This window comes from Chenopodium quinoa, unplaced genomic scaffold, assembly GCF_001683475.1.
Source record: "Chenopodium quinoa cultivar QQ74 unplaced genomic scaffold, ASM168347v1, whole genome shotgun sequence".
Classification (NCBI taxonomy): Eukaryota; Viridiplantae; Streptophyta; class Magnoliopsida; order Caryophyllales; family Amaranthaceae; genus Chenopodium; species Chenopodium quinoa.
The window spans coordinates 2,253,369-2,314,316 of NW_018744167.1; the positions used below are offsets into that span (position 1 = coordinate 2,253,369).

The following is a 60,948-nucleotide window of genomic DNA, read 5'->3' on the forward strand; positions in this document are numbered from 1 at the left end:
TGGACATTCCAGTTCAACAACTGCATTGCCAGTATCAAAACCAAAATTCAGGTGCTTCTTGGTTCCCTAATTTTCTTTTCAAGTTAGGCTTTTTCCTCCCCTTTTTCTTATTGTGTGGAGGGGGGTATCTTCTTCCTTCCAACTGACTATTCTTTTGGACCTGAGAGAGTAATTTGGCTTTCTTATGAACTGCATGTTACAGGCATGAATTCTATCAGAAGCCTGAGGAAGTAGTAGTAACTGTTTTTGCAAAGGGTATACCAGCCAAAGATGTTGCTGTTGACTTTGGTGAACAAATTGTGAGTCTTTCTGTATCCTCTTGGAAACATATTTTTTTTTGGGTGTGTATATATGAGACCCTAAAATATTTGTTTGCATTTCAGCTGAGTGTTACCATTGATCTTCCTGGTGAAGAACCATATCATCTTCAACCTCGCTTATTTGGAAAGGTAAATCACATATCTTGAAGCTATCTTCTTATTTCTCTTGTGATTTTGATGCTGCCTTCAATCAGAGAATATAACTAAAAGGTGCTGGAAAATTAGTGGCTAAGGATATTTTAAATCTTTTAGAAATATGGCTGTGATGAAAGATGGAAACAAATGCTTTTCTTTTGAGCAATTGTATGTAAAGCAATGTGCATATTGAAATATGCTAACTGGGGTTGTATTGCATGTTTATCCTGGCAGATAATTCCAGCCAAATGCAGATACGATGTCTTGTCCACTAAAATTGAAATCCGTCTTGCAAAAGCTGAACCAATTCAATGGACATCTTTGGAATTCGTTAAGGATGTTGTTGTTCCTCAAAAGATAAACATATCAACTCGTAAGTGGGTAGTGTTGCTTATCAGATTTTTGGTAGCTATCTAGATTCTAGAATATTGTTGTTTTGTTCCCGTATCATATGTTCTGAAGTCAATGGTTGAATTGATTGGTGGTCAAACTTGCCTGGATCTAGCCTCTTTTTTGTGTCAATTATGCTGTGGATGAACCTCTCATCAAGTCCTTTGTAATGTTAGGAGCATTTCAGTAGAATGCTGAAAGTGTTGTTGTCTATCTTACACCCCCTTCTTTTTCTGGGGTGAGGATTGAAATATTAATTAAAATGAGGTTTACAAGAAATCAATACGAACTGTGATTAAGTTATGCACTAAAATCAAATTTGAACGAATGTTATTTATACTATCTGAAGAGTAGAAAGGAAATGCTTTCTGCCTCTCTGCTTGCCATAATACTTCATTTAACTTGCTGATCTTTGTAAATAATCTGTGCATTTGCTAATAATTTTTTTGTGTACAAGTAAATGAAATCTAATTATGTTAATCTATGGAATATTGCAGCTGCACAGAGGCCATCTTACCCATCCTCAAAACACAGGGGAGTGGACTGGGACAAGTTGGAAGCTCAGGTGAAGAAAGAGGTACGTTTACATACTTAATGTTGGATGATCCTAATGAGCATCTGCTTTTGTACCTGCCACCTATGCTTTTTGTGAAGGATTTCTACAAATAAATAGGAATAGAGTGGGAAATTCGGACCTTTTTACTCTTTCCTTTTGCGTGTGCTAGTTTTTTTATTTTGTGGAGTTGGGGAATGGGGATTGAAACATAAACTGGAGAAGTAAATAGAGTTCCATTCGAATCCACCTGTATACATGTTCTCTACTTGTACGAATAGCTACCCAGCTGTGCGTTATCTGGTGTGTTATTTATTTTCTTTGTCTGTCTGTTGCCTCACAAAAACCAAACCAAATATACCCTTATTAAGAGATATACTTGTGGATGCCAACTAGCTTAGTGGCTCTTTCTACATTCCAAAAAAAAAAAATATATACATATACTTTCTTGAGTTTAGCAGACCCCAAATCATTTTGGGACTAAGGCTTTGTTGTTGTTGTTGTTGTTGTTGTTGTATACTTTCTTGAGTTGTCACTTAGTAGAATCTGGGTCTCATCTTGCAGGAGAAGGATGAAAAATTGGATGGTGATGCAGCTTTGAACAAATTTTTCCAGGACATATATCGAGATGCTGATGAGGACACTAAAAGAGCTATGCAGAAATCCTTTGTAAGACTTTGAACTTTCATAAATATCGATTCCGATCTGTTGAGTGACGTGGTTTGCTTCTGCAAATGGATTCCATTTCTGGAAAATTGATTGCTTGTTCTATCATGCACAGGTGGAGTCAAATGGAACGGTGCTGTCAACAAACTGGAAGGATGTGGGTGCGAAGAAGGTTGATGGAACCCCTCCTGATGGCATGGAGATGAAGAAATGGGAATACTAAGTCTTTCTATCTTATATTCAATCTTGTGCAGTTTTTTGGTCTGCTATTGTCTTTTATTTTTCCAGACTACATGTTGGGTGGCTAATCGTACTCATTGAAGTCGAGGTCTCTTAATTTTGTTTTGTTGTCTCAGTTAAAAGCTATCATTGAGCTTCAAAACCTTTAGTCTGTTCATTTGTGAAATAGCTGAGGATAATGTTTATCTTTCAAAGATGCCTAGTATAGAAAACGGTTACCTTTAAATCTTTAATTGTCAGCAAATTGAAGATATTTTCTCTAACTTCTCAACGTTGTGATTAAAAAAACAGAGGAAGTATTAAGGTTTGTCATTTCCCTTAAATGGTCATTGTTTTTATAAACAACAAAATATATTGCGGAAACAATATGTACCCTTCATTCCTAAATTATGTTTTTTTTTTGGAAGGGGATGAACAATATCGTTTATAATTAGTCATAAGCATCTACAATGATATATTGATTTATAAACCATATATGTAGGGAAAATATAACTTTTAACAATCAAAACAAATACAAAATACCTTTTTGCATTTTAAATTTCTTATTCCTAAATTACGTTCTACTAGAAGCAAGAGCGTAAAGATAATGAGTTGGAACTTCTTGAAAACGAAGGTAGTATAGTACATGTATGTGGAGTGAACTTATTTGCAGCGATCGTTCAAGTACTTTTACAAGGTTCCTGAACTAGTGAGACTCAGGGGAATCTAAGATCTAATGGAGACACAATTGGGGGGGCTTTTTCAATTTGTTTACTTCCTACTTGTTTACATTTGCTCAATGGTTAGTCAAGAATTAGTAGCATTGTAGCCACTGTTGTTTTACCTTAAAATGGAACACGACAGAAAATTATCCTAATTACTTTGATGTTTTTTATACTTTCTATCTAATGGTCATATTTCCTTTTTATACTTTCGATCTAAGTTCTCGCTCACCAAAAAAAATAAAAAATAAATAAAAAAATAAGTACTACCAACTATACAACCACGAACCACTTGTGCATAAAAATTGTCTAAACATACTAAAAAGAGAAAAAAATAAATATTAGTGTATCTCACTAATTTTGCAAGGTGTCGTTCTTTGATTCTATCATTACTATAATTATTCACTTTATAAACACAATCAATTCTCTTGTTTTTAATCACACATTTCATTTCATCTTCCCAAAACAAAACCTCAAATTCCTCAGTTTTTTTTTAACAGTGGAGAAAATAGTACTTTACCCATCACCAGGAATCGGCCATTTAATCTCCATGGTTGAGCTCGGAAAACTCCTCTTATCTCACTCATCTTCTATCTCTTCCATTACCATTTTCATTGCAAATTTCCCCTTCTTAACTGGCTCATATTCATCTTACATTTCCTCTGTTTCGGCTTCCTTCCCTTCAATCACCTTCCTTTCTCTTCCTTCTGCTCCTCTTCTCCTTGGCGAACCTTCAAATTACGAAGACTTTGAACACATCTTGTATGAAGCTCTTCGTAGTAATAACAACAATTTCCAGCAATTCCTCGAATTGATTTCTGTCTCCTCCCCTGTTTCAACCTTCATTCTTGACTTCTTTTGTTACCCTGCTGTTGAAGTTTCTCAATCACTTAAAATACCCACTTACTTTTTCTTTACTTCGAGTGCTTCTACTCTAGCATTCCTTCTTAACTTCCCGGTGTTCGACAAAAATGCCACTGATTCTTACAGGAATCTTAAGGCTTCGGCTTCTTTTGAGATTCCTGGGTTGTTCTCCGTTCCTGCTAGTCATATGATCATACCAATGCTTGATCGAGGTGTGAGCTATTATGAGTTTGTTAAAATGGCTGAAACTATGCCCAAGTCTGATGGGATTATTGTTAATACTTTTGAATTGTTAGAGGTTAAAGCTGTTAAGGGTTTGAAACAGGGGACTTGTCTTACTGGTACTCAAATTCCACCTGTATATTGTATTGGGCCTTTGTTTGCTAACCGTGGCAGCAGTGCAGAGAGCAATGGCGAAGAGAGGCATGAGTGTTTGAAATGGCTCGATTTGCAACCTAGTCAGAGTGTGGTGTACTTGGGGTTTGGGAGTAGAGGTGTGTTTTCTAAGGAGCAAATATGGGAGATAGCTTTTGGGTTAGAGAGAAGTGGGGTGAGATTTTAGTGGACTATTCGGACCCCTTCTAGTAATGAGAAGGGTGCTAAGTTTTCTCATCCATCGGATCCGGATTTGGACTCAATCCTCCCGGAAGGGTTTTTGGAACGTACTAAAGATAGGGGTTATGTAGCTAAGTTGTGGGTCCCACAGATTGTGGTATTAGGTCACGAATCAGTGGGTGAGTTTGTGAGTCATTGTGGGTGGAACTCGACTTTAGAGGCAGTGGATGCTGGGGTGCCTATGGTGGCTTGGTCTCTTTATGCTGAGCAAAGGTTTATTAAGATTTTGATTGTGGAGGAGATAAGGAAGATTGGTTTGTGAGCTCAACTAAGATTGAGAAGCGAGTCAAGCAAATTTTGGGATCGGAGGAAGGGGATGTAGCAAGGAAACGTATGCTCGAATTGAGAAGTAAGGCTAAGATCGCACTGAATGAAGGAGAATCGTCAGAGATTACATTAACTGCATTAATAGAATCATGGAAACATTGAAGATAGTACAATGTTAATGTGTTATGTATAGAGGTGTCCACCGTGCGAGTCGTGCGAGCTGGGTTAGGGTTAGGTGGGTCGCGGGTTGGGGTTTCATGACACACGGCACGACACACGTAGGGTAGGGTGGGCCGGGTCGTGGGTTGGGTCGGAGAAGTTGGACACACCAGGGTTAGGTTCGTGGGTTAGACGAGTCGTGGGTGGGTCGAGCTGGGTTTGTGGGTTAGACGGATCGTGGGTGGGTCGAGCTGGGTTTGTGGGTTAGACGGGTCATGGGTGGGTCGAGCTAGGTTCGTGGGTTAGACGGGTCAAGGTGGGTTAGTGAGTTAGGGTGGGTCGAAGGGTGGGTTAGTGGGTTAGGGTCGGGTGGGTTTGTGGGTTAGGTGGGTTAGGGTCGGGTGGGTTAGTGGGTTAGGGTCGGGTGGGTTTGTGGGTTAGGTGGGTTAGGGTCGGGTGGGTTTGTGGGTTAGGGTCGGGTGGGTTCGTGGGTTAGGGTCGGGTGGGTTGTGTGGTGTTTTAATTTTTACAAAATTAACAATTTGATGGCTTGCTCTTAATTAAGATGCCTACGTATCCTTATATTATAAAATAAGGAATCAAAGCCAGCGTAGTTCTTATATTGTACTTCTTTTGAAATTTGGGGGGGGGGGGGCTTGGACCTATCTTTAGAAAACTAAAATTTAATTTTGCAATTAAATTGTAATTTTCGAAAAATAAGTTGCCTACGTATCCCGAAAGAATCAAAGCCCACGTAGTTCTTAGCGTACCTGATTTAGACTTTTCTAGCCACCCATGTTTGTTGCATCATCATCCCCGGAAGCTGCATCATCCGTTGACGACTCCAATATCATCACAGGATCATCTTCATCGTCTTCGTCTTCCTTTAAACCTTGAGTTCTTCTTTCAGCTTGATCCCAATCTTTCTTACAAACACAAATTTGAATGCTTTCCGGAGTTAAGCGAGATCTTTTTTCATCTAACACTCTTCTACCTGCACTAAAAGCAGACTCGGAAGCAACAGATGAAGCGGGAACTACAAGTATATCTTTTGCAATTCTCGCCAATATAGGAAAACTTTTTTTATGTTCTTGCCACCATTTTATAATTTGAAAGTTGTTGTTGGTCTCATGTTGATATGACAAATAATCATTAATAGCAAGTGTTGAAGAAGATGATGATGAGAATGATGTAGATGCTTTGTGTTTTTTTTTCATAACTTTATCAAGAAAACCAAATCTAGAATCGGAAGTGCTAGTAGTAGTTGGTGTTGCCAAATCAAAACCATAAATAGATGCATAATGATCATAAAGGTCTCCCAAAACAGATTTGCATTTGTTAATATATTCACTAACATCATAATCGATACTTAAACTTGTATAATAAAATTCTAAAAGATTTTCCAAACCTTCAGCTTTGACACCGGGGTCAAGAATAGCAGCAATTCCATAAATGATTGGAAATTCACTAAAATAAGTATGCCACTTACGTTTCATGCTATCAAGAACGGGACGAAGTCCATCAATCTTCATATGCTCTTCGATGGTGTGAACAACTTTAACACACTCAATTATGACTAAATGAACGTTAGGCTCATAAATATAAGAGAAAATATGAGTTGCACTATCAAAAGCATTTAAAACATCACGAACAAAAGAAGCATTAGTCCAATGACTTTCGGTTATTAACTCAGTAGGATCAACACGAGTCTCATTGTAAAGTTGGGTCAAAATATCACGATACTTTATAGCATCACTCAACAACTTGAAAGTAGAATTCCAACGGGTAGGGGTATCAATAGACCATTGTCTTTTCTTAAGACCTCTCTCTTTACACATAGCTATGTACTTTCTTCTAACTGACTGAGTAATCCTAATCCATTTTATAACTGTTCTAATTGGGTTTAGCAATGGTTGCAACTCAGCGAGACCCTCTTGAACAGACAAATTCAAAATATGAGCACAACATCTAACATGCAAGAGACTACCACCCAACAACAAATTCAACTCGGAGTCATTTTTCAAATAGTCAATACACTTTGTGTTTGCAGTTGCATTATCAAGAGACAAAGAAAAAACTTTATTATTCAAGTGAAATTCTTTTAAACAATCCAAAATACGAACTTTGATGTTAAAACCGGTATGCCTTTCTTCCATAGCTTGAAAACATAGTATACGTTTTTGAATAAACCAATCATCATCCACCCAATGAGCAGTAATGCAAAGAAAAGGTTCGCCAAAACTAGAAGTCCATGTATCACTTGTAAAACTAACACGACCATCAAAAGTACGAAATAATTCAATCAAACCACTCCTATACTTATAATAAGAAGTTTGTGTATAACGTCTTAGGGTATTTCGGGGGACACGAGTAAATGCAGGTTGTAATGCAACTTTATTAAAATGCTCAACGTTTGCATTTTCACCGTAACTAAAAGGGTATTCATTAGCAATAACTAAAGTACTCATTTCATCAATCATTCTATCTTTATTATAAATGAAAGGTGTACCTCCGCCGGGTTGGTTCATGTATCCACCCAATTGTGTTTGGACGCCACCCCCCGAAGGACGGGGGCCATTTTCGAACAAGTCGTGTTTATTTTGCAAATGCCGACTCAAGGTTCTGGTTCCATCTCCCGTTTTCCAATTATATGACTTGACATTTGCACCTAGCGCCTTGCAAACTAGGCATGTACACGTGAACCTCTTTGGTTGACCAGGTTGCCATCCCGGGGGTGTGACCTCAACTCGTTCAAAATGTTTCCACACCCAAGAAAAATGTGCTCGACCTCTACTTTCACCGCCACCACCTTTCATAAATCAAATTATTAAAATTAATTTTTAAATGCTATTCATGAAAATAAGCTTTTAAATTTTAAATATTTTAATTATACTTATTTAAACGCATTTTTCATGGTAATTAACTAATTGTAAATCATAGAAAATTGGAAACTAAACTAACTTTATAATCATTAATAATAGTTTTTTTAAATATTCATAACAATAAAAATTTAATTAGAAATTACCTTGAGATGAAGGTTGAGATGTTGGTTGCGATGGAGGTGGCATAGTTGAACTTGATGATTGGTGGGACTCGTGGGAGAAATGTTGTGGTGGAGACGTTTGAATATTTTGCCTATCTCCTAAACCATAATCTCCATATTCATTGACAAATTGGTTTAAATTTTCCGTATTAATTTCATACGAAAAATTTGCACCACCACTCCTTTGGCTACCACTTCGACCACCACTTTGACTCCTTCCCATTCCTCCTCTTGAGCTCATTTTTTTTTGTATGATTACTAATTATAATATGGAGAAGAACTTTTTTTTTTTTAGAATCTTAAGAATACTAATAATAATATTAAGGAGATTTTTTTTAACAAAAATATAACTCTATATAACACTTGAGAATTTGAGAACAATAAGAATTTTTAAGTAAGAGAGAAAGAAAGCTTGAATTTGTGTGGAAATTTGAGTGAAATGGAATTGGTATTTATAGGAAAAATAGAATGGATGATCATACACTTAAAAAACTAGCCGTTAGATACAAAAAACTAGCCGTTAGATACAAAAAACTAGCCGTTTTTTTTTTAAATGGATGTTAGGCCGTGCGGGTCGTGCGAATTGTGCGGGCTGTGCGGGCCGTGCGGGTTGTGCGGGCCGTGCGGGTTGTGCCGGCCGTGCGGGTTGGGTGGGTCATGCGTGCGGGTTGGGTGGGTCATGCGTGCGGGTTAGGTGGGTTGGCTCGTGCGGGTTGGGTGGGTCATTCGTGCGGGTGGGCCGTGCGGGCTGGGTTGTGCCAGGTGGGTCGGGTTAGGTGGGTTCACGGGCTAGGTGTGTCGAATTAAATGAGTCAAAACGGGTTGTGCGATTTGGGTCGAATCAAACGGGTTAAACTGAGCTGGGTTGAAATGGGTTGTGTCGAAAATTTTGGACCCACGACACAACCCGGATTAAATCCGAGCTGTGCCGGGCTGTGCCGGATTGAAACCGGGTCGGACCCACGTGACCCACCAGCCGTGCGAGTTAGGGTGGGCTGGGTCCAACCCGGCCCACTGGCCACCTCTAGTTATGTAAGAAGTTGTGCCAGCATTAAAATTTATAGTCTTTAGTCTTTGTTTAGACTACCATTTGTGCATAGGAAGTTATCTTATGAACTTTGATTTTTGAAGTTTACACACTCTTTTTAAAAAAAAATCAAAAACCTGTATCTCACTAATATTGCAAAGTGTCTAGTTTAATTCTAGCATAATCCTTACTGTATTGCAAGTACTTAAGAAAACTCTAGATGCTGGACAAGCGAGGTACTTAAAATTTTAAATTACTACTGTACTTGGTTTATTATTAGTTATTCCACTCTAACTTAAGACATATTTCAATACACAACTTTGACCTTTTATATCTATAATTGTATGATTGTAAAAATTATATATTTGAAAAATCTATATCGAGACGAATTTAACGAGATCTAACGTAGCTATGTTTTTCATTATTAGTAAATGATGGCCAAAGCGAAGTGGGTGAATGAAGTTAAACAATTTAAAAAATGAGGATGTAGTCTTGATGTTTTTGTTAATTATTATTAGAGCTATCACTCCCTATTAGTATTAATCTTTATATCAAAGTTTCACATTATTTTGAAAACAAGGAACACACCTTGTAATGAGATAGTAACTTATATTGATTGTCAAACTAGTGAATTAAAATGTGTTTTAAATTTTAACTACTCCGTAGCATTTATGTTTGATAGTGATTCGTGAATTTAAAACTGAGAAAGTAGTTGTAAGTTGGCCACGATTTCATTGTAATGGTCATGGATTACATCACCATCTTAACTACTGAAATCTCAAAGATTTCCACTAAGAATTTCTTGTACACCTTCTCCATTTATCTAAGTTCAATTCAAAAAAAACGTGAGCCACGAGTCCACGATACTCGGACAATCACACAGTTGGTTCAGATAATAACATGCTTAAATTACAGTCAATAGTGTAGTTTTCTTGTTTCTATTCCCACATTTTATTCAATCTTCTCAAAAAACAAAAGCTCAAACTCCTCTGCTTTTCCAACAATGGAGAAAATAGTACTTTACCCTTCACCAGGAATCGGCCATTTAATCTCCATGGTTGAGCTCGGAAAACTTCTCTTATCTCATTCATCTTCTATCTCTTCCATTACCATTCTAATCGCAAACTTCCCATCACTGAGTAGTTCATATTCATCCTATATCTCTTCTGTTTCGGCTTCGTTCCCTTCGATCACCTTCCTTTCTCTTCCTTCAATTCCTCTACTACTTGGTGATCCATCAAATTACGAAGATGTTGAACATATGCTTTATGAAATTCTTCGAAGTAATAGCCAAAATGTCAAACAATCCCTCGAATCGATTTCTATCTCTTCTCCTGTTTCAGCCTTCATTATTGACTTCTTTTGTTACTCTGCTGTTGAAGTTTCTCAGACACTTAAATTACCCACTTACTTTTTCTTCACTTCTGGCGCTTCTGCTCTAGCATTCTTTCTTAATTTCCCGGTGTTCGACAAAATTGCCACTGATTCTTACAGGAACCTTAAGGATTCGGCTTCTTTTGAGATTCCGGGATTGTTCTCTGTTCCTGCTAGTCATATGCTCGAGCCTATGCTTGATCGAGGTGTGAGTTATCATGAGTTTGTTAAAATGGCTGAAACTATGCCCAAGTCCGATGGGATCATCGTTAATACTTTCGAGTCGTTAGAGGTTAAAGCTGTTAAGGGTTTGAAGCAGGGGACTTGTCTTCCTGGTACTCAAATCCCTCCTGTTTATTGTATTGGGCCTTTGTTTGCTAACCGTGGCGCCGGTGCGGAGAATAATGGTGAAGAGAGGCATGAATGTCTGAAGTGGCTTGATTCGCAACCAAGTAAAAGTGTTGTGTACCTGGGGTTCGGGAGTAGAGGTATGTTTTCTAAGGAGCAAATATGGGAGATAGCTTTTGGGTTAGAAAGGAGTGGGGTGAGATTTCTGTGGACTGTTCGGGCCCCTCCTAGTCAAGAAAAGGGTGCCAATTTGTCCCAGCCACCGGATCCGGATCTGGACTCGATCCTTCCAGAAGGGTTTTTGGATCGGACTAAAGATAGGGGCCATGTGGCTAAGTCATGGGTCCCACAGATTGCGGTGTTGGGTCATGAATCGGTGGGTGGGTTTGTGAGTCATTGTGGGTGGAACTCAACTTTAGAGGCTGTGGATGCTGGGGTGCCTATGGTGGCGTGGCCTCTTTACGCTGAGCAAAGGTTTAATAAGATTCTGATTGTGGAGGAGATCGGGATAGCATTACCAATGGATGAAAATGAAGATTGGTTTGTGAGTTCAAGTGAGATTGAGAAGCGAGTTAAGCAAATTTTGGGCTCGGAAGGAGATATTGTAAGAAAACAAATGCTCAAAATGAGTGAGAAGGGTAAAATTGCTCTCAATGAAGGACAATCATCTAATGTTGCATTAACTGCGCTAATGGAATCATGGATACATTGAAGATTGTACAATGTTATATAAGTTGCTATGCTGACATTACAATTTCTGGGTTTTACTTTTTTTTTAAAGCTTTCTAGTCTCTACTTCTGTTAAATCCTTAATAAGCTTAATTACTTGTGCAATTGTTCTGGAATTCTCAATTTGTTAGAAATAATGAAGTGATCTTTGGATGTTGCCTATATTGGAAGCTATTTTTGAGTTTTTATCTTTTATTTTTAATGCATTGTATATACTTATCCTAAAAACAAGAGTGTAAAGAATGGTTTGGAAATTTTAAAAACAAAAGTATATTTCTGTATAATGGACTTGTTTACCGCATAAGTCATTCAAGTACTTTTCATGGACCATGAGCTAGTCAGACTCACGGGAGTATAAGATCCAATGGAGACACAATTGGGGTGGCCTTGTAAATTTGGAGGAAGCCAGGTTTATATTTTGATAAACCTTAGCTGTTTATCAAATGGCATAGTAGTAATTAAGTCGCCTTGGTTTTCGCGCAATGGGTTTTTATATTATTTCTTTTGTCATTGAATAACTTTTACCCAGCTTCTCCCTTCTACAAAAATGGAGGAAGGTCGTTGCCCACAAAAATCAGTAAGAAACGAAGCCAATTGCCCGCAAAAATCAATAAGAAACGAAATCAGTTGCCCACAAAAATTAGTAAGCCATTTCATCACCATGTTTTCTTTCATATATCCATCTCCTCCATTACAATTACCTGACAGCCACCATTTCTACAACCACATTTCTGGCGGCTTCGCCGCAACCACATTTCGAGCGGCTTCGCCGCAAATTAAAAGAAAACCCTAAAATAAATGGGAGAAATAACAGGAATGGTTAACCCTTAAGGGTAAATTTTTTGTCCTCTTTCATCTTCCATTGAAGCTGCTCTTGAGGGTTTGAAGTTTTTATTTTTGGGGAAAGAGATGAAGATGTAGAGGGAAGAAGATAAAGTATTGTTCACCAACTGTTTACTTTGACTAACAGCAAGGCTAATAACTTTCCCTAACAAAAATATAAATTGACAAAATTGTCCCTACTATTCATGTTTAAATAGTCCGATATACCCTTTGATAAACAAATCAAGTTTATCATAATGATAAACTTGAATTTGCTCGTAAATTTGTTCACTTCCAAAACTTATTTACTCATCTGTTATATCTTTGGCCTCATTTGTTTTACATGGGAATTTATTTCCAATATGAAGTTACATGGAAAGTTATTTTCTTGATGAAATTTCTTATACTTCATTCGCTCTTCAAATATTGCAACATGGGGATGGACACGAATTTTAAGAAATAAAGAAATAAAGAGGATTAAAGTAGGGATCATGTGATAAGGAGAGAGAAAAAAAAGAAAAAAAAAAACATGTGCATACATGAAAAATGGCTACTGATTTCCGCACATCCCATAATCAAATCTCACAACTTTGCACGTGAGAAAGCAAATTGATATTTGACTTTTCTTTGCTTTATGTATTTTGTTTTAGTTGTTAATCTATTTTATTTTGTTATTATTTTTTTTTGTAGTAGTTTTTGTTTGTTCTAATTCTGAAACAAGTGTTAAGTATTTTTAGCACAATAGCAGTAGTTTTCTACCGTGAGTCAAGTTTGATTTTTTTTTTTTTTTACATAAATATAAAAATGGAAATGACATTTTTTTTTTCTTAAAAAAATGACATTTTATAATCAACTGATATTATAAAATATTAAACATCTTCAATTAATAACTATGATTATCTCAATTAAGTTTTTAACAAAATACAAATGTTGGGCAAAAAAAAAAACAAATATTGTCTCAAATGATACATGAATACGATTCATCAACCAAAGCTACTCCAAAGATCTTGTGCCAGTAACTTCAAACTAACTATTCCAATGACTAAACCTGCATCCATTACGACAAAACTACAATAGCATATAATAGTTAGTTTAGACAACTAAACATAAAACCAAACTACGAAAAAAAAATGCATTACCTTAATTAGTGTCTTTGCACTTTGTATCGTGGACATCACATAAAATCAAATATTCTCGACCTTCACAATATTAATTAAACATGTTAATATAATATCTTTTATATAATAGTACAATAGCATGACAATATAAAAACAACTTACCAAAAAAAAATTTACCTTACGATGATTTATTGTAATTCGAGTTTGGAGGCAAAAGGTTCAAATCAACAACAAAAGAGGTGGATGGACTAGCCAAGTCATTCAAAATTGGAGGCATGAAGGATATTGAAGAATTTTGAGTAGTATTTTTAGGACATCTTCTACGATCATGACTCGTGTTGCCACACATGCTGCACCTTCTGACCTTTACGACCATCTAAAAAACTGAAGGATCCCTCTTTGTAGAAGTACTTTGTTTTTTCTTTATTTTTGAATCAGTTATAAGAGTTTTAGATTGACGAATCATGGGTTCAAGAACCAAAGGACTTGAACAACTAACAAATTGGGAAATTTGTTTTCGAATACCTTCTTTTTGAGTAAGAGGTAGTTGCTGATATTTGAGTGGCAACTCTTGTGCAAGCACATCAATCCGATCTCCATGAACTTTTTTATTCTCTCCATTCTTTGAAAGTGATATGTTGTCAATTCTCCACTGGTAATGAATGTTGTCAAGCTTTAAATCCTCATTTGCCATCCTTCTCATCACGTGAGCACAAGGGAGACCCATAGTTTTTGAAAACTGACCAGTACAAGTAGGAGACAAAGAATCGGAATAAGCTAGCTCAAATTGGTTAAGGAGTTTTCTTAATACAAAATGAGAAACGTGACCTATGAGCTTACTTAAGAAGGGGATACGCAAGTCATGAGGAATGCGTATCTTCTCACTTGACAATTGTGTTTTAATCTCATTATACTGATGATCAACATCATGACAAATTTTTACCTTCATTGTGCGAAGGTCACCACTCGAAACTTCAAGGTATTTCTTCAAAGTAGCATGTGAACCTTCGGCTCTAAAACTAACAACATGCCCAAAATGCATATATTCACTTGACCATGCTCTAAAATATTTTTTCCATGGAAACCAAGTATTCTGAATGTAAATAAGAATCTCTCAGTACTTCCCATACTTCACTTCAAATTCAGACCAAGCTTCATTAAATTGATTTTCAGTTGAAGATTCAATCAAATTTGTCCAATCAGACATAAACACATCCCATTCATCACCATCATCAAAAAAAGGCTTGCACTTTGCTAAAATATATTTTTCAATGTGCCCTACACACAACAAATTACAAGTATTAGGGAAAACAACTTTAATTGCATTCATCAAAGCCAATTCTTGATCAGTCACAATCACCGATGGTTGCTTATCATAACCCAAAATCTTACCAAATTTTTGTAGTGCCCACACATAATCACTTTCCTCCTCTTTAGATAAGAAGGCAAATCCGCAAAAGAATGATGTATTAAAACTAGTAACTCCAACAATATCAAGTAAAGGCATTTTATACTTGTTAGTCTTATAAGTGCAGTCTATCACAAAAGTATATGAGTAAATTCTTGCTAATTCAATCGAACTTGGATGAGAAAACAACAAATATGTCACATGTCCTTCATTATCACACTCAACATCTATAAATAAAACCACCTTTACCAAGTTCATCCATCAAAGCTTGGATCATTGAACGACCTCTTAGCTCATCTTTAATAATTTTAGCCTTCACATTATAAAGAGTTCTAGATATTGCTTTTAGATTAGAGTTACCTTTTTCGAATTTTTGTAAGTATCTGCCGTGGAGCAATGCCAGCAGCAATCATCTCTTTAATCTCATTAACTTCCTCCCTTGAGAAACGCCAGGCATAAGGATGTCCCGAAATATCACTTGATAAATCATGGTTATGAGAGAGATATTTAATTTCGACTCTCCAACTAGTGTCTTGGTTCATTCTTCCACAAATTTGAAATGGATAATTCATTAATCGAGTTCCTGACTTTTTCTTTCCACTATTAGGGATATGGCTACGATTTAGTTCGATATGATCCACCCCGATCACAACCAATAATAACCCATTTGTTTTTTTGGATTTTTGAATCACCGTAACAAAGCCTTGTGAGTAGGTCATTCCCCAAACAACCTCCAACAATGTTTCTTTATTCGGAAAATTTTGTGATGAAAGTTGATACATATCAGTGGGTACTGAGGAGGTTGATGATCATCAAATTGTTATACAAAATAGAAGCTTTTGGAGTTAAAAGATTGATGGTGGGGTGTGTACTAGGGAGTTGGAGTAAAAAGCAAAATCAATGTTTACGATTTGGGAGTTGGGTAATTTACCCGCAAAAGTCAAAATTAAAAAAAAAAAAAAGGTAAAACATTGGCACGTGAGACTTAATGCACTTAGAAGGAAATTATGAAAGTAAATTGTAGTGGGCCAAAAGAGGGTGTGTGGTTATCAATTTGGGGTGCGCGGAAATCAGTGGAAAAATGTTACAATATTTGTAAAATTTCGTAAAATGATAATTGTTGCAATATTTGTAAAACGAAGAAAGTATTGTATTTTGGTATTGGATGATTAATTTATTTTAATAAAATTAAAATAGAGAACCATAAAAGAGATAATTTGTGAGAGTGTGAGAGAGGGTAGTTTTTTTTGAAAAATAATTTAAGAGCATGCTTAGTAAGAATGTGTTATGGGTTGGAAGCAGTTTTAATTAAACCATTATCGTTACCAAGAGTTTGGTTAGAAAGTTTAATGCTTTCCACTATTTGTTACCTATCTAAAACCTATAATAACAATTAAGATCAACCATGTACATTGGCATGTGTGCTAAGTTTAAATGGTCAATTATTTAGAAACGAAGAGAGTATATTAGCAATGTGCACTAAATTTGACAAGCAATGAATGATTGCGGGACAAAGAGAGTAATTCTATAAGAATTTGATTTGTGAATCTAAAAATATCAAAGCAATTGTATGATGGCCACAATTTCATTGTAAGTGTCATGAATTATCACGTCTTGACTGCTGAAATTTCTAAGATTATCACTTACATTTTCTCTTAAACACCTTATCCATTAATTAAGTTCAATTTACAAAAAAGAAAACGTGCACCACGAGTCCACGAACCTCAGACAATAACACATTTGCTTTACAACTCAGATAATAATAGGGTTAAATAACAATCAATTAATTTTCTTGTTTCAATTCCCACATTTCATCTTCCTAAAAAAAAAAAAGCTCAAACTCCTCTGTTTTTCTAACAATGGAGAAAATAGTGATGTACCCATCACCAGGAATCGGCCATTTAATCTCCATGGTTGAGCTCGGAAAACTTCTATTATCTCACTCATCTTCTATCTCCTCCATTACGATTCTAATCACAAACTTTTCCATATTAACTGGCTCATATTCCTCTTACATTTCCTCCGTTTCGGCTTTGTTCCCTTCAATCACCTTACTTCCTCTGCCTTCAGTTCCTCTAATACTTGTTGATCCATCAAATTACAAAGATTTTGAACAAATACTCTACGAATTTCTTCGTAGTAATAGCAACAATGTCAAGCAATCACTTGAATCGATTTCTATCTCTTCCCCTGTTTCTTCATTCTTGACATCTTTTGTTACCCTGCTGTTGAAGTTTCTCAATCACTTTAAATACCCACTTACTTTTTCTTTACTTCAAGTGCTTCTGGTTTAGCATTATGTTTTAACTTCCCGGTTTTCGACAAAATCGCCACTGATTCTTACAGGAATCTTAAGACTTCTTTTGAGATTTCAGGGTTGTTTTCTGTTCCTGCTGATCATATGCTCGAGCCTATGCTTGATTGAGGTGTGAGTTATTATGAGTTTGTTAAAATGGCTGAAACTATGCCTAAGTCTGATGGGATTATTATTAATACTTTCGAGTCGTCAGAGGTTAAAGCTGTTAAGGGTTTGAAACAAGGGACTTGTCTTCCTGGTACTCAAATTCCTCCTGTTTATTGTATTGGGCCTTTGTTTGCTAACCGTGGCGGCCGTGCGGAGAACAATGTTGAAGAGAGGCATGAGTGTTTGAAATGGCTCGACTCGCAACCTAGTCGGAGTGTGGTGTACTTGGGGTTTGGGAGTAGAGGTGTGTTTTCTAAGGAGCAAATATGGGAGATAGCTTTTGGGTTAGAAAGGAGTGGGGTGAGATTTTTGTGGACTGTTCGGGCCCCTCCTAGTCAAGAGAAGGGTGCCAATGAATGCAAATGAAGATTGGTTTGTTAGTTCGAGTGATATTGAGAAGCGAGCCAAGCAGATTTTGGGATCAGAAGAAGGAGATGTAGTAAAGAAACGTATGCTTGAATTGGGAAATATGGCTAAGATTGCACTAAATAATGGTGAATCGTCTGAGATTGCATTATCTGCATTGATGGAATCATGGAAGTAGACCTGTCAATGGGTCGGATCCGATAAGATAGTGTGATTCCATCAATGAAGATAATACAATGTTACGTATGATGGTGTGCCAACCTTAAAATTTCTTGTCTTTACTTTATTTTGAGCCTTTTATTACTTATGCCATATTGGGATGCATATTATGGCATGTTATGGCAATATTTAAGTTTTTTTTTTTTTTTTTTTTTTTTTTTTTTTCCTTCCACGATTATCACATGGTAGTGGGGTAACGGTTTCTCCAATAAGGCAATAATTAAAGTACTGCCAAAAGTGACTTGTGAATTGTTTTGGGGTTTTGGTCAATCATTATGTCAAAGATGTGGTGTTTGTGCCTTGCTCTACCAAGTAATTGAACGGAAGGAGCTTACTCTAGCAATCAACTAGATAATCAGATTTTTAAGTTATTTGTAAATAATGAAATTTTTTAAATATAATTATTAAAATTTAGCATTAATGAAAGTACAAATTTTTGATAAAAAAAAAATCACAAATTTTAATTAAATTTGACATGAACAAAAAGAAAAATGATAGACTAATTATAATTATTTAACTATTTTTTTTAAGAAAAAATTGTCGTTTATTAGAAGAAAAAAAAAACCTTGTAGAATATACTCCGTAATACACTTAATAATAATCAATTTTAAAGCTTTTTAAGAGATCAAAATAACCTTATTTTACTTATCTATCAATTTAATTAACTCATCCATGTATATGTTCACAATTATTTTCAAAGTTTGTTAAGAATGTCTTGAAAAAAAATATGTCAACAACTTTACAATTTCTTACAAATAAGTGTAAAACAGATGAGGTAAAAGTGTTTTTTAAAAATAAAGAAAAAAGTAACAACTTAAAGAAATAATCAAGGAGAACCAACTAAAAGCCATTCTAAAATGTAGGGAGTTGAAAAAATAAAAATTAAAAAAGATAAAAGAAAAAAGAGGAGGAAAATTAAAGGAATTTAGGAGGGAAAAACAATAGTATAGGTTTTTGCTTTAGTAATGATTATAGAGATGTTTATAATCTAACTCCCAACCTGAGGCGCAAGCGGTTCGTTTTGCATTGAATTTGGCTAGAAGATTTGGTTTCTCAAAGCTGTGGGTCGAAATCGATGCCTTGAATGTTGTCAAGGTATTATCGACTCATGGTGTTGCCGGTTTGGCTCCTATGTTTAGAGTTTATAATGATATTGTGTTAGATAGAGCTTAGTTTAATTATTGTATTTTTTCCCATGCAAAGAGGTGTTGTAACACTTTGGCTCATCTAGTGGCGAGGGGAGATACAGAGGGGAACTCAGAGGTTATCCATTTATTTGGTTGATTAATATTAATGCTCTATCTTCTCTTCAAAAAAAAAAAAAAAAAAAAAAACTCCCAACCTCCCTTTTTACTTAATGGGCTTTAATGTGAGGAGCGTGATAAGAGTATATAACCCGATCTTGAGCTTTAATTATCAGCTTAAACTTTTGACTGAGTTGGTCATTTAATAGTTAGCACTTAAAAAAACCCCAAAAGAGGGAGCACCTTCATAAATATCGCCTTTCAAAAGAAAAATATCAACTACTCGTTCAGCTTTTAAGATAAAGTCCGTTGATCTGCTACTACTACCACACACCACAAACACAAACCCACACACTTCTTCCTTTAAATAGGTACACTACAAAAGCTAAGGCATTTCCTAATTAATCTCTTCTTCCGTCAAAACACCTTTGTTTGTTTTTTTTTACAACAATGGAGAACATTGTACTCTACCCATCACCTGGCATTGGCCACTTAATCTCCATGGTTGAGCTTGGAAAGCTTCTCTTATCTCATTCATCATCTATCTCCTCCATTACTATTCTCATCTTAGATTTCCCCTTTATAACTGGTTCATATTCCTCTTACATGTCCTCTGTTTCTTCCTCTTTTCCTTCAATTAAATTTCTTTCTCTTCCTTCTGTTCCTCTTGCTCTTGGTGACCCTTTAAAGTACCAGAATTTAGAGCATTTGAAATTCGAAATCTTTCGTAGTAATAATCCTAATGTGTTAGAATCTCTCAATTCACTTTCCCCTGTTTCAGCTTTCATTCTTGACTTCTTTTGTTACCCTGCTGTTGAAGTTTCTCAATCTCTGAAAATACTCACTTACTTTTTCTTCACTTCTAGCGCTTCTTCTCTTACTTTCTTTCTTAACTTCCCGGTATTCGACAAAATTACCTCTGCTTCTTTCAAGGATCTTGACATTACTCTTGAGATTCCAGGTTTGTACTCTGTTCCAGCTAACTGTATGATTCAGCCAATGCTTGATCGTGGCGGAAGTTATCGTGAATTTGTTAAATTAGCTGAAACATTGCCTAAAGCTGATGGAATTATCATCAATACTTTTGAGTCATTGGAGGTTAATGCTGTTAAGGCCTTAAAACAGGGGACTTGTCTTCTTGGTACCTCAGTTCCACCTGTTTATTGTATTGGGCCTTTGATCGCTAACCGTGGCGACGGTGCGAAAAATAATGGTGAACCAAGGCATGAGTGTCTAAAATGGCTGGACTCACAACCTAGTCAAAGTGTGGTTTACTTGAGTTTTGGAAGTAGGGGTGTATTTTCTAAGGAGCAATTGTGGGAGATGGCTTTTGGATTGGAGAGGAGTGGAGTTAGGTTTTTGTGGGTTGTTCGGGCCCCACGTCGCGAGGAAAAAGGTGATGCATTCTTTAAGCCACCCGAGCCGGATTTGGACTCGTTCCTACCAGAAGGGTTTATGGAGAGGACTAAGGAAAAGGGTTATGTGGTCAAGTCATGGGCACCACAAATTGACGTGTTGGGTCATGAATCAATAGCCGGGTTTGTGAGTCATTGTGGATGGAACTCGACTTTAGAGGCTATTGATGCTGGAGTTCCTATAGTGGCGTGGCCACTCTATGCTGAGCAAAGGTTTAATAGGATAGTTCTCGTGGATGAAATAGGGATTGCGTTACCAATGAACGAGTCTAAAGACCTGTTTGTAAGCTCGAGTGAGATTGAGAAGCGAGTCAAGCAAATTGTGAACTCTGAAGAAAGGGATGTTATAAAAAAACGAGTGTTGGATTTAAAAGACAAGGCTAGGGATGTACTCAAAGGAGGATCCTCTAATGTAGCACTGACTACATTAATGGAATCATGGAAACGATGAAGAAAGGTCAATGTTCCAGTAATGTGTGATGTATGATAACATTGCACAACGGAGCTTGATAAACTGTAATCTACGTTCTATTTGTCATGCTTAGGCTTTGTTGAACTTGCGTGTGATCTTAACGTGATCAAACCATTTGTTTTGTTTTATTAGCAGTTGTTAAGGGTCTTGATGAGTGTTCCTTTTCTTTGTGCAACATTTCAAGCTATCTAGCTAATTATCGTGGTGTTGGTTAAATAATAATGTTTTCATATTTTCGAACCATTTGAGATTTTGTGTTGACCGGTGTGACATGCTTTATACATTTATGGTGTAGAAATCAGTTGTGATGAAAGTGCTTAGAGCAACTATAATGGTGTCTAATTTATTTAATAGTTTGTCATGCCACATCATCTCCTTAAGCTACAACAATTCTAGCTATTTGTCGCTTTAATGGTTAGCTAGTTGTAAATTAGTTTGTTTTTAAATTAATAATAGCTTTTATCTAATAATTATTTACCAAGCTAATTAGCTCCACAAAGCTTATTTGCTTGCCAAAGCTAATCAACAAGATGTGCAACAGTGGTAAAGCTATTAGCTTAAGATTTTTAATATTTGCAAGCTAGTCCCTTTTCCCAATCATTGGAGTTACTCTTATTATTTTTCCCTCTTAATGACATTTAAGATCTAAGTCATCTAACAACTATACTTATTACTTCTAAAACTTGCCTACTTTGCCTTGTTATACTGTGAGAATTCATTAAATAGCATGTTATTCATACCTATAATATTTATAAATGGAGGTTACAAGACTCACTACGACATCCCCAAATCTTTAATTAGCTCATAGTTGAAAATTTATATATTGATGCTCAGATAGTTATATTAACAGTATCAAATCTGATGGGAAAAAACTTTTTTAAAACAAATTCAACCGATGCAACGTCAATTCTCAAATGCCATACTCCAAGGAAAAAAAAACATTTGGAGATGCGGGGGATCGAACCCCGTGCCTCTCGCATGCAAAGCGAGCGCTCTACCATTTGAGCTACATCCCCCGTTTGGCTCCTTTAATTGATTTTAAATATTAGTACTATACGTATAGAATATAGCTGTTAGCAACATTGCTAAAGCGAGATAGGGACATAAAGTTGGGCCGGTTGGCCTCTCGCAATGGTCCACTTTATACAAAGCTTCATAAAATGAAGCAGCAATTTATGAATGGCAATAGGGGAGTGGGTGCGGTGTCCACACACCCACACCCGTACCCGACAAAATTTATAATTATATACCTATATGGCTATATGTATACTTATCGTGGATGGCGAGTACATATTTAACATTTATATCTGTCCAAGCGTGTATAAATCTAAATCCACATCGAAACAATTATTACCCCTAGAGGGTAAACCCTAACCTAATTACTTAGGAGATTCATAACAGTTGGTAAACCACGACTATTCATAATTTCAAGCACTTAATTAGTTAATTCATCAATGTAAATGTTAAAAAATCAATAACCAATTACCACTATAATAGAATTTTTGTCAAAACTCAGCACTTTACAGTGGTAGCAGCATTGGTTTTGTTATTGATATGTCTCCCAATATCAACAGGGTTCTTATGGACTACACAAGTTTTGTGACTATTACTTCATATTGGTCCACAATGGCTGTGAAAATATTGATGTGTTTGAGCACAAAATAATGGCTTTTGTACCTCAAGAGTCAAGAGTGATCATCAAGGGCATGAATGTGTTCAAGTGGACAACCCTTTAGGTCTTTTTTAGGTCCATGTTGAAAGTCTTGTTTCGCATTTCATGATAACAATAACCATTAATGTTGCTTTTACATATATATTAACCTTTTTATGATGTATTGATATGGTTCTCCTTTCTCTCAGCTTATTGTTGCATCCAATCCAATCTTCCATTGCTTTTCTTTCTGTTGTTTCTTGTGCTATATTGTTATTGTTCCTAATGTTTGTTGCTAAATGATGTAATTTATGTTAAATGCCTGAAAAAATTAATGAGAAGCATCATCAAAAGTATATTAAAATAAAATTTCTTGTAAGTAGTGAGCAATATGCTGATTTATCATCAGATCATAATCATTTTTTTTTTTGAGAAAATTAGATAATCATATACATAAATTACATAATATGCGTAATTGATATTAGTTCATTGTAATCAAAATGATATTATTAAAAATTAAAATCAAGTTCGCCAAAAATTGCACTAACCTATGCACCTAGCACTGTCAAAACGGTTTGACAGTTCGGTTTCGGTTCGGTTTGAAATCGGTTCGGTTTGAAATCGGGTCGGTTTGAAATCGGTTCAAATGTCTTACGGGTCGGTTTCGGTTCGGTTTAAATAATTATCGGTTCGGTTCGGTTTCGGTTTATTCTTGAACGGTTTAAATTCGGTTCGGGTTATAAACGGTTCGGTTAGTAAACGATTCGGTGCAAACGGGTTGCGGTTTGTTAACGGTTCGGTGTAAACGGTTTTTAACCCGGTTTAAATTCGGTTCGGGTTGTAAACGGTTCGGTGCAGACGGGTTGCGGTTTGTTAACGGTTCGGTGTAAATGGTTTTTAACCCGGTTTAAATTCGGTTCGGTTTGTAAACGGTGCGGGTTGTAAAAATTCCAGGTAGTAAACGGTTCGGTGCAGACGGGTTGCGGTTTGTTAACGGTTCGGTGTAAATGGTTATTATCCCGGTTCAAACGGTTTCAGGTTGGAAACGGTTCAGTTGTTTTTTGGTTTAGTTTTATTTTAGTTCGGTTATAACTGGTTCGGTTCGTTCACGGGTTTGGTTCTTCTATGATTTAACATTATTTAGATCGGTTTTATTTCAGATTTACTAAATTACGGTTCGAGTCTGTTTTTGATTTCAAAAAATTTTGTACTACTTTCTAACTTTTTGCTAGTTAACAAGTTTTATATCAAGCCGAGACTTCATCACTTCATATTGAGGCATCATATTATATGCAAATTCTCATTAATTTTATAAATACATATCATGTTATGATTTAAGTTTAGCTATACTGATCTTACTAGTTTATTATGAAGTAGATTATAAAAGTTTAGTGCATTAATGTATTATTGTTTTACTATCAGATTATTATCTGTTTCCGATTTGATCATTTAGTTAATAGTGTCATAATCATGATTTGATGAGTTGTTGTGACATCGAAATTTGCAATTTGGTATTCGATACTTAATTAGTCAACAAGACTGATAATTAAGACTCGTTTATCATTATATATTTGCATAAAGTTATACATGAAGATATTACAGAGTAGTTTGATTTGTATAATGAAAGAAAACATTAATGAAGAAGAAGGTAATGTTGATTCCTTCAATCGATTATACAGATACATAACATATAACCATCTCATATTCTCATAGTTAGATATTATTAGTATAAAGGGATGAGAAACATAAGATTATTATATTTTTGTATATCCTTTACTGGTTTACCCTTAAGGCTTAAGTCACTAATTAGTAATTAGTAATTACTTAATTAGACTAACAAGTTAATCAGAAAGAGTAATTTTTAACTTGAGTCTAGTAGATCAAATACTGAAATGGTATTAGTATATTACCGAGTATGATAGTCTAGTACGCTGCTAATCTGTTATGCAGCTATGCTAAATTGACAATTGCTCATATAGTCATATTAGTCAATCACTCATGTAGACATAACTCATATCTAATTAAGTAATTTGTATTTATGTACTAATCTACTAGTCAACTATATCATTTATAAGTTTACACGATTACAAGTGTATTGCTTATAGGTACAGCTAAACTGATATAAATATAACCATATAACAAATCCGTAGTACTTCTAACTCTCTAAGATATGACATCATTATTTATTGAACAATTTTCGATTTTTTATTAATCGCAACGCCTAGAAATTACACGCTAACCGATTCACATTTTATAATTTAAAGAACTTAATATTTTAATGTGTGTGTTAAAAAAATTTTATAAAAGCTGATATTATGAAGGTGAATATCGTTTTATCGGGATCCGAGAAATGTAATTAGTTTTTTTTTTAAGGCATGTAATTAATTAATTGTATAAAAGTTTGTTTAATGTTATTAAAATAAAATTAAAAATTTTGATTTTTACAAAGTGGAAAATTAATTTCATTTTTTTGGTTGACAATTTCAACAAAATATGGTGGGAAATTTCCCTCCAAAAACCAAAAGGAAAAACACATTTTAGATTTAGAATTTAGATATTTTGATTCTTTAATAATTAAATAAACATGTGGTTCATATATTATGCAAAAGAGAAAAAAAAAAAAAAAAAAAGTGAAACGTGAAACTGTGAAAGACTGAAAGGCAATTAGGTTCTTCATTCATCCTCTTCATTCATCCTCTTCATTCCACAGCATTCACCGTTCTTCTTCTTCATCCTCAAATCGAAGCGTTGAATCCTCACTCACTCTCAAGTTCTCAACTCTCAAGCTCTGAACTCTTAGCCTTCAATAGCTCAAAGGTAAATTTTAGTTAATAGTTTTTGTTTTCGTTTCGTTTTTTTTCGATTTTTTTTTCGATCTCTCCATTCTCGTTTTTTTTTTCATTCTCCAGTTCTCCATCTTCAAATCTTCCTCTCCTTCAAGCCGTCACTGCTCAAAGGTAATTTTATGTTAACTTTTTTGTTTTCATTTCGGTTTTATGTTGCTGATTCGTTGTTTGCAGGATTTGCATGTCTTTATTTTTTGATTTTTACTTCTGATTTGTTCATATAATTTCATATAATTTCTGATTTGTTCATATAATTTCTGATTTTTTGATGTTGTTCATGTAATTTTTAATTTTATTGTTCTTGTTGTTCATTTAATTTCTGATTTTTTAATTTTATTGTGTTGCTTCATTGCTAAAATGTTTTAATCTCATAGAACAAGTATTAATAGTTTTAGTCACATTACATATTGATATGTTGTTCCTTTTTTTTATCTCGAGTTATTGGTTATTATTTATGTCCCGCTAAATATTCATCTTGACCTGCAACCGACTCACTTCGTAAATGATCTGCATCGACCCACACTGACCCACCCAATAACCACTCCTAGTAGTAAGTAGTTTGTAAACGGTTCGATTTATAAGGATTCGGTTCATAAACAGTTCGGTTTATAAATGGTTCGGTTTATAAACGGTCCGGTTTATAAACGGTTCGGTTTGTAAACGGTTCGGTTTATAACGGTTTTTTATGCCAGTTTAAACGGTTTCGGGTTAGAAACGGTTCGGTTTATTTTCGGTTCGGTTTCCTTTCCAGTTCGGTTTAGATTTGGTTCGGTTCTAAAACGGTTTAACATTACTCGGATCGGTTCGGTTTCGGGTTTACTAAAATGCGGTTCGGGTCGGTTTTTGACAGTGCTATATGCACCGCATATTTCAGACAATTAACAAAAAGTCTAAAACAATTGGAGATGCGGGGGATCGAACCCCGTGCCTCTCGCATGCAAAGCGAGCGCTCTACCATTTGAGCTACATCCCCAATGATGTAAACTCAGCTAATTGTTATGTATATAATGTTGATAATAAATTCGTTTCTCCAAAACTTGTTAGTGTGTAAGTTATATACTACGTATACACAGTAGAATTTATTGTTTTGTTACACCGTTAGTCAATTTGGAGAAGCTTACTTACTTTTAATTTTATTTATTTATTTTGACATGCTTTTTTCCTTAATTGATTTAATTAATGGAATAAATGAATAACCATTCCATTTGTGACACTTTATATGCATCACCATTTTGTTTGTTCATTATATTATTGTCCATAAATAAAATAACAAAGCTAAGAAAAAATAATACTTGTACTAAATTTAGATTATGACACATAAACTTGTAAAATAAAGTAAATATAAAAAAAACGTGTAAAATAGCTATTTAATTTTCTCTTTTATTTCAACTAATTATTTAAGAACCAAGCCTTTGATTCTTACAAGAATATATGGCCTCGCTCTTCCAAACGTCTCATCTCAATACCCCCAACAACCGTTATACAACGTAGATGATTAAACCCAATAATAACCTAATTAAGTTAGGATTGCGTGCAACCGTTGCACACTTGCACTAGAAGAAGTTAATCATTTCGAACATACGAAACATAACATCTAACAATTAGAATCACACCACTTATAAATTATAATCCATACAACTATACAAGTCAGTAATCTACTGTTTAATTCCGTAAACATTAGAAACACAACATTCTATAATCAAAGGCAAAGTTTACTAGCTCGTTTTAATTTTTCAATAATAAGCTGTTTGGAAAGAGTTTGAGTTACGTTGTAGGCAACGAACTAAGTTCACGTGTGGTAGTTGGTGATTTAGATCTATATCCCGTGAGTTTTTCCCCCCTATAAATTCATGTGCAACCAAACAGAGTGCACTTAGCTAAACAAAAGTAATGGGGAACTCCATTATTACTATAACAAGTATTCTTTTTAAAGACTTTATTATTTTGTTTTTTTTTGACAGAAACAAGAAGCTTAAATAAAAATTGACAAGCAATTTTGGAGGTTTATACTGTTTTTATTTTGGATATATTTGATAAGGACCCCGTGACATCTTTTTAATTTCCTATTTCATATACTCTGCTGAATTTCCTAACCAAGATTCTCTCCATGGCATGTGAGTATGTGGTCCATCCAATAATTCCATGGGTCGAACCTCATTAGGAATATGTGTTTGTTGAGTCATAAATTGAGCATAGTTGAAAAATCTATTTTTTTCTTTGTGTTAAACATCCATCTCATGTTAAGTTTAGAATTTTTTTTTTTTTTTTTTTTTTGAATGGACATGTTTAGTTTAGATGATGCATGCAGATTATGACGTTTAGAACTGAATTAATATATTTAGAAAATTATAATACACATTCAATCCCTAATTAAAAGCGTCATTTTTCCTAGGATTTTCATTGCCAAATAAAAGCCCCATTATTTCTCATTTTGATGGGGTTTAATATTTAATATATATATACCATTGGCTAGATAAGGACAATCATATCTCAAATACATACTAGTACATACATTCACTAAGGGATCGGAAAGTGAAACAACAGAATATAACAATGAATGTCCCACGTCTTATTTTATGCTCATGCATGTATATATGTAGCGAATCTAATCAATAATGTATGTACTATTGAAAGGGAAATAAGATAACTGAACTTATATATTCAACAAATTACAATAATAGTAACACTGCATTGTTTGTACAACTTAGAACAAACATATTAAAATTGATCATCAAATTAACATCATTATTTTTTGGACCTTGATACTCTCTTAATTAAAACCAACAAACAAAGCACTCTATAGAGCACAAAGAACCCAACTAAAACATAAACATTATTCCATCTTTGCCCTTCATGTAACCCTCTTTTTACCAACACATCATGTCCTGTCACCATACAACTCTTGCTCTCTTCATACCAAACCAAACACTTTGTAACAAGACATGAATACTCATTTATAAGCAATGCATCAAGGGCATACTTGTACATTGACAAGTATTGCATGTGTTTGGGTCCAATTTAGTCCAATTGGGCCTGGTCACTGAATGATCCAATTAAAAGCCCAAGGCTAAGGTTCAACTCTCCAAATATGCTAAAGTCAAAAATCAACATCCTCAAAGCCATGTCAAGGCCAGTCAACGGCCCAATCAGCTTGGCCCAGCCCAACTGACTTCCGGGCCCAATCCGCCTCCTTCATTAGCCAAGGTATAAAAGCCAACAATTTGGTCAATTCTTGGTAAGACAATAAAGCCTCAAGCAACTAAACTCTTGCACAGCTTTCTCTCTCTAATATACTGACTTAAGCATCGGAGGGGCCTTCCTCGGCGTCCCCCCCGAGGCTAGTTTACGTGTATTTGTTGTGCAGGAAACCCTCGGCTCCTGCGTCGTTCGGACCGAGACCAAGTTCCCTCAAGATAAAAGGATCTTCCGAGATTCGATTGTTTTCATCCGAAACAATTTGGCGCCGTCTGTGGGGACCGCTACTAAATTTCGCGTCAGTCATCAAACACTCCGGCAGTCGCCATGACTAAGAGTGGAAAGAGTTCCAAGAAGGCTAAGAAGGGAGGAGGCCGGATTACGGTGAGGGAACGCCAGCCGGTTTATCCCTCCCCGGAGCAAGCCTCTTCCGAATCGGAGGCCCCCATTTCTCCGGAAAGGGAAGCCTCAAGAGGTCCTAGCCTCCAGGAGGAGAACACCTCGCACCACACTCGGCAGCCGGGGCCATCCCCGAGACCGAGTGGCTCAGGTGCGAGGAACTCCCCGCCGCGCCATAGCGTGCAATCCAGGTCACATCCGCGGGAGACTCCTCCCTCCGGACCCTCCACCGAGGAAGTGGCCAGAGCAGTGGCCATCTGCATGGAGTTCCTTAAAGCTCAAGGGGCTCCAATCCAGATGCCTGATGATCACCAGCCGAGAAACCTGAAAAGGAGGATCGGTCAGGATGATGGTGGACAAGTTCCACCACATAGACAGCTCGGCCAGAGGTGGCGAGGGGACACCCGAAACTCCAGTAAGGAGAGGAGGAGGAACCCTCAACCCTCTGACCACTCTGAAGCTCAGAATTCCATGGGGCCCTCCAAGGACCCGGAATTCGCCCGCCAAAGTGTTCACGAACGCTTGGGTTCGAGGGAGGTGAGTGTGCATAGCCGCCTCACCTTCCCAGAGGATACCGGACCCCACCCAACCTTGTCTCAGCCGGGGACGAAAACCACTTCCACCTCTGAGAGAGGAGGGAGCGAGGTCCCTGAGGCCGGGTACAAGGGGAAGGCGGTCATGGTTCCATCGAACTCGCCCTTCCAGAAGTGGATTCTGGAAGAGCATGTGCCAACGGTCAAAATCCCGGCACATATTACTTACGATGGTACCTCAGATCCTAAGGATCACATTGCCTCTTACGAGGGGCACATGTATCTGAACCCGAGGTCTGAGGCTACCTGGTGTAAATACTTTCCTACGACCCTCAAAGGTGTTGCCCAATCCTGGATCACCAAAGGGCTCAAGGAAGGCTCCATAACCGGTTGGAACGACCTCTCCAACAAGTTCAAGAGCAAATTCTCTACGGCCAACCGCCGAGAGAAGACCACTGCAGAGCTAATGAGTCTGCAGCAGGCGGAGGACGAGAGCCTCCGCGACTATCTGACTCGCTTCAGCAACGAGTCATCCGGAATCACAAGCCTGGATCAAGGCCTGGCCGTGTTCGCGCTACGGAACGGCCTCCAAGCTGGAAAGTTCCTGGACTTCATGGTCATGCATCCCCCGCAGACCCTGGAGGAAGCCTTGGAAGCATCGGATAGGTTCATCCGAGCCGAGGAGTGGAACAGATCCAGGTCTCAGTCTCGTCCGAGAATTGAGAAGCCGAAAGGGCAGCAGCCCGAAGTCTCGGCGCAGAGGAAAGGGAAGGCTAAGGCCTCAGAACCGTCCTCTGCTGCCGAGCCGAAGAAGGAAAGACACTTTCCCTACACGGGAAGGTACGATTCATACACTCCACTCTCCCTTCCCCGTGCTAAGATTTTCAGCACGACGAAGGACGAGGGGAGATTCAAAAAACCTCGTCCGTTGCCTCCCTGGCATCAGACGAGGGGAAAGGACCAGTGGTGCGAGTTCCATGACTCACCCGGACATCGCACCGAGGACTGCGTCCAGCTGAAGGACCAGATTGAGGATCTGGTCCGCAAGGGGTACCTGAGCCAATACCTCGCGGACAGGCGCGAGGAGAAAAAAGCTGAAAAAGATTCTCGGCAGGACCTCAACTTCGCTCGGAAGAAGGATAAGGGACCTCAGGGCAAGGAGTCCCTCGACATCCTAGTTATTTCCGGGGGAATCTCGCGAGGCACAGCCAAACGCCAACTGAGGGGTCTAACCCATCAGATTCATCAGGCTGAGCTTCGGCAGTCCCAGTCACCGGCGCCGAACATCCTGTTCACAGCCGAAGACTGTGAGGGGGTGGTATACCCCCACGATGACCCACTAGTAATCATTCTGGGCATCGCCAACCGCAACGTCTGGCGGACCCTCGTCGACGGCGGTAGCGGGGCGAACATCCTCTTCCGAGGAGCGTTCGACCAGCTGAGGATGGGAGCCGAGCACCTGGACCCCGCACCCTACCCGGTGTCTGGATTCAACGGCTCTTCCTCGTATCCTGACGGGAAGATTACACTTCCTGACACCATCGGCGAAGGCCGAGCAGCTAGGAATATCATGGCCGAATTTTTGGTCGTAGATGCTCCATCTGCATACAACGTGATCATGGGGAGACCCCTCATTCACGGCATTCAAGGAGTCGTCTCCACGTATCATCAAATCATGATATACGTTTCAGACGAGGGACGCTCCGAGAAAATAAAGGGCAGTCAAAAAGAAGCCCGCCGATGCAATCACCTCAAGCCATCCACGTCTCGCCGAGGCGACCGTGGCGATGGGGAGGAAAAGCACCGGGACCGAAACGCCAAAAAGCCGAGAGGCTCAGACGTTTCGGCTAATGAAGCCCCAGACAACGAGAAATCTGATGGGGGCCAAAAGGCTGACTCCGCCTCAGAGCCGAACGACTCTGATGGCCAGCCGCGGTCAGGAAAGTCTGCTAATATTGATAGCAGGCCGGAATTCGAGGAATCCAACTCTAAGAGCATGGAGACGGATGACCTGACCGAGTCAATAGAACTGACCGTAGGAGATCCGAACAGATGTGTTAGCATCGGGTCGTCACTGGAGCCAAACACCCGTGCGGCACTCGTCCAACTCCTACGGGCCAGTGGAGACGTGTTCGCCTTCTCAGCCGCAGAAATGCCCGGGATTGATCCGGACTTCGTCTCCCATAGGCTTAATGTCGACCCCTCCAGTCGACCCGTTAAGCAGAAAAAGCGGAACTACTCCGCCGAAAAGAACCAGAACATCGCAGCTGAGGTCGATAAGCTCCTAGATGCTGGGTTCATTGAACCCTGTCAGTATCCGGAGTGGCTGGCCAATGTTGTAATGGTTCAGAAGGCAAATGGTAACTGGAGGATGTGCGTTGACTTCACGGACCTGAATAGGGCATGTCCCAAGGACTCCTATCCGCTGCCGAGGATCGACCAACTGGTCGACTCGACAAGCGGGCATGCTCTGCTCAGTTTCATGGACGCATTCTCGGGATACCATCAGATCTTCATGCACCCCGAGGACCGAGCTAAAACAGCGTTCATAACAAGTTCCGGGTTGTACAATTACAGAATGATGCCCTTCGGATTGAAAAATGCGGGGGCAACATATCAGAGGTTGGTTGATCAGGTTTTCGCCGAGCAAAAAGGCCGAAACATGGAGGTTTATGTTGACGACTCAATCGTCAAAAGCATAAAAGAAAAAGATCATGTCACGGACCTAGCCGAAACCTTCGCCACCCTCAGAAAATACAAAATGAAGCTGAATCCGAAGAAATGTGTCTTCGGCGTGAAGTCAGGCAAGTTCCTCGGCTTCATGGTCAGCAAGAGGGGGATTGATGCAAACCCCGCCAAAGTACAAGCTGCTTTAGACCTCCCCGAGCCGAAGACAAAAAGGGATATTCAGCGTCTAGCCGGGAGAATGGCTGCCTTGTCCAGGTTCATCTCACGAGCCTCAGACAAAGGGCTCCCTTTCTTCAAGGCGCTGAAGCTCCAAAATTCAAAAGGCATTGAATGGGGAGACGAACAAAGGTCAGCCTTTCAGCAGCTCCGTGAACACCTGGCTCAACTCCCAACACTGGCAAGGCCAGTCGTAGGAGACATCCTATACTTATACGTGGCGGTCAGTCCAGCCACGGTAAGCGCGGTGCTGCTAAGGGAAGAAGAAAAAGTTCAACAGCCGATCTATTTCGTCAGCCACACCCTGACGGATGCCGAGACGCGCTACCCATTGTTAGAAAAAGTGGCTTATGCAGTGGTGGTGGCTGCTCGGAAGTTGCGACCCTATTTTGATTCTCATCAAATAGCGGTTCTAACTGATCAGCCGTTAGAGAAAGTCCTCGGCAAGGTTGAAAAATCCGGTAGACTAGCAAAGTGGGCTTTCGAGCTCACCGAGTTCAGTATCGGTTATCAGCCGAGAACAGCCATCAAGGCGCAAGCCTTGGCAGACTTCTTGGCCGAGTGCTCCTATCAGGAGACTCTGGATGCAAGGAGGAAAATCTGGACCGTCTTCACGGATGGGTCCTCCACCGTGAACGGTTCGGGGGCAGGGGTCGTCATTACCTCTCCCGAAGGCAAAACCTTCGAGTATGCACTAAAATTTTCATTCAAAGCCTCTAACAACGAGGCCGAATATGAAGCAGCCATTGCTGGCTTAGACCTGTGCATATCGTTGGAAGCCGAGCATGTCTACCTCAAGACAGATTCTCAGCTGGTCGCCAATCAGATCCGGGGGGAGTATGAGGCTAAAGAGCCTTCAATGGCAGCTTACCTCACAAGGATCAAATCGACAATTGCGAAGCTGAGATCTTTCGAAGTAGAGCTGATCCCAAGGGGTCAAAATGCTCAAGCGGACGCACTCTCCAAACTTGCAAGCTCAACTCTGACTGAGTTAAGCCGTTCTGTCTATGTGGAGGTGCGCCGAGAAAAGAGTGTAGCCGAAGCAATATCAATCTGCTGCGCTGCACTCGAGCCGAGCTGGATGGATGACATCCTGGCTTATAAACTCAGGGACGAGCTCCCCGAGGATAGGAATTCGGCCTCCAAGATAAAGCGGATCAGTTCACGATTCCTCGTCTTCGGCGGCCAACTCCTCAGAAAATCCTTCTCCGCTCCATTATTGAAATGCGTGGGTCCAACGGATGCCGACTATATTCTCCGAGAGATTCACCTCGGCATCTGCGGAAACCACATAGGAGGGAGAACCTTAGCCCACAAAGCTCTCAGGGCAGGGTATTTTTGGCCTACAATGATCTCGGATGCAAAGAACATGGTCAGAAAATGCGAGAAATGCCAAAAATTTGCACCGGTAATCCATCGGCCATGCCTAGATCTCCAGCCAATTCTTAATCCTCTTCCATTTGCACAATGGGGGTTGGATATTCTGGGACCCTTTCCCGAGGCCCCATACAAAAGAAAGTGGCTGATAGTCGGAATCGACTATTTCAGCAAATGGATTGAAGCGGAAGCTGCTTCAAGCATATCTGAGCAAACTGTCAGACAGTTCATCTGGCAGAACATAATAACTCGGTTCGGCATCCCAAAAGTTTTTGTGTTCGACCACGGCAGACAGTTTGACAACCTGCCCTTGCGCCGATACACTGATCAATTCGGGATAAAATTGGCTTACTCCGCGGTTTGCCACCCTCAGAGTAATGGCCAAGCCGAAGCCGCGAATAAACAGATCCTTAACGCTCTCAGAAAAAGAGTAGAGGATCAAAAGTCCAAGTGGGTAGAGGAACTTCCGGGAACCCTCTGGTCACTCCGGACAACCGAGAAGGAGGCAACGGGGCATTCACCTTTTCAGCTGGTGTATGGATCCGAAGCAGTGCTTCCAGTGGAAGTGGGCTCAGAAAGCCTACGAGTGAATCTCTTCTCAGCCGAGGAAAATGAGCAGCTCATGAAAGAGTCCCTCGACTTCCTTGACGAGATTAGAGATCTAGCCCGAGAAAGGATGGCTGCACACAAGCTCAGAATGAGCAAGTCCTACAACCGAAGAGTCTATCAACGACCTCTCAGAGTTGGGGATTTAGTTCTGAGGAATGCTGCAGCTGTTCAAAAAAGTCGCATTCATGGCAAACTCTCAGCATCTTGGGAGGGACCTTATGAAATTTATCAAGAGCTTCAGCCCGGTACCTTCAGACTCAAACAAATGGATGGCACCGAGCTGAAAAACCATTGGAATGCCGATGTGCTCAAAAAATACTATGTGTAAATCCTTCGGATAGTACAATCTATGTAAGTACACTGATTTTGTTTACAAAAAGGCCATCGAGCCAGTATTCATTCAGATTGCGTGTATTCTTTAAGTCTTTATGCTTTCTACGGTTTTTCAAAAATTCAAGGTTTCATTCGGCGCTGTCCGGGGTATTGCATAATGATGCCTTGTACCTCGGCAAGCCGTAAAACCTGCCAAAAAAGGATACAAGCCCGAAGTATTGCATAGTGATGCCTTGTACTTCGGAAAAGCTGTTCCTTTGGGCAAAAAGGCCATAGACTTATCCGAAACATAGCCTAAAAAATAGGAACTGATAAAGCCCCGAAGTATTGCATAGTGATGCCTTGTACTTCGGATGAATCAGTTCCGGGTGGTAGTTGCAACTCTGAAGTATTGCATGATGATGCCTCGTACTTCAGATAAACTGCTGCCCCGGCATGGTGTTTCGGATAGTTGTTCCCTTGGATGAATTGAAGAAAGTGTCACAAGAGTACCATCTCTAGAGTGAAAACTCTCAGGTGGGAAATCAGTACTTTAAAAACAGATGTAGAAAATAAAGCAAAGTGTTCAAAGATCCTCGGCTTAGCCGAGAAAAATTATCAGCCATTCCAGAATTCAGAAGACCTCATCTTCAGATTTCTGGGGGGCAGAGGGAAATAGAGAAATGGCACAACTGATCTAATACCCTTCAGCTCAGCCGAAGTTTGATACTTATGTCAGTTTTTTCACAAGTTGAAAACATCCGAGTACAAACGGCAAAAAGAAGTCTCAGCAGAAATGATTCTCGCTAGCCGAAGTTCTGCACTTAGCAAATATTTGAAAGATCATTCAAAGAAAGCAGTAAAGTGCGAAGACTGGTAAAGCGAAGAAAAAAAATATACACAAGAAAGCTGAGAAAGTGAACTTCTTTGAAATAAAAATGTTGAATTACAAAAATAGTCGGCAGCCGCCCACAAGCGGAAAGTAACAGCTGCCGAAATACGTACAGGCAAAATAAAAATATAATAAGCTGTTGTACGATAAGGCAAGCTGAAGCAAAAAAAAACAAAAGGCAAAAATTCAGAAAGCGGCAAGTCTAAAGTTGAGCGCATGATGAACCGCAAGATTCTGAAGACGACTGCCCGAGTTCCTATGCTTCAGCCTGAGGATCAGACTGATCAGCTTCATTGGGCCCAATGGTGGTCTCAGCTCCAGCAGCAGAAGAAGCAGGCTTTGCACTCTGCCGAGCCTCCCTTTCCCTCTGCTCAGCCTCCAACTCCATCCTCTCAGCTTCTTCCTCGGCTTCCTCAGCCTTAAGGATTTCAGCTTCGATTGGAGTGGCATACTTCATGTGAGGGTCTTCGGGATCTTGGACCCATTCAGCACATTTGGACCAGTCCAGCTTCGGCTCAGCATGAAGGCAGACCCTTCGGCACACTCTGAACCCGTTTCTAAAACCCATTTCATACTCTTCTTGGGTATAGATACGGACTTTGAGTAGAGCCTCAGCATCGGCCAACTTCTTCTTCGTCTCCTCCAAGTCTTCCTCGGATCTCTTCAGCTCATCGACGAGCTTGGAGGAGGAGCCTTTCAGCTCGGTAAACTCTTGCTGAACCCGGGAAGCCTCGGCTTGAACTTGGACCATTTCTTCCTTCTTGGCAGTGAGCTGATCCTCAGCCTCTTGTAGCTTAGCTCTTTGAGCTTCAGCAGCAGCAGCAGCCTCTGAGAGTTGGACGTCTTTGGCCAAGAGCAACTCTTCAGCAGCCATTCGGCTGGCTTCAAGAGCCTCTAGACGCTGCTGCACTTCAGCTTGTGCAGCAGTTCCTTCTTGAATTCGGCTCTCAATAGCAGCCTTGAATTTGGAGACGTCCACTCCCATATGCTCCTGGAGGAATTTTTCCCCTTCCATCAGTGGGGGAAAAACCTCCATCTCCATAGCATCGCAGAAGGTTTTCAGAGCTTCGGCAGCTTTTTTACCGTACTCCTCAACCTCCTGCTGCTTCTCTTCAGCTGCTGCTTGCTTCAGCTTAGCAAGCTTAACTTCCTCTTCAGCCACCTTCCTTTCGTGCACAGCAGCGTCCACCCTATCTTGTAGGGAATCTATCAGCTCTACAGTGAGAGTCTGATTGTGCACGAACTGAAAACAGGGGCACAAGTTAAAAAAGTAAAAAATAATAGCTGAAAGGTTGAGTTCAGAAAGAAATCAAGGCAAGGAAAATTACCTGCATCATCAGCAGTTGGTTAGACCTGGCTGGGTCAGGAACTGATCTACTGGATTCGCCCATCCCAGCAGTGGCCTTCAGCGACCAGATCCTTGCCCTGTCTACTTCGGACATGCCAGCAAAATTGCCGAAATAGGCTGCAGCTCCTTCTCGGTTTTGACCCCATATGAGGTCCCAGATGTGATCTGGGATTGGAATTCGGGGGGCCGAGAAACCCATTTCACCAGAATGCAGAGTCTGGAAAGAAGGGAAGGACGACGATGGAGCTTGATTAGCTTTGGTTGTCTCAGCATCGTCCTTCTCAGAGGAGTCAAGTACTATGACCTCCTCTTCTTCAGGGGTGAGGACGAAAGCCTCAACCTCTCTTGCGATATCTGCCGTGAAGCCTTCAGCACTTGACATCACGGCATCTTTATTTTCGTGCTCAGCAGCACTCTCCTTGATTTCTTCTTGGACCCCTCCCTTAGGTCCGGGAGTTCTCTGATCCACCTCCATCTCAGGAGGTGGTGGAGGGGTCTTTTGAGGAGATTGGGGTGTTGGCTGGGGAACCCTCGGCGATCCATTGCCTTCCTCAGGTTCCCTTATTGCGACGCCGATGGTCATCGGCCTCTGCTGAAAATCATGAGGGCCGATGATGGCCATCCTTCGGCGCCTTTTCAGAAGGGGCTGCTCGTCCATATCTGAATCTGAAGACTCTTGTATTTGATCTTCGGGACGAACAGGAGCTTTGCCTTCTCTGTGTCTGTTACTCTCTTCAGACTGTAACAGACAGGGGGGAAGAAGAGTGTGAGTAAAAAAAAAAAAAAAAAAAAAAAGAAAAGAAAAGAAAAAAGTTGTCTAAAAACTCACCGAGGTCTTCAGCAAAGCCTCGTCTTCTTCAGCTGCTCTAGCTGCAGCTTCGGCTTCAGCAGCTCTGGAGGACCCTTCTCCTCCTTCACAAGCCTCAAGTACCCGTGCAACCTCTTCGGCTGTGCGGGCAGCTTCAGCTTCTTCTTCCAGCAGCTGAAACAAGGGATCCCTCTTCTTCCACCAAGGCTTCTGCCTCTGATACAGAGCAACAGCCTCAATTTGGAAGTGGGAAGAGTCTAGGTGAACCTCTCGGCGCCTTGGTTCAGTGATAGGGGGAGCCCGATCAGTTACGACTCGTTCTCGGCTGACGCCAAGGCGAGCGTAATCAATGCCGACGTTGGTCTCGTCCCGTTCTGAAAAAGAAAAGGGGAGAAGTCAATTCAGTTAGTTCGGCACATCACAAGAAAGCAAAATGAAAGAAGAAAAGAGATAATTAAAAGGCCTCGGCCCCAGCCGAAGAAGATTACCATCCCTAAACTTTCGGCTGAGGCCGACAGCTGCCAGCATATTCTCTTGGAAAACATAGTGCGTATCGGGGAGCCAAGTCTCCGGGATATGCTGCATTCGGCCGCTGCCTCCCCGGTTCGGCAGCTTGCCGAAGATGTTCTGCTGATTAAGGTTCGGGTCTGGCCCGCTATCTTCGGGAGGACCTAAACTTCCCATATCAGGATCCGGCTCGGCAAGATACCGGGGAGCGCTGAAAACATAAGGATGGCTCGGCTCCGTGGGCGCCCTAACCCAAATCCATTGACCTCTCCAGTCCTTGTCTGAAGAGTCGTTCGGCCACATGGTTAGGAACGGGGGCCGAGACTCAATCCGATACCACCCAGAACCATGGCTTCCGTGCCCACTCTGAATATTTGGCACTAGCCGATGGAGCTTTCTGAAGCAGTGCAGGTTCGGCACGTATCTGAAGAATTTGCAGACCCATAAGTACGTCATTACCCTTCGGATGCTGGTGGGGGTCAGCTGGCACAGGGAAATGTTGTAATGGATCAGCAAGTCTCGGACGAATACGTCCAAAGGGAACCTCAGCCCATACTGAAGCTGTCTCGTGTACACCCCCACATACCCCGGGGGTGGACGATGGATTCTATCGGATGCTGAGGGCATTCGGCACCAATATCCATCAGCTTCAAAAATGCCGTAGTGCAACTCAATTTGCTCAGCAAATCGATATTGATCGGCGTTCTCTACCCACCATGAGTAGGGACGGTTCTTTATCATGGCCGAAGCTACTTCGGCATCCTCCCACTCTGAAAACCCTGGGAGGATATCCCAAAGGACAGCGGGAACTTCATCATCCCGTCCTGAAGCTCTCACCCCCTCAGCCCTCTGAGGAGGAGCCGAAGAAATGGGAGTCGCCCTAACCCCTTCAGCAGGGTCAGACTCTGTCCTTCGTCCATTCCAGGTCCCAATCCTGTCCCTGGGATCGGGGATTAGCCTTGCTCTTCTTGGAGCACGGGCTCCACCTCTAACTCCCCTCACCATCGACGAATTTCGAAGGAAAAAGTCGAAAAAGGGGAAAGAGTGCAAAGTCGAGGAAAAATGAAATAAAATCAAAGGAATTTACCTTGATCTGAAGCAAAAGCCGCCGATTTACGAATTGGTAGTGACAGGTCTCAGCTTCTAAGCTTAATGCTCGGGGAATTTGCGAAGTTTTGATGCGGGCTCTTGAGCGTTCTTGAGAATTCTGGGTTTGTGTTGATGAGTGAGTGGGGAGAGAAGACGCGCCTCTATTTATATCTCCAGAAATGGGAATTCAAGGAGTCTGCGTTTCAATTTCTCTCAAGCACCCCACTAAGTAGCCGTTAAACACACGACCTTGCAGTTAAATCGCCCACTACCCGTCCAACTTCCGCAATTATCCACATTAACTGTTGTTATCTCATTAATCATGGGTTAATTACGGTTTAAATTCACATTTTTGGATCAACAAATCATTCACTTCCCTCCTTTTCTGATTAAATCAAACCCGACCCGTCATCCTTCCAAATCGGGTCTGGGGGGCAAGTTGTTTGGGTCCAATTTAGTCCAATTGGGCCTGGTCACTGAATGATCCAATTAAAAGCCCAAGGCTAAGGTTCAACTCTCCAAATATGCTAAAGTCAAAAATCAACATCCTCAAAGCCATGTCAAGGCCAGTCAACGGCCCAATCAGCTTGGCCCAGCCCAACTGACTTCCGGGCCCAATCCGCCTCCTTCATTAGCCAAGGTATAAAAGCCAACAATTTGGTCAATTCTTGGTAAGACAATAAAGCCTCAAGCAACTAAACTCTTGCACAGCTTTCTCTCTCTAATATACTGACTTAAGCATCGGAGGGGCCTTCCTCGGCGTCCCCCCCGAGGCTAGTTTACGTGTATTTGTTGTGCAGGAAACCCTCGGCTCCTGCGTCGTTCGGACCGAGACCAAGTTCCCTCAAGATAAAAGGATCTTCCGAGATTCGATTGTTTTCATCCGAAACAGCATGTAAACCCAATACTTAGGCATACTCTCCTTACCAATGAAGTACCCTGAGAAGAGAAAAAACCCGGCCAGGATCACGGTCACCAACGAGGTCCCGGCTATGTACGTTGGTGCAACCGAGCTAAGGAAGAGTACGAACGAGTTAGCCATAAGTACAATAACCCAAATCACAAGTACAAAGTACCCGAACGACAACCACGTAGCACATAGGCCTACTAGGAAGTACACCGAAAACGAGTAGATTATAGAAATGACTAGCAAATAAGGAAGAAAAACAAGGGTATTAGCTATAAGATAAGATGAAACTCTATAAACCCCACTAGAAGTTTCCCTTAATAGGATTGGCCTTTCATTAATAAAAATTGGTAGGGTTTCTGTTGTTGAAGATAGTAAAAATGTGAGTGTAAATGCAAAAAGACCTAATCTTTTTTGAATCCCTTCTTTGTTATACCCAACATTAATGTAAATAGTCCCTAAAACAAGACCAACAACAAGTGCTTCTAATGTATTTGTCAAAAGAAATTGTTTTGTCCTATATATAATCTTCCAAAATCTTCTAGAAAGTGTGATAATCTCATGAACCCTTGAACTCTTATACTTAATCTTCTCTCTAATCTCGATCGTATCGCGACGATCATTTGTGTTATGAGTAGGAGATGGAGGAACGGGTAGTTGGTTTAATATTTCCATGGCATATTCTAGGGCATTGAGTTGAGGAGGAACATTAAAACCATGAAAATTAAGGTGGTTTTGTAAGGAAGATAAACTTCCATGATGAAGAACTCTTCCTTTAGATAATAAGAGAATTTGATCAATAGTAGAGAGGATCTTAAAGCTTGGTTGATGGATCGATACAACCACGGTTCGATGTCTCGATATCGAGATTGATTTAAGGGTTTGCATTACATTGAAGGCTGATCCACTATCGAGGCCTGAAGTAGGTTCGTCGAGGAGGAGGATACCGGGATCATGTAGTAAACTAAGTCCTATCGAAACCCTTCGTTGTTCGCCTCCGGAAAGACCTTTTGTACACCAAGTGTTTGATAAATGTCGTAGACGAAGCTCTCCTAGGAGAGTTGAAACTACGTCAGAGATTTCTTTTGAGGTGGAGGTAGGGTGGAGGAGACGGGCGGTGAAGGCGAAGGTTTCAGAGACGGTTAAAAGGGAGAGACAAGCGTCATGTTGAGGTACGTAGGCGGAGAGCTTACGGTAGGAGGAAGGGATGATAGGGTGGGAGTTGAGGAAGAGGGTGCCGGAGGTGGGGGAAGTTCGAGCGGCTAGGATGTCGAGGAGGGTGGATTTGCCTGCACCACTTGGGCCGACTATTGCGAGTATTTGGGAAGGAAAGGCAGTTAATGAGATGTCTTGGAGAATGTAGGTAGGTAGAGTGGAGGTGCAATCTTTGAAGAGGAAGGTTGGTGTGTAGGAAGAAGTAGTGGAGTTGTTTGTGGTGGTTTTAGTGTAGGAGATGGATGTGGCTGTTAATTTGTAGGTTTTTCGTGGCGGCGGCGGCGGTGAGGGTGGTGGTGATGGGGGAGAGGATGGAGTGAGGCTATTATGAGGTTCCATAACGGAATTGGAATGAGTTGTGTAAATGGTTGTGAAAATGAGGGAATCTTAAGCTTAGCTTAGCATATCAATTGGCTTGCATTTGAGATTTTTAAGGGGCCAAGTGGAGTTTGGATTTTGGAGAGTTTCCTGTGGATTTGTAGTACTTTGGAATGTAGTAATAATGCCATTTGTAGATACTACAAATTGAGAAATATGTGTGCGGGTGTAGCAAATGGTTTGATAACCCCTCCTAAGCACTTTAATTTATTCACAGTCACAAGAAATGTCATTATTAATTTATTATATGCACTACGAATGCTATTTACTAAAGCTAACTTTTTACGTACAAAGCTTTCTCCTAAGCTAAATAATAAAACCTAATCACAACATGTACAAGTAAATTACAAGGAATATTGCCTTAAATAACCTTTAAAAATAATTGAAATAACTCTTTTAAACCTTCTGCTAACTTAAGATCAATAGTTTAAAAGTGATACTCCAAGTTTCTACCGTAAGATCTTGAAAATACACCGTTTTCTTTAAAGTCCCAGCACGTATAAGTAATAACTAGTAGGGGTTTGAAATTCAGCTTGTTAAAGAAATTGCAAAATATGAAATTTGGCAAATTATAATACGTAATCCCTCCGTTTTTAATTAGTTGCTTCATTTTTTCATGTGCGGAGTTTTAAGAGAAATTGGAGAAGTAATAATATATGGAGGTTGTGGGGTTGGTGGAAGAATAAAAAATTGTAAAAAGCAAACGTAATTGAGAGAATTGGAGGAGAGAGAATATGAAATTAATAAGAAACAAAAGTAGTTTTGAATTACTTGCTTCATTTTTCCATACGCGGAGTATGATTTATGTTGGGTCCACTAGTTGAGAGAAATGAATTAAACATTGTAAAAGTTTTTCAAATAAGGAAATAGAGCAAATAATTAAAAAACGGAGGGAATAGTATCAATTTTATTTTTTTTTTTTCAAAAAAAAATATTTTCACCATCATCTTATAATTAGTCATTGCATGTATCCCTTACATGTTAAATGTTGTATCATTTACACTTTTAATTTAAGTTAATGACTATATACACTAAAAAAATTACTCCATATCATTGTTGAAACTAGTTAGTGCCCGAGATGTGCTGGGATTTTAGTATTAATAATTAGTTATATACTTATATTAGATATTGACTTTTGGATATTAGATATTGCACTTTGAATATTTAATATTATACTAAACAAGTAACCACATATAAAAGTTTTTGTCAAATAAAAATATAGTAGTCAATTAATATGGTAAAAACCCTAAAAATCATTATTTTTCATATCCAAAATCCCTACAATAATCCTATTATAAATTTGAAAATAGAATTTATATAGCAAACTAAATGAATTGTATAATGAATTGTATTAAAAGCACTTAATTACTTGTTCATTTCTTAGCGATATTATTTTATAACATCAAATAAATATATATTTCGTAAAATAAATAAACGTTTTAATAGTCATTAAATTTAATAGAGTAACTTTTTTTTAGAGAAAACGAAGAGCTATCATTAAATTAAATTAAAGTAAGTCCATTTTCACCAATGTGGATAATACTTTGGGGAAAGGACTTCAATCGTACATATTCAACGTTAGCACCCGTATCCGCCTAGCAATGTGATGTACAATCGTATTACAAGCTCTTCTAACATGCGAGACATGAAAAACATCAAAATAAGAATTATAATATATAATGTCATCATAAATGACACCAATCAGAGCATATCATAGTCATCGAATCAGCAACATCCATCACATTAGAAGCGTCATACTCAATCCAGACTTTGATATTACCCATTCATTTGTTCAACATAATGCCACGCTCAATAACATCGAAAAGCAAATACATATAGAATCTACAAAACCAATTGATGCAACTGGTGCAACAAGGAAATGAAATTCTGGTGCAACACTATATGAATTCGGCGGAACAACAACCTAATTTTAATGTTCTGTGAAATCTATCGAACAATTTAACCAGAATTAGGGCTCAAATTTCTGCAATTAAAGTCCAAATCAATAATCAGGATCGGAATCGGAGTGAAATTAGAGCCCTTCATTATGCTCAAATCCTTCCTTCACTAGCCATTAACGTCAATTCAATAGAGGCAACACTCTAACAAACTCTCTAACTAACAAACTATTACATATTAGCAACCTTTTAACAGAATATTACAATAGTATTAACTTAATATAAAATCTATAAAACTTTAGAAGACTCTAGAAAACTCAGTTTAATTCCAATAGTAATTAATAATATTTGAAAATATAAAAATTAATAATAGAATTTGACAATCAATATTTAAACATCATATATACATTATTTAATTTGTAGTTTAATTTGTTTCAAGTAATTTTTTATTCCATAAAATATTTAACTAAACCAATTGTCTAATTTAATATTTTTGTATTTTTTCCATAAAATATTTCACTAAATTAATTCTTTGATTTTTTTATTTTGTAATTAGCTTCATGTAGTTTTTTAATTATAAAAGGTTTAATGTGATTTGTTAATTATAAAAGGTTTCATGTAATTTCTCTTGTAAATATTTAATCAAGTAATATGACCTTTGTTATAAGATTTAGTCTGCCGCTACTTAAGCCGAGATTTTTGTTTTAACAAAAAACACAATTTTTAATCCTTTATAACCGATAAACCATGAATGAATTTGACTTTGATTTGCGCGCTTCTTTAATCAGCCAGCTTAATCGCAATAATTGTTTGTAGATGGAGATGATTCTTGATTTTCTTGGTAACCATCACAAAATTCAAAACATTAATACTAAGATATTTTAGAAATCTTAGTATGTCAAGATATTTCATGTTTGATACCTTTGTACAATCTACAGATAATACTCTTAAGTTTCTGTAGTGCTTATGAAAGTCTAAGCTATATACATACATACTTATAATCTATGTACGTACGCAACTTCTTCAACGATGATTGAATAGATTCAGTTCCCAAGATTGCAGACTAATGTCGGACTTCATTCATACCAATAGCCGAACTTACTAGATATTCTTCAGTCAAATCATCCAAAGAATTAGCCCTCAAAATCTCCTTCGATGAAATAACACGAGCAAGCTAAGGTTAAGCACAATGCCATGCATTTTAAGCAAGCACACATCTGATTGGCTGTTTATGTGTGCCATTTGGAAAAGACAAGCGTCCATCATCAGATCTGTACATAAGATTCTCCTACAGCTTCCATGCGATCATAAGGATGTAAAAGCTCTCTCCCATCCACATACAGATCAATTGAGTTTTGTCAATGATTCGTCCTTCTTTTGCCATAGGTCACTTGTTTCAATTTCCTTCTAAGAAATTTGCTATTGTGATTATGGCCAAAGGAATCCCTTTGACATTTCGTTGCTTGCAATTTATTGATGTTCTTCAACCTTAAAATTTTCAAAACCCACATTTTCCATGAAAAAAATGAAACACTATCCTCCCTATCTAAACCTGTTTATGTATACGAAGTATATAACAGGTCTATGAAAGGTTTTGTCATTATTAGATAAATATTTATGCCATTAAACCATTTAATGGTAATATTATTTACCTATAAAGTGGTACTTTATACAAATGTTCAAATTTACAGCTTTGTCATTCTATTTATTTGTTGCAAAATATGTAGGGCCTATGCATCAATAGTTATTCCAAATACTCCCCTATATGATATGGGATGGACCTAGACAAACAAGCTCTTAATTAGTTACTACCGGTATTCCATCTTGTCACTAGGTGCATGAACAACTATGTTGTACACTTTTACCTCTCATCTGTCTTGTAGCTTTCTACATGCACGGAAGAAAACAATCTTCTCACTGTTTTTTAAGTATGTGTATTATTTTGACTAACAAATAAAAGATATAGCAATGGTCAAATTTGTCCTTTAAATTTAAGGGTTGAGATTTGGTATTGTTATGGTAGCTACAATTTTATTGTGGCCATTGAAAAGTCATCCTTGAATTTATAGTGTATTAGGAGTTATTAGGAGATAAAAAAAGGATTTATGTTATGAAATAAAGGAAAGGGAGAATATTAGAGAGGATGTAGAAAGTAATTGTGTTGTCTTCTTCTCATTTCAATAGACCATGATATATATACATGATAAGCATAAGGTAACCTTCATGGACAATTAAGGTTCCATTTAAGTGGGGGTTACAAAGGAGGTAATGGCAAATGGGGGGTTACAAGGAGGTTACAATGGGTGGTATTATTCTAAGGGTGTTACAAGCCATAATGACCATCCACAATAAACATATTTTATAACACTCCCCCTTGGATGGGCATTATTTAAAATAGATTTAATGTGCATATATGCTGCCTCATTAAAAACCTTTCCAGGAAAAACCCTGTGGGAAAAAACCATTGATAAGGGAAAAAGAGTGCAGCGTGCAATTACTCCCCCTCATTATTATATCACTGAAGATCTTTGAGACGACGCAATCCAATACGATAAACTAACTTTTTAAATGTTGCGGTTGGAAGAGCCTTAGTGAATAAGTCTGCCAAATTCTCACTTGAACGAATCTGCAAAACATTTATATCTCCATTCTTCTGAAGATCATGAGTGAAGAAAAATTTGGGTGAGATGTGCTTTGTCCTGTCGCCTTTAATGTATCCTTCCTTAAGTTGCGCAATACAAGCTGCATTATCCTCATATAAAGTTGTCGGTGCCTCTTTCCCGGATGATAAACCGCAAACGTCTTTTATATGTTGGATTACCGACCTTAACCATATACATTCACGACTAGCTTCGTGAATTGCTAATATCTCAGAATGATTGGAAGAAGTAGCTGCAATGGTTTGTTTCATGGAACGCCAAGAAATAGCAGTACCACCGTATGTGAACACATATCCAGTTTGTGATTGGGCATTATGTGGATCAGACAAATAACCTGCATCTGCAAAACCAACCAAATTTTCTTTGGACAATTTAGGGAAAAATAAACCCATATCCTTCATACCTTGAAGGTAACGAAGTATATGTTTAATCCCATTCCAATGCCTTCGGGTTGGACATGAACTAAATCTTGCCAATAAATTAACTGAAAATGATATGTCGGGTCGTGTATGACTTGCAAGGTACATTAATGCTCCAATTGCACTAAGGTATGGTACTTCAGGACCAAGAAATTCCTCATTATTATCCCGAGGTCGAAAAAGATCCTTCTCTACATCAAGGGATCTTACAACCATAGGGCTGCTCAATGGATGCGCTGTATCCATAGAAAATCGTTTAAGAACTTTTTCTATGTATGTTGATTGATGCACAAGGATTCCATTCTCTAGATGTTCTATTTGTAACCCTAAGCAAAATTTTGTCTATCCAAGATCTTTCATTTCAAATTCTTTCTTTAAACACTCGACAGTTACTGAAATCTCTTCAGGAGTTACAATGATATTCAAATCGTCAACATACACTGCAATTATAACAAATCATGATCCAAATTTCTTTATAAAAATACATGGGCTAATAGGATCATTCTTATAACCTTCTTTTAACAAATACTCACTTAGACGGTTATACCACATACGCCCAGATTGTTTTAATCCATAAAGAGATTTGTTTAATTTAATACAGAATTGTTCTCGAGAACTAGACTTTGTTGTTTCTGGCAGCTTAAAACCTTCTGGGAGCTTCATATAAATGTCATTATCCAGTGGACCATATAAATAAGTTGTGACTACATCCATCAAACGTAAGTCAAGTCCTTCTCTTATTGTCAGACTAATCAGAAATCTAAAAGTAGTCGCATCCACCACAGGAGAGTATGTCTCCTCATAATCAATACCAGGCCTTTGTGAGAATCCTTGTGTAACTAATCGTGCCTTATGTCTTACAACTTCACCCTTTTCATTTCTCTTTCGCACAAAGACCCATTTATATCCCACTGGCTTTACACCTCCAGGTGTACGGACTATAGGTCCGAATACTTCTCTTTTTCCGAGAGATTTTAATTCCGCTTCAATTGCTTCTTTCCATTTTGGCCAATCATTTCTTTGTTTACATTCGTCAATGGATTTTGGTTCATGATCCTCATTATTAACCATAACATTTAATGCTACATTGTAAGCAAAAACATCATTGACGTCGATTTGATTACGACTCCATGTAATTCCAGACATGATATAATTTATTGAAATTTCTTCATTTTCAGGTACCTGAATTTCTTCTTGTATCATGTCTAAAGTCTCTTCTGGAGGTCCTTCGGAAAATTTTTCTTCAATTTGACCATCATCAGTCATTGTTCCTTTTCTTTTCCGAGGATTCTTATCTTTGGAACCTGTTGGTCTTCCACGTTTCTGACGTGGCTTAGACTCATTAGCAAATTTATTTTGCCCTTCTGGGACATTTATTTTACATGGATTATTTACAGCTGGAATATGTGATTTAGTCACTCTTTTGGGGTCAGCAAACGAGTCTGGCAATTGATTTGCTAAACTTTGTAAATGAATTATCTTTTGAACTTCTAGTTCACATTGTTTAGTTCGAGGATCAAGATAGGATAATGATAATTCATTCCATTTAATTTTGTTTTCCAACTCTCTTTTTTCTCCCCCTAATTTTGGGAAAAGTGACTCGTTAAAATGACAATCTACAAAACGAGCCGTAAATAAATCCCCTGTTGTAGGCTCAAGGTATTTAATTATTGATGGGGATTCAAATCCAACATATATCCCCAATCTCCTTTGAGGACCCATCTTAGAGCGTTGTGGTGGAGCTATTGGGACATAAACCGCACATCCAAAAATTCTTAGATGGGAAATATTTGGTTCCCGACCATAAACCAATTGTAATGGGGAGAACTTGTGATAACTTGTTGGCCTGATGCGAATTAGTTCTGTTGCATGTAATATGGCATGTCCCCATGCAGAAATTGGGAGATTGGATTTCATAAGCAAAGGTCTAGCAATTAACTGAAGACGTTTAATTAATGACTATGCCAAACCATTTTGTGTATGAACATGTGCTACAAGATGTTCAACTTTTATCCCAATGGATATGCAATAATCATTGAAAGCTTGAGAAGTAAATTCCCCAGCATTATCAAGACGAATAGTCTTAACAGGAGTATCTGGAAAATGTGCCCGTAACTTAATCAATTGGGCAAGTAATCTCGCAAACGCCAGGTTACGAGTTGATAATAATGACACATGTGACCACCAAGTCGATGCATCAATTAAAACCATAAAATATCTAAATGGTCCACATGGGGGTTGTATGGGTCCACAAATATCTCCTTGTATACGTTCCATAAAACGTATTGATTCAAAATTTATCTTTGCTAGTGATGGGCGAATTATCAACTTGCCTTCCGAACAAGCAACACATGGAAATTTATTATGAAGAATCTGCTGGCTCTTCAAAGAATGTCCACTTGAATTCTCAATTATTTTTTGCATCATTATTGAACCGGGATGGCCTAACCGGTCATGCCAAACAACATAGTTATCAGTAAACTTCAGGTTTAATATAGCATGAGATTCAATAATATTGATTTTTGTGTAGTACAAACTAGTGGAGAATGTAGGTAGTTTCTCCAAAACATGTTTTGTGCCTTGAGTTACAGTCGTGATTTGAAGAAATTCACTATTTTCTTCACTTACTGTCTCAATATGATAACCATTATTGCGAATATCCTTAAAACTCAATAAATTTCTTTGAGACAATGGGGAGTATAATGCATCAATTATTTTAATTTTAGTTCCCCAAGACAATTTTATGTTGGCTCTTCCGGAGCCTTCAATGATATTTGTACTACCTGATATGGTACTCACATTAATTCTTTTCATCATCAAATGAGAAAAATATTTTTTATTTTTAAGTATTGTATGAGTAGTTGCACTGTCAGCAAGACATAATTCTTCACCATTCACAGTAAATTGAACTTGAGTAGTATCCATGTTCTCCACGAAATAAAATACATGTAGAAAATTAAGCATAAAATTAATGATAATAAAATAATAAATCAATAAAAACACACAAATAGTTCATAAATTCATAAAGCATATAATGTCCTTATTACAATCATAGAAAATAACATAAGTAAATCACTAGATTGAGTCTATTACTCAAAATTCATACAAATAGATATAATTTTAATTATTCCCTTCTGGAGTAGTGAAGAAATCAGCAACTTCTAGATGAGTTGTATTGCCAAAATCAAAATTATTCCCTTCCGGGGAAGTGAAGAAATCAACAACTCCTAGATGAGTTGTATTGCCAAAATCAAAATCATCATTACCATCTTCAAGAACAAGGTTTGCCTCAACTTTCTTTCCTTTTTTCAATGATTCTTGGTAAAGTTCAACAAGATGCTTTGGAGTTCTACAAACCCGAGACTATTGTCCTTTCACTCCACAACGGTAACATATATCAGTCTCACTTCTCTCTTTATTAACTTTATCATCCCTACGTTCCCACTTCTGGTGAGAATGTGAGTTTTTAAAGTGACCTCCACGACCTCTACCATATCCATGCCCACGACCACGACCGCGCCATTGGCCACGACCGCGACCTCTACCTCGACCACTATTGCTGGAATGGTCTCTGTTTATAGTTTCTTTCCCGTGATGGGTTGTCACATTCGCTTCAGGGAATGGAGTAGAGCCAATAGGACGTAATTCATGATTTTTCATTAATAGCTCGTTATTTTGCTCAGCCACAAGAAGGCAAGATATTAATTCAGAATATTTGGTAAATCCTTTCTCTCTATATTGTGTCTGCAGGACAACATTGTTTGCATGAAAAGTGGAGTATGTCTTTTCAAGCATTTCTAAATCAGTAATATTTTCTCCACATAATTTCAATTGGAAAGTTATCTTGAACATAGCTGAGTTATATTCACTAATAGATTTAAAATCTTGTAATCTCAAATTCAACCAATCATAACGAGCTTTAGGGAGTATCACTGTTTTTTGGTGGTCATATCTTTCCTTTAGATTACTCCAAAGAATTTGTGGGTCTTTCACAGTTAAATATTCATTTTTGAGCCCTTCATGTAGATGATGGCGAAGGAATATCATGGCTTTAGCCTTATCTTGAGATGTTGCCTTATTAGGCTCTTTGATTGTTTCACCAAGCCCTTTAGCATCTAGGTGTATTTCAGCATCTAACACCCATGATAAATAATTCTTTCCGGTAATATCAAGGGCCACAAATTCAAGCTTGGCAAGGTTCGACATTATTATAGATGACTATGATCCTCTATTATATTATTTGACTATGGTTTCTTTTTATTTTCGATAGCTAAAGCAGTGGTGCTGATAACGTGTTATGAAATAAAGGAAAGGGAGAATATTAGAGAGGATGTAGAAAGTAATTGTGTTGTCTTCTTCTCATTTCAATAGACCATGATATATATACATGATAAGCATAAGGTAACCTTCATGGACAATTAAGGTTCCATTTAAGTGGGGGTTACAAAGGAGGTAATGGCAAATGGGGGGGTTACAAGGAGGTTACAATGGGTGGTATTATTCTAAGGGTGTTACAAGCCATAATGACCATCCACAATAAACATATTTTATAACAATTTAGAATTAATAAGAATTTAATTAGATAATATATACTTCGTATTACACAATTTTCTTTGTTGATCACTATGCCTGGCTGTTAATACTCGGTAGATGTTCAATATACATGGAATTTAATTTGAAATTTTTTTGCCTCTTCTTTACCTAGTGAGAACAACACTCATTTTCAAAAGACGCGGAATTTTATAAATTGCCATAGAATTGACCGCGTTAATAGTCAATGCAATGCCTTTTGTACGATGTTACCTGATGTTAGTAATGTCCTTGTGAACACGACCTTCTCTATTGAATGCCTCACCAAAGTCATTTCATTAATTAATTAATCTTTTTTTTTTCATCCATGAATTCTACATGCATGCCTTCAATTTCTGTTTGCTTGCTACTAGTATCTTTTACTCCGTATCTGGTAGCAAATGCCTTGCTGCTGGGAGCATTGATTAGTAAAAATCTCCTAAAAATATATTTTAGCAGTAGTCATGAATTCATCCAATGTTTCAGCGACGTACAAAAGAAAAACCTTGCTCTAGTTCAAACGTGACATTCAAGTTGATCGATGTGGGCTGCTCTCGTCATGGCGAGACTGCTGTCAATGGGAAGGTGCATATTGCAATTCTTACTTCGATAGTACTCCGTTGTCTCCGTACTATCGAACCACTATGAGTGACTAATAATGAGTATCAAGACTAGTAAACGTTTGTTTTAAAAATGCAGTGTATCTGATCAAAGAAAATTCATCGGACTTGTCAAACAATTACGAATAGATGCTTGAACGTATATAAAGGTTTGTTGTTCATTGTAATTCTATATATAAATAGACAAGATAAGTAAAATAGTTGTAATTAGCTAATTAGTCTCCTTTCAAATTAAATTCACCTCCTAAAATCCCTTTGAATTGACTCGATTATCAATTGCTATTCATAAAATATACCTTACCTAGTTACCTGCATAATGCCAGACCTTGTTATTATCTGTTACATCTTCTTTCTACTCTCTTCCTACAACACTACTGCGGAAGATGTGAAGTGTACACAGCAAGAAAGAAAAGTTCTCCTGGAGCTGAAAAACAACATTGTAATTGATCGGTGTGGCTTGCTCGCGTCTTGGGGGAACCAAGAGGATAATAAAGATTGCTGTAGATGGAAAGGTGTCCACTGCAGCAACTACATAAACAGCAGTGTTATCATCAAGATCGATCTTCATGGGTTCGACACATCTAGTCCTCACCCTTGTCTCGAAGGTAAACTTACTCCTACCCTAACCGAGCTTAAGCATTTGAGTTACTTAGACCTAAGCTACAACAATTTCCTAGGGGAACCAATCCCCAACTCAATTGGTTCCCTTGGTAAATTACGGTACCTAGATCTCTCTCATGCTGGCTTTGGTGGAGGTATTCCTCATCAGTTACGACATCTCTCAAAGCTCGAAACATTGTTTATTTCATCAAATTCCTTTGAAGATACCCTTTCTAATGACAATTTTCAAAACTTTTCTAGATTGAAGGATTTAGACTTGTCGAATAACTCCAAATTAACTCTTAACTTTAGTGTCGATTGGATTCCTTCGTTTCAATTAGATACTTTAAAACTCCGGTCTTTAGCTTTAGGACCACACTTCCCTAAATGGATTCTAACCCAAAGGAGCTTTTCATACCTCGATATATCTGAAGCTGGAATTTCAGAGCCAATTCCAACTTCTTTTTGGAACTTATTAACCCTTAACTTATCTTTCTTAAATATGTCTAATAATAATATTACAGGAAAGCTTCCAAATCTATCACATCCTATATTTGATCATTGGCGTCCACTCGAAGTAGATTTGAGTTTCAACTCTTTCGAGGGTACAATACCTTCATTCCTTGGAAATGTTTCATCTTTGAAGCTCAATAACAACAAGTTTTCAAATCCCATTCCTTTGTTGTGCCCTAAATCAAAAATCGTTCTTCTTGACTTGGACTTGTCTAACAACTTGTCGTCAGGAGAACTTCCAGATGATTGTTGGGAGAATATGGATGAATTGTCATTTCTAAACTTGGAAAGCAACCAATTTTCAGGAAAGTTACCACAATCTTTAGGGGCCATTAAACAACTTCAGTCGTTTCGATTGTGTGATAATACTTTTTTCAGGAGTCCTACCCATTTCATTATGGAACTGCTCCTCTTTGGTCATCCTTGACATTGGAGATAACCAATTTTCCGGGATCATACCCCCGGAAATAGGAAATCTTCAGTCTCGTTGATTTAAACTTAAGGAAAAACAGATTGGTCGGAAAAATACCATCAAGCCTTTTTACATTATCAGACCTACAAATTTTGGATCTCTCCGGAAATAGGCTCACAGGAACAATCCCGAAGTCCATCTATAATTTAACAGGAATGAGTAACAGAACAATTTTTTTGCCGAATTCTACCATTATATCTTCACATAAAAGTTTTACTATTATAATGGGTCAAGTGGAAAAGAGTACAACAGAAATTTGGAAATTTATTGGGACTTGTTAAATCATTTGATGTTTCCAACAATAATCTTCAAGGAGAAATTCCTAGTGAAATATCATATCTTGGTGGTTTAGTCTCCTTAGACTTGTCGAGAAACAATTGCAGTGGAACCATCACGCCGAATATTGGCCAACTAACGTCTCTAGAATTCCTCGATTTGTCAAACAATCATTTTTGTGGAGAGATTCCCACGAGCTTTGTAAATTTGAGCTACCTTGGCATTTTGGATTTGTCAAATAACAACTTATCCGGGAGAATTCCACTAGGAACTCAATTGCGAGGCTTTGATGCTTCATACTATATGGGGAACCCTGGACTTTGTGGAGAGCCCCTTCCAAAGATTTGTCCGGGAGATGAAGCATTTAACGAGTCGCATGGAGAAGATATAGAGCTCACTCAACAAGACAAAGATGATGGTGAAGGTGTTTTTTCTCTAGGCTTGTACATAAGCGTGGTGCTTGGTTTTATCTTTGGATTTTGGGGAGTTTGTGGCACCTTAGTGCTCAAAACTTCATGGAGACAGGCCTATTTTCGATTCGTTGATAGCATCAAAGACAGACTCTAAGTCATTGTTGCTGTGAATCTAGCAAGAGTTTGCAAGGCTTGAAATTAAGCTAGTTGGTATCAAGCTTCTTGGTCACTATATTAGTATACTTATACTATACTGTTATATCACCATGAGTTTAATACTTTGTACGTCCCTCCAAAATCTTAGAAATGGCTCAGACCAATTGTAAAATTAGAAAAAGTTCTCATATACAATGCTTGATAACATAGTGTATGCCTACTATATTTTAACTTATTAAAGTCTCTTAAGAGTGGTACCAAAACACATGGGATCAAATCCAACAGCACTAACAATTAGAAATAACTAATTTGAAATGATATGTATTAATGTATATTCATCGTTTATAACACGCTTGTCGTCCAAACACAATAATATGAATTATTGTGCATCAAAATAGATTATATACGAAATATTAATGTGATGTAACACTTAACTTGTACATATGTTAATTATCATCACGACAATCATTTTTGCAACAATAAGCTGGCTTTTCCACGGTATTGGAGCAAATGATTGACTCATAAATCATAACCCCTTCTCCCGTGCCCTCATTTAACTCATCCTAATTCTAGCAATTGAGAATGATAGTGAAGGATATGTGGTGAGAATAGAGAAGCAAAAAAAAAAAAAAAAAAAAAACTCAAATCAGCTCAAAATTTTCAATATTCAATAGCAAATAAATATCTTACTTTGTTGTAGGAATTTGAATTTTCTTGTTTCCAAAATATCAATTAAGGTTCCGTTTGTTTTGGTGGAAAACATCAAAAATTATTTTCCTTCATCTTTCCATTTTCCTTTGTTTGTTTTGATAAGAGATGGAAAACAATTTTTCTAAAGGTGGAAATTTGCTATTTAGAAAAGGAAAACTGTTTTCCTTTGTAAAAGAAGGTATGCCACATTTTCCTCTTCACTCGTTACTTCTCCTTATACTCTCCTCCCATCCTTCCTTTCCTTTCACTTCATTTTTCCTTTTCTCCTTAAGTTTTCCTCTAATCAAACAAACAAAGGAAAACTTTCTTTAAAATCATGTTTTTCACTGAAAATTGTTTTCCTTGAAAAGTGATTTTTCCATGATAATTATTTTCCTTCAAAACAAACGGAGCCTAAATTTACATTTGTGTTACATCTTCAATGCTACGATGACATAAGACTTAAGAGTACAAGATTCCTTCAACCTAGGACTCCAACGAATAAAAAGGCTCATATTAAAGTCCTAGTTAAGACTTAAAAGTACTAAATTCCTTCAAAGAAAGGGAACATATATTGTACACGTATTTCCTTAGTATTTACTGTATTAGTTACGAGTTGCTTTATTAGTACGTTTATCGTTCCAAGAGTTAAAGTCTTACAGTGTGGCAATTCTAACAAAGACTTCAACAGTCAACCGATTTAGTTTTTTCTTAGATACGAAGTACTTTTCTACATATGTTAATCAAGTTTTTCTACAGTATTTTAATTTTACTAAGACTTCAACATACTCTCTCCCATGGATGCTTGAGGATTGTAAGAATGTAATTCATGCACGTAACTTGTTTTCATCAATCTTTGTAGCTTTCTACATACGCTGAAGAAAACAATGTTCCCGTCGTTTTTAAATATGTGTATCACTTTGACTAATAACACTCATGTCAATGTAAACATTTCTTTTATTGTACGTTTTAGTAAAAATAATTACGTAGATTGATGCTACTAAAATATTCATTGTCAACATGCTCAACTCCAACTATATACAACTTAACAGCAAAGCACAAAATATGACTCCTAGTTTCAATTGTATTAGGACTTTATGTGCTTGGTAATTGGTAATCTGAACATTTCTCTGTTTTATTCCCCTGTTTTAATGTTCCTGTATGCTTTTGATTGCCAGTCTTTCGATAATTTTGTATTTTAATTCAACTCATTAAAGAGTTCTACATGTGTAATGTAATATGAAATTACGGAGTAATAGATAGCCCATTAATCACTTCTGAACTAAAAATAGTATGTCGTATCCCAAATTTTTTTCCAAGGGCCTTGGGCAATTGTCATCACTTATCAGCACAGTTACACTGAGTAAGATGGTGTATGTGAGTGCGCGTGTGCGTGTGCCTATTACAATTGTTCATGCTCCATTTATATGCAATCAAGCTCCCCACTCCACCATTGCGATGAATGATGAAGATCAATGACTTCTGCATGAATTTTCCGTTAAACTGCAACGTATTGTTAGGAATCATAATCTTGTAACTTAGTGTAATAGCGTATAGTACACTCCATACACATACATGTAATGCGTTTTAGGTGACGCAAGTACAATGTAACACTAGGATCAGGTATACAAACAGCATCTTGGTTAATTTTCAATTCAAGATTCGGACAATCCTTAATTACATATTTACGTCAAAAGCAATGGAATTCCTTTCACATTAGTTAGTGGAGTAAAGAAGATATTGGAGAATTGGTCAACTGGTCACGTTTCATGAATACTATAGGAGAGTGAATAGTCTGTCCAAATCAAGTTTAACATAGATCATAGCTAGCTAATCGTTACGTTATTGAAGCATATGTGAGAGGAATTTAATGTGTCCTAGATATAACTCACTCATTTTCTAATTTTTCCAACTTCAAATAAAGACCATTACACCTGTTCTAGATGTGCTTAAGGTTTTGATTTTTTCAAATTTTAGACCCAAACATGTTATTAGTCTGTTTTAGCCAAACTATATATAAGTCATCATCGAGTATTCAAGTCTCTTGCTTGACTTTGGTGCTCTACAACTAAACAGATCGACATATATAAGATCAAACATTATAGATATTGTTCCTCAAACAGAAAACTTTATTGAATTTCATCCACATAATCAAGCCGAATGAAACTAGCTAAAATCAACATGACCATCCATCCTCCCATCAAAACATCTCACTATCACCTTTGCTTTCTGTTAATTTTGTGGCTTTTCCTAGCCATTTTGAGTCATGCCACCCAATACAACATCAAGTGCATCCGTGAGGAAAGAGAAGCCTTACTTCAGTTCAAACGAGGAATTCAAGAGGACCATTGTGGAATACTTTCTTCATGGGAAGGGCATGAAGACGATGTAGGTTGTTGCCAATGGCGCGGCATTCTTTGCAACAACCTCACAGGGCATGTCATGGCCATCAATCTTGGTGGTGTCGAAGCTGGTAATGACCATCATTGTCTAGAAGGTAGAGTGACTACTTTCCTCCCTAGGTTGAAGCATTTGAAATATTTGGATCTTAGCTTCAACAACTTCTTAGGCCAACCTATCCCTAAATTTATCAGTTCCCTTGCCAATTTAGAGCACCTTAATCTCTCAAATTCCGGCTTTACAGGGAAAATTCCTCATGAATTTGGTAATCTTTCCCACTTAACATCTCTTGATCTTAGTGATAATACAGTTGTTGTCAAAAGCTTGGGTTGGCTCTCCCGTCTTACTTCATTGAGTGTCGTAAACTTAAGTGACATCGATCTTAGTGAAGTACAAGACTGGTTACAAATAATTACCAACCTCCCTTTCTTAAAGGTCTTAAAGATGGATAGTTGTTATCTTCCTTCAACAATTCCATCTTCACTTACATTTAAAAATTCATCATCCACCCTTCGTTTCCTTAGTCTTGCTCATAATAGTTTTGGTGATCCTTCGATATTTCAATGGTTGTTTAACTTGAGTGGAGTTAGTACTCACCTAGTCCATCTTGACCTCTGTGATAACTCACTTCCAGGTTCCATCCCAAATGGTTTTCAAAAATTGCATTCGCTTTCATATATCGACCTCTCTTCTAATGCATTTGAAAGCCATATTCCAAATTACTTTGGAAATATGCATTCCCTTTCACATCTTGATCTCTCTGCTAATAACTTGAGCGGTTCCATTTCAAGTTGTTTTAAAAATATGCATTCCCTATCATACCTCGATGTCTCTGGTAATTCACTTGGAGGTCAAATTCCTGAAATGATTTCGAGCCTAAAATATCTCATTCATCTCGATTTGTCTTGGAATAACTTTCATGGACGCGTTCCAAAAACCATTGGTAAGTTGTGTAGCTTACAATTCTTGGAGTTAAGCTACAACAATCTCACAGGAGATCTTACCGATGTCATCCAAATCTTATCTGTGTGTTCTTACAAGTCACTGAGGTTTTTTAGTTTGGAAAACAACCATTTTGGGGGGTCAATTCCTAACAATATCGAAACGTTCTCTTTGTCGAGGCAACTTTATCTCGATGGCAACCAGCTGAACGGAACAATTAGTCAAGGGATTGCAAAACTTTCTATGCTTGAGACCTTGCGCCTTTCTACAAACTCTTTGATAGGTACTATCTTTGACAGCCATTTTGCAAATTTATCGAGTTTACGCAATTTGTACTTGTCAGAAAATCCTAGATTGTTGGTTAATATTAGTGTTGATTGGCTTCCCCCATTTCAGCTAGACACCATATATTTAAGCTCTTGCAAGGTAGGCCCTCATTTCCCAAAATGGTTACAAACCCAAACCCAAATCTCATGGATTGACATATCAATAGCCGAAATTTCAGACATTGTTCCTGCTTCATTTTGGAGCTCGTTATCATCCAAATTGGAGTATCTGAATATGTCTCACAATAACATTCATGGGATACTACCTAATAATTTGTCGATCACCCTTAGCGAACTCCCTCAGATAGACTTGAGCTCAAATTCCTTAGAGGGTGCAATCCCTTCATTTCTTGGAAATATTTCCTCATTATCCTTAAATGATAACAAGTTTTCTGATGCATCTTCTTTTTTGTGTCCAAAAAATAAGATGGTCCTTTCTAATCTTGACCTCTCAAATAACTTGTTATCGGGTGAGCTTCCTGATTGTTGGATGTACTTCGATAAGCTATCAATCCTGAGTTTAGAAAACAATAACTTAACTGGAAAGTTATCAGCATCTATTGGTGCCCTGAAAAAGCTCCAAGCATTGCACTTGCGACACAACAACTTTTCGGGTGAACTACCCATCTCCTTACACAATTGCACATCTTTGGTTCTCCTAGATGTTGCATATAACGCGTTTACTGGCTATCTACCTCAAAGGATTGGGAACAATCTAAAAAATCTCGGTATTCTCAGCCTTCGAAGTAATAGTTTTTCAGGGGTTCTGCCTTCAAGTCTTTGTCAACTTTCACATCTACAAATCTTGGATCTTTCACATAACAACTTCTCAGGAAAGATCCCAAGATGCATATACAATTTAACGGCCATGACAAGCACAGCAGATTTGTTGCCTGATATATTATATCAGTACGATTTTTCTGTACTAGTCACGTACTTTGATTCAGCATTTGTCATGTGGAAAGGAAAGGACCAAATCTTCAGAAATTCTCTAGGACAAGTTAAGTTCATTCATATGTCGAACAATGTGCTTGAAGGCGATATTCCTGAAGGCATTTCTAGTCTCATCGGTCTTATTTCATTGGACTTGTCCGGCAATAAGTTGAATGGAAGTATTACTCCCAAGATAGGACTGCTGACAGCACTAGAATTGCTTGATTTGTCCAGCAACAATCTTTCTGGCGCGATCCCAGCAACTTTTACTAATCTTAATTTTCTAGGAATGCTGAACTTGTCATACAACCACTTGTCCGGAAGAGTTCCAACAGGCACTCTACTGCAAGGCTTTGATGCCTCAGCATACATGGGAAACCCCGAGCTTTGTGGAGCTCCACTAGCGATATGCCCTGGAGATGAACCACCTAACAATAATACATGGAACGGAAATGATGATGTCGCTCAACAAGATGTGAATGATGATCTCTTTCCAGGATTGTATATAAGTGTGGTACTTGGTTTATTATAGGCTTTTGGGGAGTTTGCGGAACTCTAGTGATCAAAAGATCTTGGAGACATGCCTTTTTCCGAACCTTAGATTACATGAGAGACCGAGTCTATGTAATGATACATCGCCGTTAACTAGCCAAGGTAAGTAAGGCCTTTACTGTCAAGTATAAACTTTCATTGCACAAAGTATTGATGACTAAGTATATGTAATGATACTTGTTTATAACTAAACTTATGACAAAGATCTAATCTCCTCTGTGAAGCAATCATGCAACTAGCTATAAGCATATAACGCTATTTGTTAATTCGCAAAATGCATCTAAGTTTTTGGGTGATTTATGCAGGAATTTGCAGAAGTGTACTGTTCGAGAGTCAAGGAGAAGCTGATACAAATAGTACCTTTATAAAAATCAGCTGTTGTATAAATTACTTTTCCTTTTTCACATTGTGCAAAGTCTTTAATAAAATCATTGAAGGTGTTATCCTCTAATGTAATATGGACCATTAATCCTTTTAACTTGTTGCAATAATACTTTGGAATGAAGAGTAATGCAGTATGATTAATGATTATTATAGTAATTTGGTAGTTGGAAAATCTAGTTTGATTTGATCTAAATTT

The 60,948-nt window shown here is 38.2% G+C and overlaps 6 protein-coding genes, 2 non-coding genes and 2 pseudogenes across 8 annotated transcripts in view; 7 read left to right on the plus strand and 3 right to left on the minus strand.

Annotated features, from left to right (window-relative positions):
* Positions 1 to 2,530, plus strand: part of LOC110693893 (protein SGT1 homolog) — a 4,615-nt gene extending 2,085 nt beyond the window's left edge. Inside the window, exons 4-10 of the mRNA XM_021871067.1 lie at positions 1 to 51; positions 203 to 299; positions 384 to 449; positions 690 to 828; positions 1,343 to 1,422; positions 1,963 to 2,067; positions 2,180 to 2,530. The exon at positions 1 to 51 is cut by the window's left edge and continues 76 nt beyond it. Coding sequence (XP_021726759.1) covers positions 1 to 51; positions 203 to 299; positions 384 to 449; positions 690 to 828; positions 1,343 to 1,422; positions 1,963 to 2,067; positions 2,180 to 2,287 — 646 coding nt within the window. The 3' untranslated portion in view covers positions 2,288 to 2,530. The remainder of the gene's footprint in view (positions 52 to 202; positions 300 to 383; positions 450 to 689; positions 829 to 1,342; positions 1,423 to 1,962; positions 2,068 to 2,179) is intronic.
* A 144-nt stretch (positions 2,531 to 2,674) lies between these two features.
* Positions 2,675 to 4,981, plus strand: LOC110693892 (annotated as a pseudogene).
* A 4,650-nt stretch (positions 4,982 to 9,631) lies between these two features.
* LOC110693894 (UDP-glycosyltransferase 88A1-like) lies at positions 9,632 to 11,595 on the plus strand. The gene has a single exon (XM_021871068.1). It carries the CDS (start codon positions 9,984 to 9,986, stop codon positions 11,412 to 11,414), a length of 1,431 nt encoding a protein of 476 aa, XP_021726760.1. The 5' UTR covers positions 9,632 to 9,983; the 3' UTR covers positions 11,415 to 11,595.
* Positions 11,596 to 16,529: 4,934 nt separating this feature from the next.
* LOC110693895 lies at positions 16,530 to 17,921 on the plus strand (annotated as a pseudogene).
* A 956-nt stretch (positions 17,922 to 18,877) lies between these two features.
* Positions 18,878 to 21,196, plus strand: LOC110693896 (UDP-glycosyltransferase 88B1-like). The gene has a single exon (XM_021871069.1). The coding sequence runs from the start codon at positions 19,523 to 19,525 to the stop codon at positions 20,936 to 20,938; it is 1,416 nt and encodes a 471-aa protein (XP_021726761.1). The 5' UTR covers positions 18,878 to 19,522; the 3' UTR covers positions 20,939 to 21,196.
* Positions 21,197 to 21,902: 706 nt separating this feature from the next.
* TRNAA-UGC lies at positions 21,903 to 21,975 on the minus strand. The gene has a single exon. It is a non-coding gene; the product is annotated as a tRNA-Ala (tRNA).
* A 4,381-nt stretch (positions 21,976 to 26,356) lies between these two features.
* Positions 26,357 to 26,429, minus strand: TRNAA-UGC. The gene has a single exon. It is a non-coding gene; the product is annotated as a tRNA-Ala (tRNA).
* A 921-nt stretch (positions 26,430 to 27,350) lies between these two features.
* Positions 27,351 to 42,089, minus strand: LOC110693897 (ABC transporter G family member 8-like). The gene is made up of 2 exons (XM_021871070.1): positions 40,325 to 42,089; positions 27,351 to 28,459 (listed from the first exon to the last, which is right to left on the minus strand). Exons 1-2 carry the CDS (start codon positions 41,888 to 41,890, stop codon positions 28,202 to 28,204), a joined length of 1,824 nt encoding a protein of 607 aa, XP_021726762.1. The 5' UTR covers positions 41,891 to 42,089; the 3' UTR covers positions 27,351 to 28,201.
* A 10,322-nt stretch (positions 42,090 to 52,411) lies between these two features.
* LOC110693958 (receptor-like protein 12) lies at positions 52,412 to 53,635 on the plus strand. The gene has a single exon (XM_021871140.1). The coding sequence runs from the start codon at positions 52,412 to 52,414 to the stop codon at positions 53,633 to 53,635; it is 1,224 nt and encodes a 407-aa protein (XP_021726832.1).
* A 624-nt stretch (positions 53,636 to 54,259) lies between these two features.
* LOC110693960 (LRR receptor-like serine/threonine-protein kinase FLS2) lies at positions 54,260 to 60,736 on the plus strand. The gene is made up of 3 exons (XM_021871141.1): positions 54,260 to 54,380; positions 57,470 to 60,330; positions 60,674 to 60,736. Exons 1-3 carry the CDS (start codon positions 54,260 to 54,262, stop codon positions 60,734 to 60,736), a joined length of 3,045 nt encoding a protein of 1,014 aa, XP_021726833.1.
* Positions 60,737 to 60,948: the final 212 nt, after the last annotated feature.

Excerpts from the sequence above, each read along its gene's own strand:
- LOC110693894 (XM_021871068.1), top strand. The coding sequence starts at position 9,984 with ATGGAGAAAATAGTACTTTACCCTTCACCAGGAATCGGCCATTTAATC.
- LOC110693896 (XM_021871069.1), top strand. The coding sequence starts at position 19,523 with ATGGAGAACATTGTACTCTACCCATCACCTGGCATTGGCCACTTAATC.
- LOC110693897 (XM_021871070.1), bottom strand. The coding sequence starts at position 41,890 with ATGGAACCTCATAATAGCCTCACTCCATCCTCTCCCCCATCACCACCA. Across the intron at positions 28,460-40,324 it reads TGCCTAAGTATTGGGTTTAC|ATGCAATACTTGTCAATGTA; the intron begins ATGCTGTTTCGG and ends GGACCCAAACAC.
- LOC110693958 (XM_021871140.1), top strand. The coding sequence starts at position 52,412 with ATGCCAGACCTTGTTATTATCTGTTACATCTTCTTTCTACTCTCTTCC.
- LOC110693960 (XM_021871141.1), top strand. The coding sequence starts at position 54,260 with ATGGGGAACCCTGGACTTTGTGGAGAGCCCCTTCCAAAGATTTGTCCG. Across the intron at positions 54,381-57,469 it reads AGACAAAGATGATGGTGAAG|CCATTTTGAGTCATGCCACC; the intron begins GTGTTTTTTCTC and ends GGCTTTTCCTAG. Across the intron at positions 60,331-60,673 it reads CAGGATTGTATATAAGTGTG|GAATTTGCAGAAGTGTACTG; the intron begins GTACTTGGTTTA and ends TGATTTATGCAG.